At 40.7% G+C, this 72,089-nt stretch overlaps 2 protein-coding genes and 2 pseudogenes across 3 annotated transcripts; 3 read left to right on the top strand and 1 right to left on the bottom strand.

Moving 5' to 3' along the window:
* Positions 1 to 2,122: 2,122 nt before the first annotated feature.
* LOC137267568 (sialin-like) lies at positions 2,123 to 21,403 on the top strand. Of its 2 annotated transcripts, none has more exons than XM_067802050.1 (13): positions 2,123 to 2,202; positions 3,414 to 3,550; positions 10,123 to 10,205; positions 10,899 to 11,059; positions 12,807 to 13,040; positions 13,560 to 13,647; positions 14,116 to 14,211; positions 15,674 to 15,798; positions 17,325 to 17,477; positions 17,878 to 18,010; positions 19,439 to 19,589; positions 20,021 to 20,111; positions 20,553 to 21,403. In XM_067802050.1, the coding sequence occupies exons 3-13, from the start codon at positions 10,130 to 10,132 to the stop codon at positions 20,817 to 20,819; spliced, it is 1,575 nt and encodes a 524-aa protein (XP_067658151.1). In that variant the 5' UTR covers positions 2,123 to 2,202; positions 3,414 to 3,550; positions 10,123 to 10,129; the 3' UTR covers positions 20,820 to 21,403. The 2 variants fall into 2 exon arrangements, with proteins under 2 accessions (XP_067658151.1, XP_067658152.1); XM_067802051.1 differs by having other exon boundaries at positions 2,139 to 2,202; positions 3,414 to 3,464.
* A 526-nt stretch (positions 21,404 to 21,929) lies between these two features.
* Positions 21,930 to 38,352, bottom strand: LOC137268749 (uncharacterized; annotated as a pseudogene).
* Positions 38,353 to 43,283: 4,931 nt separating this feature from the next.
* LOC137268503 (uncharacterized transporter slc-17.2-like) lies at positions 43,284 to 54,932 on the top strand. Its single transcript, XM_067803065.1, has 11 exons — positions 43,284 to 43,359; positions 43,767 to 43,930; positions 46,336 to 46,569; positions 48,170 to 48,257; positions 48,729 to 48,824; positions 50,976 to 51,100; positions 52,318 to 52,470; positions 52,872 to 53,004; positions 53,316 to 53,466; positions 53,912 to 54,002; positions 54,555 to 54,932. Exons 1-11 carry the CDS (start codon positions 43,284 to 43,286, stop codon positions 54,768 to 54,770), a joined length of 1,527 nt encoding a protein of 508 aa, XP_067659166.1. The 3' UTR covers positions 54,771 to 54,932.
* Positions 54,933 to 61,025: 6,093 nt separating this feature from the next.
* On the top strand, positions 61,026 to 65,047 carry LOC137268750 (sialin-like; annotated as a pseudogene).
* Positions 65,048 to 72,089: the final 7,042 nt, after the last annotated feature.

Here is a 72,089-nt window from a genome sequence, read left to right on the forward strand (position 1 = left end):
GTTTCAAAATAAACATAAAAATACGGTTGAAATTCGTATATACATTTCCTTTCTGGGTCGGTATATATACCCGATTTATAAATCGACAGTGACGTCCCTCTATTGTTATCGGGGACACTTCTTTTGTAATATCCCTCAAATCTGATACAATCTCGGTTTGACCTTATTATGCAAGAACTACAAACAATAGTAAAATCTAAAGTATCCATTGTAGTGACTCCCCAGATCCCATTCTCGATATAATGGGCTCTGGGTAATATGGTTCGAGGGTATACTGCCGATTTACATCAGACTTTAATCTTATCAACATTGTTCATAAACAGGGCTATCACACATAACTGAATAAGATTTACAGAGTATGATGGGCTTTGAACATGACAGTAATCTATGATGTGATCATGCTTGCCTTGCCCTTCTGAATCCTTTATCAGTAAATACTTGGTTTGCTTAATATTGATACCGATCATGGTTTATTGTAATTGACATCGTGCCAGACATTTTATATCTCATTTTGAGATTTTGTTCGAAACAGTTGAGCAGTCCGATGTTTCATACCACAAAATACCATTCCGTAAATCTTTTCCAGGATCTGCTGCCAATGTAAATTTAGAAGGTAGATACATTTGAATGTCTTTAGGAAAATCAAGGCTTCACTACAGTCGGGGATATGTGACCAAGGGACACTACTTCTAGTTGAACCTGAATATGTTCGCAATAAGATATTAATGTTTGACAAGCCCGTCTGATTTCTTCAATGGCTAACTCTACTCTAAAACAGGTGGTGGTTGCCCACTTGACGTCATCAATTACTTACGGTTGTGTAAGTGGTACGATATGTTATTAACACTTTTGCCAACTTGTTGAAGATCGATAATGGAATAAATGGTATGTCTATTTTCGTTGATGGCCACTCTACATACTCAAGCCTTCTTGAACTCCATGTACCAAAGTGTGTTGTCCCTTTGCCAAATTCTTAATAGTAGCTTTAACTGATGTTAAAGTCCGATTCAGAAACTGTCTCAAATAAACAACTTAATACATCACCAATAAACGCCAACTAGATGGTGATATTGTGCACACTGACCTTCAAGATCTTTCAAAGTATGATTTAAACTTCCTGCTTCTTTATCTAATTTTACGAACATACTTTGGATGCCTATGCGATATATATAATGTTAAGAGTTAACTATAGTCTCAACGACCAAGGTTACACGATTGATATCTTCCTTGTACTTATCTAGAAATGCATTGTGTGGCTCAAGGTCAATGACAAACGTTATTGGCCACTTTGGTCGTGAAGAAGTAATTTCAGTAACCTTCTGAAATAAGACATATTCAGAAAACAGAGTGCCACTGGCTATACCTAGCAACAAGACTATTGTGAAACACACTCTCATTATACCTATAATGAGATGGGGGGAAAACCCCATGAAATCATTATTATACAAATAGACTAGAATAAACTCTTACTGATTTATCAATGGTACCTACATGTTTACACACATCAGGCAATTATTGTGAGGCATTACAGCAACTTTATTACTGCTTCTAATGGTGCTGTCACTGAGTAGTTTGGTTTGTCTTTCTGAGATAAATCTGCATGTCCGTAGGAGGATTAGTAGTCTGCACCTGGTCATTGTCAGGACTGTTAGACACTTCGTCTGCATGTCTGTGTCTCATTCCTTAGACAAGTTCAGTCAGAGGATATCACCCTCACTATCAGAGTCAGACATGACTTGTCAATAACACCTAAGGATAGTTGGCGCAGAGCGACTAATGCCATTTTCTGTTTCACCTTTGCTTAACTCGGAGGAGGGAGGAACAGCACAACATGTCCTCTTTGGTCTTCCTTTTTTCATCCTTTACAATGTCCCACTGATACAAGTTTGCTTCTCGCAAACGATCCACAGGGGCCTTAGTGGCAGAGCCACCTAACTGAGTATGTAAGTGACAGATGACGTCTGATTAGTGACTCCTTAGTATGGATGCCATTTGTTCTGTACTTTGCGCTTCCTCGGACATAGTCGTTTATATTTATCAGTCCTGAATGTTAATTATGAAACTGCTATCACCCTTCTCAAACTCTATCTGTCGGCACCCAAGATAACAGGTCAGTGCATGTGTTGTTCTGTCCTTTCATATACTATTTTGTACACTTATCATACAGGTATAGCTGAAATTGGCTGAGCTGGCGTTGTGAAGGTAATGATTCAATTTTTGTCTGGCATAGTGGGTTGCATACGAGTCCTCTTTGATGGTTGACCATTGACATTGTACAGTTTGTAAGAGTGCATTGGCTTTCATCCACATGTAGCTGAGTCAAACACGCTCCGATGCAGGTGTTGCTGGCATCTGTGTACACTTTTTAGCGTCACAATAGCAATCTTTGAAAAGCTGGGGTGAAATGACGGTAATAACTGCACATGCCCACAAAATTGTGTACCTCTTGGTGTGGACATACCTCTGATTTCTTCTGTCCTCTGTGGGTCTAGCTTGATGCCATCTTGGTTGATTGTAAACTCAAGATATTTTGTCTCATGCTGGACAAACTCCTGCTGGTCATTTCGGCTTGAGGTAATGCTGTCTTGGACGTTCAATGCCTGAATGTGGTCGAAATGGTCCTCCCTGTTTCTTGAAAATGTCAGGATGTCATAAGGATATGTGAGGGCAAATAAATCCATACCTTCCAGAACTTTATTAATTCCATGAACACAGATGGTGCATTACATAAACAATTCTAAACCAAAGGTCACTGTGTTCTGTAGTCTGATTAGCTGAAAAAGATTATCAAATGGTATTTGATTCCCAGAAACTACAAGACTATTGTTTTGCTGTGTCATCAACAGTGGTGACGTCATTCAAATCATATTGTGACGTAAAGTTAGAACGAAGTCACAGATGAGGAAGCTCCAGATGCTGAAATGGGAACCAGGTGAAACGGCCAGCTGATGACACTTCACTGCAGTACTCATGATGTCGATAAACATGTGTTGGCCAATTTTCGGGTGTTGTTGAGTATTGTGTTATCGTTGCTGACACCATCGGTACCAAATATATTACCGTGCTCACATGATGTTTATCTCCTAAATGGGCATCACTGAAAAATCAAAATTTCCCCTATGACAAGTGAAAGCTGTTTGCTCTTCGTCATGTATGTTGATACCGACCTGCCAATACCCTAATTTTAATCCTAGGTTGTTAAGAAACCTGGCACGGTGGAAAAGGGGGATGGGGGGAGGAGGGGTGCGCGTGGGGGGTGGGGGTGGGAAGGGGGGGTTACCTGTAACTCTATTCAAGGTTTCCATACCTGTGTGTTCAAGGTCTCTATCACCTGCTGCAAGGGGGTCACTGTTATCTGCACTCACGTTGGTTATCTGCTTGCCTAGTTCTCTAAGAATGTTGATTTGCTTCAGAGAGTTGAATATCATCTTGACTGGATCAGGTGCCCCAGGAACAGTCGCAAGGTTGGTGGATTGGGACATCTGAGAATCTGCTGGGAGACATCCTCTTCTTAACTGGTAGCAGTTGGTAGCATTCAGCACCGTAATCGGTAAATCTCTCTGTTTATTCAACTTGATAATGGAATTACTGGTAATCCTGACCGGCGGCCAATGTTGGTGCCCACTACCTGATAAATACTGTCAGGTTCAAAGGGTGACCAATGCTTGACCTTCTCTCTGAACGCTATTGCGCTCTGAGGTGTCTCTTGCCAGTCAAAAGACAGAGGACACATGAATGTCCTCTTCCTGAGGTATGGAGGTCCATCCAACTCTCATGCTTGCAACCCTGCGTCAGTCAACTACTCACGTCCCAGTATCATATTTCCTTTAACTTTAAGTGCTTTAAGATGGCACCTCTGAGAGTAAAATCAATACTAACTTTACCTGCTACTTCCAAGGAATTAATAGTGACTCCAGTAAGGCTATTTTCTTTCAACGAAGTTAGTATGTATGTTTAATTAAGGTATAAACTCTCCTATGCATGAAGGGAACCTCTGCACCCCAATCCACCAAACACCTATATTTATGTTATTTTTTCAGTTTTAACTGTTCAGGAATTTGGTCTACCTACTGAATTAATTGCATTGGGTCTTTAACAACCTTTTTCTCCCCCATTAGCCACACAGTGAGGAAGGCAATCTAGTTTCAGTTTTGGGAACGTTCTGGGCAGTGTCTCTATATATGACAAATGCTTATTACAGAACCAACAGGTTCTTGATTCTGAATGGTTCCTTGACCTGTCATGACCAGAAACAGCGTTGACATGTTATGATTAACAATTACGCGCAACATGTCCTTCCTTGTTGCATAAAAACATCTGTGGGCGGGGCTAAGTGATCTTGTTCTTGTATGGCTGCTACCATGACATTAGTCAAGCTCAGAGTTGTCCTTCATTATCTTCATCTTTGGGTAAACATAAGCAAGCCTGTCAACAAAAAAAACACCAATTGTGTTTCTATTGTCAGATCCTGCAGGCCATCTCGTCCAGGCCAGCGTATGCATCTTTAATTTAGAAGCATTTCTCCAAATATCTGGACACTTTCTCTGGGTTTTTGTCTAGTAGTATAGACAATGGCAGTTTTGGACCAGGTCCTTCTCATGGGCCCAATATATAAACTGGGCCCTGTAAAAGTCCCTTATCCAAAACCGCCTTTGTCTTTATTACTACAGATGTGCATGCGAAATTTGGTCGGCCAAATATGGGCTTTTAAGTGAGCATGTGGTCAGGTGTGAAAACGGGAAAATGTAATTTTGTTGTAATTTAGGTGATAATTTTCCAATCCTGTTTTGTTAAAGCATAATTCTGCCATAAATACTGGATTGTGATTGTCTAATCAAAGTCATCCAGAAGTATATAATCACGTTATATACCTCTGATTTTCAAACAAATCATGTACTTGTTTAAAATCTGAATAACACGGTTATGGTAGAATGGAGATAAATGTATTGTGTTGGAAACTCAGCGGTATATAACAAACTTGTAATAGCTCTAAATTTGTATTTAAAACCTCACGCTACGCGTTCGGTTGCAAATCAAATTTGGAGCTATTATCATTTCGTTATATACCTCTGATTTCCCAACACAGTATGTTTATCTCCTAAACACCTGCCAAAATTTCAAGTAAATCGGTCCAATAGTGTAGGAAATATTCACTTTTTAGTTGCCATGGGATCAGTCTGGTGAAAGGCTAACGATCTTACATATTGTCATTGTCGTACTTGTTATAGTGAGTGAGTGAGTTGAGTTTTACGTCGCACTTAGCAATATTCCAGCTATATGGCGACGGTCTGTAAATAATCGAGTCTGGACCAGGCAATCCAGTGATCAACAACATGAGCATCGATCTGCGCAACTGGGAACCGATGACATCTGTCAACCAAGTCAGCTAGTCTGACCACCCGATCCCGTTAGTCGCCTCTTACGACAAGCCTAGTCACCTTTTATGGCAAGCATGGGTTGCTGAAGGCCTATTCTACCCCGGGACCTTCACGGGTCCGTACTTGTTATATGTTAGCAAGGCGAGGGGTGTTCTCAGCTGAATGAAATGCAACTCTCGATATTCCTCATCATACATGCAACGTCATGTTGAGGTATCACCACCACACCTCTCAGCAGGATGGAAGGCCGTTCACCTTGAATGCTGCTCGTGGTACTCACCTGATCGAGCTGAATGCACAACTTGTAGTAAGGGAAAAGTCTCAGTAATTTTGAGCTCATGATGGTTTCCCAAGGTTCGACGTCGTACTTAGAAAACCCAGGCAATTTTCGCCAAGTGTCTGTCCTAGTTTGATGAGTCGTTCTCTTTACATTAACTTTAGCATGCCAATCGACTTGTTGGGTTTTAGACTGGCTCCGAAGGGCTCGAAAATTTCATCATTCAGCATGCACACATTGTAATAACGTTGGTCAACATGTGGCGTGCATCATCGATAAAGATCTTGTTGTTTCTGTGCTGATGTTTGACCATCGCAGATTATATGTGATGTTTCAAACAGTGACTTTGAGCTGACCCAATGTGCTATCGATCACATGCAGCACTGGAATGGGTTCATCACTCGCGATTCCCGGGAGCGTGATGCACGTGTTACATACACGCAAGACACTATCGTATATACGTTTGATATGTACACACGGAGAGTGTCTTACTCTCAAATCGCCATCAGATGAAGATCATGGTGGATGTCAAGGATGGTTCCCACTTTCGAGCGTGATTTGTCAATGTATTTTAAAAGAATAGGCTTTCAGTCACAAACAAAAAAAACAGTGTACACTTGGTTGAACAACCCAATGCAGTTCTGTCAGAGTGGTGCAAGAACGGTTTGGGTCATCACATTGAACAACATGCGTCGCGATGAGTCGGTCCGAGTACACGTATCATGTGTACTACCAGATCACATGCATCCAGTCCATATGATCGGCGTATGTATGAACTCATTTGCCGCATCAAATTCGACATTGATCCGAAAACGGTCAGTTGGCATAACCACAAAACCCACAGTTTGGACAACCATACAGTGGAGCGAAGTCATCAATAATTTACTGAGATGAGGTTTACTATGATAGAACTTCACTCTGTCAAGCAACAAATGGTGAGATGATTGCAGGGTGTGGTTGCTTTCACTGTTTCAAAGGCAGAGCAGCCCTGAGACAAAAGGACGAGTGGAAAATGTTTATGCTGGACACGTTGAAACGATTTTCTCACGTGGTTACCATTTGGTTGAATGATTCGATTCGAACATATGTGTGAGCACTGGTGGATGTACAGGTGCAAACACAGTCTGACATCTCAGTGAGGGGACGGGTTACGACGTGCAGAAACAGTTCATTACCAATGTCGAGGATATCATCGTATCTCCAGCTGATCTGCCGAGTGCCACATAACGTTCTCAGAATGTGCTGGAAAACACCTGTGTTTGGTCTGGGACTGTACATGTCTTAGAGTGACATGCGACTGAAAATGAACAGAGTGGTGGGCTACAACAACAAAATTGTGAAATTGTCATCACAACCGCCGATCAAATCGCTAATCCCAATATCAACGTCCTGAATGTTGTGGCCCCACGAATACCGGAGAAATAAGGATCATGATGCCACTGTCGGAAGTCATCCCCTGATGACGAGGTCAGAAGCAGCAGCCTCGATATCCTCTGCATATGCAGGCAATCAATCAGCAGCACGTCAGTTGCAAATGCTGGTGGTTGGCAGGATCATGGTTTGGTTGTCCACCAGTCTAGCAACAGTGACGACGACAGGTTTTGACCGAGTTTGTGCCCATTTTTATAACATGCCAAGCAGTCATGAGATTCCTGGAAGTGTTTTGGTGGCTTTGCTTGGCAAGGGCTTCACTGACCGATTTCAGATTTTTTTTTCTCTAACTTCCTTGCCTACTTGTGACAGTCGCACAACTGGTGGCACTGGCAGTGGTTTTGCTCATTCTCCTGTCAGGAATACAACCTGAACGTGCTGGCATGATAGATGAAAGGCATCTTAATCTTTCCCATGGAAGACTACAAACCATTCGAAAGAGACAGTGAAAAGTTTTTCAAGCCCGAGGTCACAAAGGTAGAAGTTACACTTGAGGGAATGCCCAACCAGCTGTTCAGTGAAGGCATGAGGGCTCAGCAGCAGTGGGGCAAGATAACAAAACTGCCGTCAGCCAAGCATGGAAACCAACAAGTTTCCACTGTGGCTGGATATGCGATTCATGGACGATGAATCACCCTCCAAATTAAGAAGGCTCAAGCCAAGGGCAAATTTCACTTATATTTGTACATGATTATGGATGCACAACTGGACAATTGTGAAGAAAAGTGACTACCTCAACAAAAGCAACCGACTGCTGAGAATCAAGCACGGTCAACGTCAAAAGCAAAGGAGACAATTGCATGAGGGTGGCAATTCGATCCATGGTGTATCTGGCCACCATGCCTTCGGACAGACTTTCCAGCTATCCTGAAGACAACGGGCTCAACTGGCACGGCATTGACGAACTTTCGCCCATCTCCCACATACCGAAAAAACCCAAATCGAAAAACAGAACGACCACATCGCCGTCAATATATTCAGACACAAAGGAAATGCATCAGTTGTGCATAGGTCAGCAAGATGATCAATTTATTCATGATTCAACAAGGCACCATGCGTGGATCAAACACTCTAACAGACTGTTGTATGACCAATCGAACCATGATGGAAAGATACAATTTTGTGAATGGTACCTGCACAGCTTCACGCGAGCTGACCTGCTTGAATCGTACCCGTAGGATTGTCAAGGCGTGCGATAGACAGCTGAATAGTCTGAACAACCTGCCCGGAAGCGATTACACCATCTTGAAATTCGCCAACAACAGATGTTCATGGCTTACGTGACTTACACTGATTGTCATCCTCACTACAAATATCGACAATGCTTCTCCATCCTCAGACAAAAGCTTCACGCACAAAACGTAAGAGCACAAAGCCTGCAGGTTCGGGTGCATGGTCGTTTTAATCTTCTCTTAAAACAAAAGCTTTTGTGATGGCCTGGAACCCGCATGGTATTTCTCCTCTCCTCTCTTGGGGTGCCCTGTTGAAAAAGACGGGCGTGAAGCTGAAAGTATGGCATGCACCTTTTCATCGAAAAGGGTTTGTGAGACATGATGTCCATGGCCTCCAAAAATTATGACAAAGCCAACAAAAAGTTAGTGAAAGGCCACGACCCCGGCAGCCTGACCAAACACCTCCTGTACCTCGACAGCAACAACTTGTACAGCTGGGCCATGAGCCAGTATCTCTACACAGGGGCATTTAAATTGGTTTCCTCAATCATTGTCGCGAACCTTGCACAGGATTCGAACAGAGTCTGTTTATTCAAACTGGACTTGGAATACGCAGCAATACTACATTGCTCGCACAACAGCTATCCCTTGGCTCCCGAACGATTGATGGTGAACCCCGGCTTGGATGTCCAATTATCAACAAACCTAGCTGTGAAACAACAAGCCGGTCAATGTCAAAACACTCATGCCGAACTTGAGGAACAAAATGAAATACATTATTCACCATCGCAACCTGCAGCTGCACCTGTCTCTGGGCATGAAATGCACGAAAATCCTCCGAGTGCTCAGGTTTGACCAAAGTCTTTCAGTGGAACGTTATATCTGACTGAACATGGACTTGCAAATGTGGTCACCAGCAATTTCGAGAGAAAAAAACATTCAAGGTCAAGAACAACTCAGTGTTCAGCAAGACCATGGACAATTTGGGAAAACATGCCAATGTAAAGTTTTCAAGATCAAGCAATGAAGAAAAACTCTGAAAACTCGTTGCCAGTTTCGGGTTCAACCAGATTAAGATATTCAACGACAGCTTGGCTGCACATTGACAAAAGTACATTGCCGAGAGTGGTAGTTGACATCAACCGCGAAGTCACACGACTCATGGGCAAGAGACCCATCAATGACATAAAAATTTAATCCATGAAATCGTTACCAGCAGCACGTCGCGATAAAACAGAAGAGAAACCTCTACCAGACGTGGTCAGCGTTAGGTACTTGTACCAGCCAGGCAAACATGAGGGAGACAGCGGAAACCGCTACCAGACTGGGTCAGCGTTAGGTACTTGTACCAGCCAGGCAAATGTGAGGGAGACAGCAGAAACCACTACCAGACGGGGTCAGCGTTGGGTACTTGTACCAGCCAGGCGAACATGAGGGAGACAGCAGAAAACAGCAGCAACGTTGAATCTATTTGCTGAGAATATATTGTAGAATAAACAACAATACAAATACATAGATATTTTAAAATCTACCCCATGGTATGGCTGAGAAATTTAAGGACGTTTCGAAAAAGAGATCAAAATGTGACTACATGTGTCTAGGATAGCATATGCACTGGGGGAATAACGTGTGAAGAATATAGCATTTGCACTGGGGGAATAACGTGTGAAGAATATACCATAGGCACTGGGGAAATAACGCGTGAAGAATATGGCATATGCACTGGGGGAATAACGTGTGAAGAATATAGCATATGCACTGGGGAAATAACGTGTGAAGAATATAGCATATGCACTGGGGAAATAACGTGTGAAGAATATAGCACATGCATGTCGCAATAAACAAGATGATGTTCACTTCAAAGGGACACCATGACAGGAAAGATCGCCGTATCCACTGGACCTCAGCACAAGCAACCAGCGTCCGATGATACAGACAACTCTAGCCGTAAGTACGATGAGAGATTGGTCGTTTGATGTTCCTCGGGACAAGGGTCTTCAACATTTTCTTGCCTCACACATACATGTCGTTTTCTGATTCTTCTGGGCTCTTCTAATACTTTCAGTGTACTCCACTTAGAAGCAAGTAACATTTTCTATGTACTCCACTAGGAATGTCAAACTCATTGGGTAGTTTGTGGTTGTAATTCTTGAACTCGAATAACATTGTATCACGTAATTAAGTTGCTTGCTTGCTTGTTTGCTTGTTTGTGTAGTTGTTTGTTTAGGCAGTTGGCTCGTTGGATGCATGCTTGCTTGCTATTTTCGGAAGATCTCTTTCCCATAAACGTTTGGGAACACCAACCAAGCTGGATAGTTTAATGTGCAGTAAAAAACCCCTCCTCATTACGCAAACGGCACAGTATATTTGTACGGCTTTTTAACTGAGAACGTCAAGCTTTGGTATGTGCTGGTAGTCATGAGAAGTATAGCTATGCATGTTTTATTTATTTAATTTTAATGGGCCTGCAAAGAAGGATTGATTGCTTAAAGTCCAAATCTAATGTTCCGTTGCCTGCTGATGCAAACCTATTGATGAGTTTATCATCTCATTATCAATTTGTATATTTGTGAATCCAAATAGCCAATAAATGCGGTTTCTTCTAGAACATCTGGCGAAAAACGTTTTAATTTCTTTCAGATTCCGTTTGTTGTTCTCAGAGATTAATTCTGGTGTTAATGACATGTCTGGGGGCTGTCATGGTTGAGTCCAATAGGTCCAACCTCAGCGTGGGCATCGTGTGCATGGTCAACGACACCGACAGCTACATTAACGGCACAACGACTACCGCACAGTCAAAGGTATAGCTCACGTCCAGACTAATGTTTAGGTATACTAGCCAGAAAAAGAAACGCATAGACGAGAAATCTGTTGCGAACATGCATAACTTGTCCACAAATAGACTTTAGTGCATGAAATTTCAGACCAGTTTAGAAGAGAGTAATGCCAGTACAACCAAATGGATACTTTTAGATAACAGAGACGCTGAGCGCGATGGTGACGACGTAGCACGACCCCTAAGTCGGGTTTCCTGGCTCTCAGACTAATCTCTTTCATCCTGTTCCGTACAGTTTGACTGGACATCCTCTGATGCTCAGGCACCCTGGCTGTTGTGGTCTCACACGTATTAGTACGATCACACAACTGTAGTATGTACCGACCTTGAGTTGCAGTGGTATCTCGAGGTCTGCCTGTACGGGGACAGTCATTTGTTTACCTGTTTCGTTGCAACGAGCTGCAAGCCATGTATCGTGCTCAGACTAACATTTCGACACTTGCAGCTGGCAAGAGAGGATTGGTATTCTCCAGCATGTATTCTTCAAATGGCGATGTTCAGTGTCATAGAGTCAAGACGTGACGTAGTGATTTGACCTTTAAACTCCTTCAAAACGAATGCCAATTTCAGAGTATAATCTGGATTTTTATTGCAAGACACTGAATGCTCTTTGATGCACAATTTCTCATCCTTGTAAGACATTTCATCAAAATCAACATTTTCAGATAGTGTAAAATCATGTAATCAACCCTTTTATTACATATTCTGATGATTGTTAAAGCACAATAGGTAATTAGTAGGTTTTTAAGATACAAATCGCCTATGCGTTTCTTTTTGGGATGGTATATAATTTCTGTAGTTTTAATTTTAATGTTTATATTTATCAGTATGGTTGTATCATAACTCGAATATGAGGACAATCTGCAGTCGTTCCATGTATCAATAATTTAAGCGTTACAACAAGGGTTGGACAGAATAGAACTGTGAGACAGCAATATTTGAAGCCTGGCGCTAAACGCTCTCCGTGAGGACAATCTGAACATAATTTACACTTGTCAAAATGGCTTGTTAAGGTCCCCGGAGTATTCAATTAAAAAAAAGTGAACATTATAGTGCAGATGTTATTAAAATGCTATTCGACAGAAAACAGTCACGAAACTTCAACAAATGTAATGTAATTATGTTACCTATATAAGTGAGTGCGTATGGTTTTACGGCGCTTCTATCAATATCGCAGCAATTTCCAGACTTGCTTCACACATTGAACCTATATGGGAATTCGAACCTTTACCTGAGGGGCGAACGTATTAATAACTGGGCGACCAGCACCGCTCCATTTTTCGAAAGCAAAGCAAAAACGTGATGAGCAGCTATGAGCACTAGTGTAGTTTATGGGACGGTGGGGTAGCCTAGTGGTTCGCTTGTCACGCAGAGAACCCGCGTTCGATTCTCCCCATGGGTACACTGTGTGAAACCCATTTTGTATCCACCGCCGTGACATTGCTGGAATGTTGGTAATAGTGGTGCAAAACGTAACACCCTCTTTAAACACTAGGTTATCCCACAGTCCACGATGTCTGTATCACGTGACCAACCCGTGTTATTCTGAGGTTATAGAAAGGGCGAATGGTGACGAGTACGTTAAACATCCATTTCTTGTTATATTTTAGAAAAACTATGAAACCGAAATGGATGAAAATAGTTTTTAAACAACAGTTCATAAAAGGGTGACTTTTCCAACTACATATGCAAGGACAAACGTTTATTTTCAGAATGCCGAGTTCTACTGGTCCAAAACAGAACAAGCTGGAATTCTCAGCGCCTATTACTATGGTTACATCGTAACACAGTTGCCCTCGGGAATGCTAGCCGCCAAATATGGCGGGAAATACGTCATGTTAACTGGGTTGCTGATTGGCTCGATCACCTCTGTGCTTCTACCAATCGGCGCTCGGACCTCCATTTACCTCGTGTATGCGCTGCGAGTGATGATGGGATTGGCTATGGTACGTATGTTAAGAGGCATAATGAAGTACTGCATTTCATGTAGGCATCTATCAGGTTTATTATGATGGCATGGATCAAGCAAGTCAGCGAGTCAGGGTAGGTCTCCCCTGTCTGATTATGATGATGAAATTTGAAGATAGATTTGAGAAGCATTCAGAAGTTCGCTTGCAAGTAAAAGGCAAATATTATGGATGACGAATTCACCTGACCAAGAAGCAAGAAATAGCCAAGAAAGGTTGTAACATACAAAAAAGAAGATGTCATTCATAATATTTGCCTTTTACGGGATTTATGGAAATTCCAATCAGAATACAATCACCAAAGGCCACCATACATTTCGTTAAAACAGGGAAATGCATTTAATGAAGCTCTGAATAATCTACGATGTAGATTCTTATACCAGTTATAGCTTTAGGCTTGATGCGTCCCTTACTATTGACTCACCAACCTCTAAAATGCCGATCACACTAATAACGAAATGTTCAGGACCATGTCCTTTCTCTTTGCACTCTCCTCAGGGAGTTTATAATCCGACTACGCAGGCCATGATTGGTCGATGGGCACCACCGTCCGAGAGGACTATCCTTGTAGCTATCAGCTATGCAGGTCAGTGCTTCAAGATGTCTTTCAAATCAGAAACAGTGAGGAATAAAATAAAAAAGCATCAGATGTTTAAACAACTGTATCTCAAGAGCCTCAAGGAAAATGTAATAAATATTCAACACAGTTTCAACACAGGCGCAAGTGAAGTCGACCAAAGCCCTGCTAACTTGATAATAATTTTATGATCAGGAAAATAGTGGGTCACAATGTGACTTATCACTTAAGAGTTGTTGCAGTGTGTATATCATAATGAATCGAAAATTTTAAATTTTATGTGTTAATTGCATAGGAAAACGCATTTTTGTTAACATGATTTAATATTTAATTTAAAATATAATATAAAAATGGAAAATGTAGCTTCAACGTAAGGAATCCAGAATCCAGAATGGATTCTTTGTCGATTCCACGTTCCTTCCTCTTTCAAAAGTAACAGTTGAAATGCAAGTAAAGAATGTTTTGGTTTTTCCCCAGGTTTCCCGTTTGGAATAATAAGCACTTTCACGATATCAGGATTATTGTGCATCTATGGATTCGATCATGGCTGGGGGTCCGTCTTCTATGTCCCAGGTAAACACGAAGATGAGAATGAGAGAGCGGGTAGGGCTGGGGTGGGGGAATTGGGACTGTCTGCTGGGGGACAGCGTCGAATAGTGAGTGAGACATACCCATTTTAAAACAGAGAGAGAGGCGTAAGAAAGAGTGACAGTAGCCAAAACCTTGCAGGACACCCAATAGGGCTGTCAATCTGAGACAGTTTTTTATACCTGGAAACTATGATCGTAGGTCCAAAATTATATCTTGACACTTTTCTATCTGTGTTTGTCAGCACCATACCAGTATTCGTGGGTGCCTGTGGTAACACCAAGATCTGCATCACTTCAATTTCCATCATTCGGCGAGCTGACGTACCATAACGTATCTAAAATACTTTTCAAAGCTCCAAAATCGCTCACTCACTCACTGCGTAGGGTATGCCTTATGTTGTTACTTAATGAACCTTGGAATGTTTTTTGTTTATGTTTGTTTTATATCAATGACACTGTTAAACATTTACCACAGCCTTAAAATCGATTTTCTTTCATCGGTTTTATCCAAACCAAACTGTTCCTCCCTCAATGTAATGCTGGCCTGAACATGAATAGTGTAACCCTGACAGTCAGGAGCACTCTGGAATTCGGAACCTAATATTTAGCATTGATGTTTGAACGTCTTTCAATCTATATGCAGTAAAACAGCCAAATATTGGTTAATCCGGATGACATCATAAGAACCTGTTTGTCCGGGTTTCACTTCTGTGTGGAGATGAGACTAAAAGTTCACGTGTGTGATAATTTCATAATGCCATTTAGAGAGAGCATGTTTTATATGACGTGTCCTGAGTATGTGTTTTGACATAACTTGGGTTATTGGAAACAGATGTTCTTGAAGCAGTTGAAAGCTATCCAACGGGCGTTGTGTAACCAAAGTAGATTATTCAACGATAGTGATCAATGTTACAACTGTGACCTTTCTGTTGCCACCTCGATACTTCTAATTAACAGTATAACTCTATTGAATCAGGTTTTTTCATTTAAAAAACCATTGGATTTGTGAATAGTTAAGACTTAGTTTCGGTGTCCTGGGCATTAGTTATATTTTTCAGATGAATAGTTTTCATTGTTTATTTTCATTTATAACGTAGACGTGGCAGAGTTATGTCCATTTCGTTTTGTTTACATCCGGCATCGTGTGCTTGATATGCCACCAATGAAATAGACTGTGTCCCCGCCGTATGTGTAATATATAGATCACAAAACCCATGGATGTTGAAAAGGGAAATTATACCAACACAAGATATTTAAACGTTTTGATTGATCACTAGCGAAAGCGCCATCTCTATTTCTGGGACAATGTGGAAAGCGAGGTAATACAATTATAGGGCCGTAGATTCATACAGGGTACAAGTGGAGATTTATCAAAACGCATACCTCGGAAATCATCGAGTATGGTAACCTCTGTGTATCTGACTGCTGCGTCTCCATACATACAGGAGCTGTATCAATCTTATGGTGCTTTCTGTGGTTTCTACTGATCGCCAGCACGCCGGCGGAACATCCTCGGATCTCCAAGAGAGAGCGGAACTACATCATACGTAGCTTAGGGGAGAAATCGCAGGTTGGCAATATTTCTAAACGATATCATGATGATTCAGGTTTATAACACATTAAACAAAACGTATGCATCTGTGAAAAATCCTTGATGCTTAGGTCATGAGCTCCTTATCCTTATCTCTTTTCTCAGATTGCAATCTGATAAAATGTTTCCGTCATTACATTTTCTTATCCTCCTTCAGCATACATATGTTTCCATAAATTCAGATTCATTTATTAAAGAATTATATCCACATGATCGTCTCCATATTTAATATCGTGGTCGGTTTAGACTCCCTGACAGATGTCGTATTCCAATTTACGTCGATCGATGATCATGCTGTTCATCACTGGGTTGTATGATCCAAGCTCGATTATTTTTAGACCGCCATCACATAGGTGGAATACTGCTAAGTGCGGCGTTAAACAACAAACCAACCAACGAACTATATTCAGTCTATAAACCTATTCATAAGAACCCGCGTTTGAATTTGTCTTCAGCAACCTGTGCTTGTCGTAAGAGGCGACTAACGTTATCGGTTCGGGTGATCACTGGATTGTTTATCTACCGACCGCCTCCACATAATGGGCTATTGCTGAGAGTGGAGGCAATCGGTGAGGACCGACATCAATTTTCCAAGGACCTTTGACACAGCTTGTTCTGACCGAAGCGGCGGTCGGGTGCCCTTATTGTTAAAGCATCAGCTCGTCACGGTGAAGACCCGGGTTCAATTCCACACAACGGTACACTGGATGAAGCTCACTCCTGGCGTCCCCCGCCGTGATATTGCTGGAATAATGTTAAAATCGGCATAAAACAGTACTGACTCAGTCAGTCACTGTTGCAACTGAAATACTGTTTGATGCAACATAAAATCAAAATCAGATTCTGATCTGTATCACATCTGAGCATAGTTAGCCAGCATTTTGTGACGTAAGGTCTGTGAAGTATGGAAACCTGCAAGGGACACAGTAACCGGTTTTGAAGTTGAAGTAGCCGCGGTAAATTCCTGTTATGTGTTTAGCGAGTATTCAGGGTAGTTCTGTAATGCACAATGAGATTGATGTAATTTCAATTCAAAGGTTTCTAGCTGCCCAGCCTCATTTTGCGCAATAGGACGGCACCCAGTAAACAGGAAACTAGACTGTTCTGTATTCAATGTTTTGACTTCGTCGGCTCAAACTGTATTTGACTGTCTAAGCGATCTCGAGAGAGTGAGTGAGGTTAGTTTTACGCCACATTCAGCATCATTCTATTCCTATGGCTGCGGTCTGAAAAAAAAGTGACCAGACAATCTGCAACATAAGCATCGCATCGGTCTACGGGAGTGGATACAATGATATGTATCAGTGAAGTGAGCGAACCTGGTCACCCGTTCCCTTAAATCGTCTCTTACAAGAAGACCATTTTAGGCGATTGAAGATCACTTTTAGGCGATCTCGGTGTTTTGAACACGATAACCACGAAAACACGTTAATGTACGATACATTTTACTGAAACGAGGAGCATCCTTCTTTCCAGCATTAACTTGCAGTTTCTTTCATTATTAGCGGAACTACAAAACGCCATGGTCGGACATATTAAGGTCAAGGGCGATGTGGTCGTTTGTAACGGCACATTTCTGTTTCGCGTGGCTCATCTACACTCTGACCACAAACACACCCACGTTTATGAAAGAAGTCCTGCACTTCGATATTGCAGAGGTAAGTACATGATCTTCTGTCAGTATAATATTGCGTGATGCCGCCATCAATATTCTACATGTATCGGTGAGTTGTATATGTATGGAGTTGTTTATGTTTCAATAGCCTTGCTTCAAGGCTATACTGAATGCTGAGGCCATGGATGTATAGCAAATCTATCCCTCAAAAGTGCATGTCTATTCAAGCTGACAGTACAGTCTTTTATTTATCATTTTTTAAGAAATTATCATTTAAAAAATATTCATGTTTACCTTAGAGACTTGTGCAAGGCTCGAGCACTCGGTAAGGTCCAGTTGAATGACGGCGGTCTGTTTATGATCGTGGTTCATTTTGCCATTGTGGTTTAAACACTTTGATTTGTTTATGCGAAAGATATACGAACACTATTCCTGTCATCTAGAACGGCTTGTTGTCGTCGGTCCCTTCGCTCTGTCAGTTCGTGTTTGGGTTGCTGGCTGGTAATCTCTCCGACTTCCTCCGGTCAAGGAAATACCTCAGCACTACGGCCGCTCGGCGTATATTTCAGTCAGGTGGTAAGTGAGTGGGGGAGTCACTGAATAAATGAGATTGAATTAACACTGGTTTTGGCCTCTTCAAACAAGGCTACTGCGAGGGGAACTAGAAGAAAGGTTTCTACCTAACAATTTCACGTTATCACAGCGTCAGGGCGTACCACGCCCATGAGTTCATGAAAACTGAAATCATACACACCGAAACGGAACAAAAAGCACCAAAATAGGAAACTAAGCTTCCCAAACTGTAACAATATCCTCTGAAGCCGAAACAAACCAGTCTATAACCTTCCCACATTATCGAGAATACGTTATGTCAGTTTGGTGAATCAAACTAAGGCAGTCAGCACGAAGTTAACACCTTAACTGCTGTGCTACCCCATCGTTCTGAAGGTCTTTATTGAGTTTATTGCCCAATCTACTGGTCGGTTTTGAGTTTATCGTGTCGACTCATTTAAGAGACAGAACACAAAAAAACAAAAAGGAAATGTACCCTAACATAGGATTGAGGTTCATGTATTCAAAAGAAATAGCACTTAGTCTTTTAAATTTCTCTGAATGACATTTTACTTTTTCTTATTTATTAAAAGAGGGTAAAACTTACTGAATACTGAAATCATTTTAGACACGAAACGGTTCAGGAACCGAAGCTTTATCATATGTGAGCTAATACCATAAGGAACATTTGCAAATAATCTTGGATTATTGAAATAATTTGATTAAGGAATATTAGATATCATTATTTACTGAGGGACAACTGACTGCCTTGTACAAGATACCCATGTGCATTGGTCGTATACGACGATGTCACAACGTCAGAATGTTTTGTGTGACGTCACTTTCATATGATGTCATAAATAAAGTAACTGTTGTTCGATTTCATTTCTCGTACCGGCTGGTGGTCATATGATAGATGCATTTGACACCGAAAATAAGAACTGGTGTCAATAAATTCCTAATTTTGAAGTTGTCACGTGTCCTTCGCTGGGTAGATGGAATCCCTTTGACATTCAGTACAGTACAGGCCTGTGAATATCCAGATTTGAGTCTTCAGCCACAGTCAGCACTAAACAGAGCCAGGGAGCTCATTGGCTAAATATGAACTATGTCCCATCAGATCGCCGACTCTTTTCAGTGCAGGGCAGGTCAAGGTCAAGGCCGTCTATGTGCCTTCAGCAACCCATATGTGCTGTAAGAGGTTGTCTTACTTGGCTGCATGCCATTCAAACTGCATAGATCAATGTTCATAATTTCAGTCACCGGATTGTGTGGTCCAGACTTGATTACTGACAACCAGCGTCATGTAGCTGCAATATTGCTGAGTGTGGTGTTAAACAGCAAACAAAAACAGTTCAGATGAGTACCGGTACAATGTGCTGATAAAATCTCGGTCATCCATTGCGACAGAGACTTGTTCAATCAAAACATATCTTGTTTGAATGTTTCCAGCATTCCTCGGGGCAGGTGGGTGTCTGATAGGAACAGGGTTCATGGACGCCGAGAGACGTTACTATGCAGTATTTCTACTGTCGGCCGCAATGTCATTTTTGGGTTTGGGGTCGGCAGGGGTCCTCGTCAACACTGCTGACTTTGCTTCAAGGTGGGTACACTTTAGCGAAGAGAGTCTCGGAGCACAAAACATTTGTACCGTTACCACATTCGTAACCTTATGGTAGACTATGGAGGTAGAGCATGTCGTTACGTTAAGAACGCCTAGTGGATTGGGATCCAGACCACTTATGCCTGTGTCGGGTATGTGTGTATAAAGCATGCTGAAACCAGTGTAGGTACTCAAACTAAGTTAAACGTTCTTGAACCACAAACAGTTGTACGTTTCACCGTTAGCTATAGTTTGAAACATCGAAACGAACATTCAGGTTGGGAGACAGGGTATTCTGAAGGACTGGTCTGTGTTCCATGCCAAACTCAAGAAAGTTTATAACTGAACATGCCTGCATGCACGAGTGCAGTAAGTGTTATTTATCAAAGAGGTGGATAAGACTGAAAAACAATATCACATTTCTGTTACAGATACGCTGGAGTATTGTTTGGTTTTTCTAACACCATTGCAACAACGCCGGGAATGTTAGCACCTCTCCTTGCCGGCGCCCTAACACCCAACGTAAGTGTTGAAGTGTCTGGGTTCGACACCGACTCTCACATTTGTCTCGGATTTATGTGAACTAAGGCTAAAGGTTCAACCGCACGACCGTAATTTAGACCATTTTCATAGGATTTTACATAGCAGCATTTCCATCTACTTGACCAAGGTCGTCTTTTATTCAGTATACAGACTATTTCATGATGGCCGAATAGTACGCATGCTGTTCAACATAATGTCACCAACGTCATATCTAGTTCCATGGCGACCAGATGATACAATTGTAACACCGAGATCTTTTCGGATAACTAGAACGTTATGAAATCATCCTCCTCCAATCCGTTTTCAAACAGTTTGTAAATTACATCAGACCCTGCAGGAAATTGTACATGTTGAAGACGTTTACCTCTTTGTAAAAGTACCAACACGGGTATGAAGTTTATGCAATATGTGTGTTTACAGAAAACCCAGGAAGAATGGCGGAATGTATTCTACGTGTGTGCTGGATTCTGTGTCCTGGGAACTGTCGTGTTCGGGACAATGGCCCAGGGGGACCCGCAACCTTGGGCCACGGAGAAGATGGAGGTGGTGGTGGAGGAAGACATGAAGGGTGACCCTTGGGGGTCGAACAATGATGTCTGGAAGGGTGACCCTTGGGGGTCGACCAATGATGTCTGCCTAACTGGCAAGCTTCATTTGAACCCGGAATCTGTCTCAACCCATCTATAAATGGTGACCCAGACACTGTAGTATTTTCCAGGACATCCTACATTATTCAAAAACATTCCAGGTCATCATTGGACATCCTACATCATTCAAAAACATTCCAGGTCATTCTAGGACATCCCAGTACATGCATCGTCCACAGCTCGAGCCAGCCAGCGACTGGTTTGAACATTTTAGAAGTCTGTTTGCAGTTGATGTTGAAAGCAATAACGCAAATAACAATCGTAACATATCACATTAGAGAAGAAATAGACTACAAACTCAACAGATCTCCAAGCATAGATACGACGATTCCAGAGCTCTCCAAGAATTCTGCTTATTTGATTGTACAATATCTTGAGCCTGTGTTCATTTTAATATTGAAAAGAGGTACTTGTTCTAAAACATGATCGGTTGGATTTATAATTCCCTTACATAAAAAAGATTTGACTAATCTGGATAATCTGGATAAGAGAGGCATCACCTTATTGAGTGCATTTAACAAAGTGTTCACTTTGATCAAACATTTATATCGATAACACGTTTATACTGCAGTGTGTTGTACAAGAATATCTCAATATCCAAGGAAGTAAAGTCGATACATTATATGGTGATCTTTCTAAAACTTTTTATTCTGGCATTGGGATTTTGATTGGGATTTTGATTGGGATTTACTTATTAAGCAACATTTACGAGAAGCTTGAAAGCACACAAAGTTAGCCACTTAACCCGCTCAGACATCGCGACTTCCAATAAATGAAAGTCGGACAGCTAGTCTAAACTGCGTACTTTGTGTACCCCTCTAAGTGTTATTTGGCACGTCTCCCATGGTACGTCTGAACACTTTCTAAATGGCATTGTGGAATCATAGCCTTCGGTCAATACCGTATACGACTCGACTCAAAAATGTACTAGAAGTTGTACCTTGCTAGGAAAGAGCAATCCCAAATATAACATATGATACATAACTACTTTCTAAATTACACTGTGTAATCAAGAAGCTGGTGGATTTAAATGACAATAGATCCATAGATCTGGGTTATATATCGTTAAATAGCATCAGGCGCATTACCTGCGTGTTCTCCTTCCCACATGTTACGCAATAGTTAATATAGTTAGACCCGTGCTCTGCCTTCATGTTGGAACATGAGCTGAAGATGAGCTGAACATGAGCTGCAGATGAGCTGAACATGAGCTGAACATGAGCTGAACATGAGCTGACCATGAACTGAACATGAACTGAACATGAGCTGCAGATGAGCTGAATATGAACTGAACATGAGCTGCAGATGAGCTGAACATGAACTGAACATGAGCTGCAGGTGAGCTGAACATGAACTGAACATGAACTGAACATGAGCTGAACATGAGCTGAACATGAGCTGAACATGAACTGAACATGAGCTGAACATGAACTGAACATGAGAAATTTTCACACATTCGACATGCACGTAAGCGGTAGTAATGGTACGAAGGCATTTGAACTTAATGCATGTCAAACTTAATGCAAACTGAGTGTTCCCTGTGCCTGTTCTCCCGAATCGAAACAAATATGAAGGAACCGGAAAAGTAATGAGTAAATGAAACGAAGTTACGGAAAGGGGCTGGGGTGCAGAATGCATCAGGGAAGTGTTCAAGAAAATTCAGGCACACAGCACGGCGCGGCACAAAACTGATTCTGCTGAGTCTGGACCTGCGAAATACAGTGACAGTACAGTTTTATTATATAGAGAAAGCAGTTATTTGGCGCCGTTGATAATATACTCTTCGAACAAAAGAAACCTGACATGTGAAATGAACGTCCCCCATAAGATTCAGAAAGAGCAGGATAAATTCATAGAAAAGGGCACTTCATTATCTGAAAGTGCATATTGGTGAGGATTATTGATAAAAAATAAAATGTATATGAAGTGAAATGGGGATATACTTTTAGTTGCAAATTTATTATTCTTCTGTTGTTGGATTTTAAGATTATAACTTGAAAAAAATACGCATTTCAGTGCGTTAATCTCTTATCACATTTGCTTGCAGTTTCACAAAACACACAAACTATAATTTACAGGTTTCTTTTCTGTCAGGTATCTGTTGTCAACTTTCTTCAGGTCAATGTCTGATGCAGCCGATGTGTTCAGGCTAATTATGAGACGTCTGGTGCAGTTTTGAGCACTCAGCCTGTCTATGACGTGTCACAATCAATTTCACTTTTGAGAACTCTCTTTCAACTTCAGAAATGAACAGAACCACAGATGCATGGATGGACAGTAATTGAACAATGTTTGGATATAAACTTCCATGTTGAGACTTTAGGCTGGTGAGAGTCTCCAAAATTGTGGATGGTGAACTGGTATCAAGCTTCCCTGAAGACTGCTCTTTTACTTGACCTCCACTCAATCTATGTCTGGTCAACATCAAGTCCAGAAGTTTTCTGCCAGATGTGCCATCTGAGAAGAAACAAACTCTTGTAATCCTAGTAAAATCAATTCAATCATTAAATTAAATTGAATTCCAGAGAAAGTTCCATTCAATAGATTACTGGCTATGACAGGTAAACTCTACCACAAATTACTTGATCATGATTCTCTGGCACACAAAGAACAATTTTCAAACGTCAAATGTATGTGATACTTCGAGACTCTTACTCTACTTTGGATTCTGTCACCTCCTACATATCCGACGACCTACCCCTTTCCTTATCATACGAAAAATTGGTCTAAGGTCACGAGGACGACCAATAACGTACGGAAGAAGAAAACAAAGTACAAGACCTTGTTTAACACCAACATTCAGGGACGTTGGGTTAGCCTGGCGGTTTAAACGTTGGTTCATCACACTTAAGTCCCCGGTTTTGGAAATATCGTGAAATGTCATTTCATCAAGTTACGCCTCAAAATCAAAGTTTCGTCTTCATTTTAATAAAATGGACTTAGGTGGCCGTGGAAATGCACGTGTAAGAAACGACCGGTTTAAATTACTTTTTAGTCGGGTTAAGTGTGAAGGTGATTGGTCGACATATTTTGTCAGAAGCGGAAGGTCTGCGATGCGACTCCACAGAAATGATGATACATATACTCATACGCACACACATACAAACGCACGGTCGTGTATACATGCGCACACAAACATGCATGTGTAAGCCAACTTTTTGTGTTTTTGCCCAAACGCTGTTATCCCTGCGCCTCAGGGGAGTTAACCCTGGATGCTTACTTATATATTCTCAGTCAGTTGGGTGGAACTACATTGGCTCACGGCGATATAACACAAACAAATCTCATGCACATGTCAAACTCAAATAAATAACACGGAGGTTCTGTCAATACATGCTTATTATGTTGCATCAAGTCTTGTACACAAATATCAAGTGACAAATGTATTTGTCACGGGTTATAGGTTTGTTGCACACGACGTTCAACCATATATATGAATACACAATTTGTTCACAGTTATTCACAGAAAAAGACACCACCGAACACGTCACGTGATGACGGGTACACAGCCACAGCGGCCCTCAATAGCAAAACATTTCTCATACAAGCGGAAAAACAGTGACAAATCTCAGGTTCCGACTCACACTACGTGTCTAACAGATGATCAAAGCGGTCCTCAAAAGTTAGTACAAAGTAAACTGGTTCAACAAACAAACCACTGCAAGTCAATCACGCCCGCAGTAGGTAAGAACTGTAACATGGAACCAGTTTATAACAAGAGGGTCATAATGACCCTAACACAGTAATGTCTTTAGAATTCACATGTACAAAATCTTCTGTCGCGTTACACACGATCTTATTCAAATGAGGTCATGAGTCTATTGGAAAATTCTTTGCTCATATGCATAACAAGCCAACTGACACACCCGTATCCTGACAAGCGCGCGAAAACGCACTAATTAAAAAACCTGTTCATAACGAAAACATAGCCTAATAAAACTATTTCGTGTATTAACAAAAACATCCTAATCAAAATATATTGCAGTGACTGGGATGAACAGGTATTTTTACCTGGAGCTAATATCCAAATGATGATTTCCTTCCCACTGACGAGTTTCTCAATACTCGGGGTGAAGTAAGGGTTACAATAGAAATACTCGAGCTGGGGATGGCCTAAAAGTCGGGCCAAATATATTATTGGATAATGAACCCATTAATGAGCACCATGCCTACAAATGGTTAATGCAACATACATCCTTGATAACAATAATGAATTTTATGCCACAAACGCGTGCCATATACAATTTACTACGAATAAATCGGCTAAAACTCATGAAGACGAGTTTCCTGCGAGCTGGCTGACCGAGGTTACGTCTAAAAGTGGAATCGATAAACGAAACATGATTTAAAATGCATAAATATTTGACTTCATTCAGATACAGGCTTCCATCGGCACGAAAATGTTTCTTACGTCTACATCCAATTAATACCACCCAATAAATTCACTACTCATAGTATTTAAAGCATGCAAGATATGAACTCATCCCTACACTCTAACATCATCTCAACCACAATAGTACGGCCCTGCTTGGCCCGAGGTCTCAAAACCAGCATAAACCTAGAACATGCATCTTCAGTTGTAACTAAATCCATAGACCGGCTTCATATCCACCTAAATACCATTTCATAGTGTTATCAAGTGCAACATGTAAAGAAAACTGGCCCTTAAAGTGAAGCCCTTTTCGCTCTCCATTGTTAACATAGCCTCAATCAAAAGTGTTAAGTCTCTTTTCGGCCCGACTTGGCCCGACCTCTCAAACACAGCTTAAACCTAACACACGTGTACTGTTTTGTGTTTACAATTACAATGACACATGACGACACAATTACCGCTGAAATCTGAAATATCGAATTTATCTGAATAACTAATCTGTAGTCATACAATGCCTTGGCCTTTAGAGCCTACTTTTTAACCGCTTGTATAAGTAAATGTCAGATTAAACAGTTCTTATTCACAAAAACGTAACAGGCATTCAAATGTCATGTTTAAAATAGATGCATAAAACTAGATGAAATACCCTGGGTTCCGTTTCCTTATAATGTCAACCAGTTTCGAAAAGTTGACCAAGACCTGTCCAGGCGTCCTAGGTATGTACGCCAGGTCATTAATCCCTGCGTGGACGATGATGAACTGGAAACAATTTAGAATTACAAATTTCTTCAGAAATGAATCCATATGGGCGATCAAAATATAATATGCGCTTTGTGGCTTGCAATATCCAATGATATATTACGACTACGCACGTGCAATAATCCTCATTCTGTCCAAATAATCCTACATACTTCAACTGTTTCCTACCTTAAAGTTCTCAATGTCCCACAAGAGATCGGGAATATCAGCCACCTTGGCTCCGGATAGAGACCTTGTCACGATGCCTTCTTTCTCCGTATAACGTCCAACATACTTCAACAACGAGTCGCCAATAAGTAATGCAAGTAATGCAGACATTGTCAGGTCATATGACTTGAAAACAGTTTTATAGGGATACATTTGGAGAAGGTTACGTGAGACACTGGGGGTTCATGAAAACATACTTCTCCCACGGCCCTCTTTAATGCTTTTATCGTCTGTATGTGTGTTCAGGAAAGCAAGTTTATCTGAAAGGCTGGAAGCTTACAACATCCGGAAACAGCAACTCCGCGTAGCCTTTGTGTTGCAAAGCTCATGCAGTGAAAACAAATTTCTCCTGGTCCGGAGCTGGACAACCTAGAGACGTGTTGGATGTGTTTTCATAGTTTCGTATGTTGAAATTACGTAACCATAATATGTCATACTCAAATTCCGTAAGATGTCTCGTGTTACCTATCTTCTGATAGGTATTAAGTTTCTGATATGTTTAAATCATGCCATGAATAGCTTCACTCGTTTATCTGTATCTGTGATAGTATTCATTGATGTTTATGCTATAACAATGTGCGGGTATGTTCTATGTTCTTGACCACGGAAAAAAAACAAGCCTTTCAAGCGTTTCATGTCATATAATAGGGTGTAATATCTTCTACTATTTTTTTCAGTTTAATATATGTGTACATGTTTATAAATATATAATGAAACAAATGTCTCATTTTAGTATTTGTAATTTAATCAGTTATTGTGAAAAACGTTATAAAGAAACGGTGGAAATAACTCTGAAGGCCCCTAACAGGTCATTAAGGGCAACAGTATGTTGATTGAATCACAACACCTAGCTGATTGAAGTTAGACAAGGGTAATTAAGCGAGCTGGATGCAGGTGTAATTAACAGGTCCACCAAGTTCAATAGCCCGCGAAGTGCAGACCAAACACTGGGCGTCACTTTAAGCAAGGTGCTTGCTTCAAATACTCCGTTTTGAGACTCTGTAAAGAACTAGTAAGGCAGATATAATACTATTCTATGGATGTAAACATCAATCAGTATACGTGTGAGGTTTAAGCTGTTCTTGAGAGAACGGGCCGAGTCGGGTTGTCGTTAAACAACGTGTTTGTTTCCAATACAACCATCTGGAACTCTATAAAGCGATATGTAGGTAGATATGATACTAACCTGTGGACAAAAAATAGAATTTAAGATACATCTATGGGGCGTAAGATGCCTTAAATTTGACGACCAGAGAAAATCCTGAGTGTCTATGTTGAGAATATATATGGAAGAGAGTGATGCACTTTGAGCAACGTTTTTTTTTCCATCAAATACTTCGTTTTGCGACTCTAGAAAGGAATAGTTAAGTAGATATAATACTATTCTATGTATATAAACACTAATCATTGTCCGTGCGTGAGGTTTGAGCTGTTTTTGAGTGCTCAAGATACATGGGTTACGTTTAAGCTGCTTTTGAGTTTGTTTCAAATACAACGCTTTGAAACTCTGTAAAGTCGTATTTAGATAGATATGATACTAAACTGTGGATTTAAATAGAATTTAAGATACATCTGTGAGGCTTAAGGTGCTTTGGAGAGGTCGGGCCAAGTCGGGCCGAACAGAGACTTAACACTTTTGGTCGAGGCTATGTTTGAAAGACAGGTAATTCACTTTAAGGGACCGGTTATCTTTACATGTTGCATTTTGTAACACTACAATGTGATGTTTAGGTAGATATGATACCAATCTATGGATTTAAATACACTAATGTGCAGCGCTTTTACGAAACGTGTTTGCACATGCTCTGCTAAGTGTTATTTAGGTAGATATTATTGCATTTTGTCTGTCATGTGTACTTGTAAATTTAAGTATTTGCATACTCGGAGGCTATTGGATTTTTGCTGGATTTATGCTTTTTAGAATACAGTGGCAATACATACGAATTTTGCGCGTGCGAATGCATTTTTCCTTTTTTTTATCCTTTACAACATATTACAAAAAGTTGTGATTTAATATATATACCTTTTAACACATATTTATAATCATGTCACAGTTGCCCACTGGCTCTCGCCAATGCCCGCTCCTCTTTAACATAAACATCCTCTGCTGATTCAGCATGAGATAATAAAGGTTAATTAGGAAGCCCCAAATGTTTTCAATTAAGGAAAGAAATGCTGTAAAAACACTGTCACTTCCTGCCCAGAACCCCAGGATGTCACACCTGACGCGCTAAGAGAAGTAATTATAAGTAACCTTCTCACACAGACATATCAAGGACAACACATAACAACAAGACAATGTCTTTTCTCTGGGACTCTCGGTACGTTATCAATTTTGGTTTTTCATCGTTAACTATACATTTTCAACCAAACCATACTTGGAATTCTAGCTACCCAAATGCGCAGATTTCGTTTTAATATTCTGCAATCCATTACCCGGTTGCCCGGCCCGACTTTTCTTGGCCGACTTTTAGGCCATCCCCTCGAGCTGCACAAATTTTACCCATGGGCCTCTGACACATTCCAGTCTGGTTCCCTGGGTCTGATGCGCCTGCGCTAACGCTCCAACACTGACCCAGGCAACCACTGCCGCATGCCGACGTTCACTGCAGGGAGACGCCGTGCATTTACTATAGAAAAATCCGAGGACGGGTGGTTAGAAGTTTTTCATAGCATTTTCATCGACACAGTGGCCAAGTGTATGCTACCAGAACAACGACCATCGTTACTTTCAGTGTTGTGCTTTGATATTTCGTGACAGCTCGCTATTACCACGAAATCGTACACATAAAACATGCGACCACACTGATTGGAAATAGTTAGCATCTTCATTTTGGGGGAATTTGATGACGTGTAATTCGTTGATTTGGCCCTATTTTCTCCTGTTATGTGTGTTGGAAACAAACTGAAAGCTCAATCATTGTAACTAGAAAATGGTTTTTACGTTACATTATTATAAGTAATAATAATTAGATTTAACACTTTTGAAACACATAAATGATTCACTCAACAACGTTTTTGCATTTATTATTTGTATTCATTCGGTATATTATTGGTATTCATTGGGTATATATCTTTTCAATATAACACTGGACCACATCATAGTGGCATTGATCTTCAAAGGTTTAACAGTACTCATGGTATGGCAATATCTGGGTGATGCTACTGGGAGGTTGATTACATATTGGAGCATCAGACCCAGCAAGCCAGGCTGGCACATTCAAGCTCGACATGTCCCAGCAGCAGGCCTTTTACCCTGATGTATTCGGTCGAAACTGCACAGATTTTCCGAGAACGTTTCACTATCGGAACGGCCGTGTTCGGGCAAATGTTCATGCCAAAATTTTCATTACACATTCACGCATTCGTACACGTCGCTATATAAGTGAAGTCAACTTGAATGAAATTATTACAGTCGTAGTCTCTTTGCCAGTCATTCGGCCGGTACTAGTCCGTATAGTAACTTAAAGGTCACATGCAACCAAAAAATCAAACATAATTAAAACACATTTATCACTTATTCATGACATATAATATACATTGCTGTATTTAAAAACACAAATAAACACAATTATAAGCGTACATAAGTGCAATATTTTGTACTTGGGCTTACTTCCCCCGAAACGAAGTCCTCGGGAGACCGAACCCAGTCATAGCGGGTGGATATGCACTCAAGTGTAACGACGGCTTCCGACTGGCTGTTTCATTTGCTGATATGCTGAGGGTTCATTGTGTGTACAGAAAGATGATCTGTTTGATGGGCATTTTAGAAGTATTGTGAGTCACAAGAAAGTAAGATTCTTTATGGATAACAGCTTCTTTTTGTGCACTTGATGTGTCGTTTCAGTATGGATTCATATACTGTTGTCAAACAAAATCATATACACGGAAAAGAAGTCGTTATCCATGAAGAATGTATATAGAGATGTTGGGTTTGGAAAATACATGTTCTCTGAATTTGCGCTCGATCCAATCAAAAATCATGTCAATAGAGATGGTAAACTAGTGTGTGGCTGGAATCTGTCATTCGTCTAAGTACAAAGCAGGACTTGAAACTGACAAGTTTGCACCAGTTTCCGTCAGATCCAGTAATCCGAAAAAAATGATTGTAGTTTGTTTGCAACCCACAGACATAAAAACATGTGCACGGGTGCACCAGTCATAAATCAACGTATTTTCTTTATGTCGTATAGTCTGATAGGTGTTAAGTTCAAATTGCACGTGGTCAATGATTGAAGCTGTGTATTGCATGTTGTCTTTTGCAGACAGGCAGACAGACATATAGGTGTGAATAAACCAGACACTCAGCTTTCTCTGTGACAGAGACTGCTTACCACAATCAACAAGTTAAACTAAAAGTGCTTTATGGTTCAACTTCTTTATTATACAAGGTCACAACGTTTCGAGACAGATTCTAGTCTCTTCTTCAGGTGAAGTGAGGGTAAAACTAAAGGGTTGTAGTATAGATACACATAACAGCAGGCAGATAACAATGGGTAACAAGATATACAGGTTTCTATTAATTGATGTACAGGCTTGATTGATCGATGTACAGGCTTCAACTTATGTACAGGCTTCAACTGATTGGTGTGCAGGCTTGTGTTGATTAGGTTAACGAGTTACAGGTAAAGATGTCTGGATAAAGATTAGTCACTGAGGATAAGGTGGGGGGAATTTAGTGAAACGTTTGAACTCCGATTTCGCGGGCTTTTTTTTCATCGCGTTCTTTTCAACTTCATAGGCTGAATTGGCATTTTTTATGATTTGTTTCGGTAAGTGCATACCGAAAGGTACCAGAATCTGCAAAGTTGTGTTTATGTGACCTTTAAGTAAGCGACTGTAACATTACGCTGCGTGGGGCTGGTGATTACAACTTGGAGTTATCTCCCAACTGACAGGCAGTCGAATGACAGACATATTGAATAGAGGGTTAATAATAGTAACACCTACGGGTGTAATGGAACAGTCCACTGCCTGGTCATTAAGTAGGGTGAGTCCGAAACAGGTTCGTTACTGAGACGTTGATTGTGTGCAAACAGAACTTTGTTGGGATAAAATGATAACATGTCTTCGCTTGTCAGAATTGTTTTACTATCACTTCCTGTCGAATATAAAACAGATTTGTTGCTCAGAATTTTGGCGATGATAATTGATTGAAACATATTTTAGCCATCCAAGCAATGGACTGGGCACAAGTTTTACAACTTAAAAAAGCATTTTCGAAATAATTACACAATGCATGTTACAAAATTTGAGACCAAACCATGGTAATATTTACAGAGCCATTTACATCACATGAAGAACACCGAGACGAGAACCGGTAACCACATCCCAATACACCTGTCAAAAACCTGCCCAGTGAAACATGCATCAGGATATGACGTAACGATGAGACTCCACAGGTCACCTCCACTTCCCCATATATATTTGTAGTATTACGTCACACGATCTCCCTCTTCGGTGGAAGCTGAGGGCCGTTACAGAGGCTGCTGTTGCATAACGATATGCAGATTTGTATACTCAGATTCACACGTTGTGAGGTTATTGGGGAGAAGGTTCTGAAGATGAGGGTACTTTGTGACGTTGACGGAGAAGGTCTTCCCATCACTGCAGTCCCGGATGTAACTCCGGATGTTGCCTACGAGATGAAGACGAAATATGAGTTTTAGAATGATTCAGTTTTACTCCACTTTCAGATAGACAACAAACAGCCAAACCTTTTTAAACGTCTCGTCTGAATCAATCCTTCATGTTCATACTCACTTATTTAAAGAAGGAAAAACAGTGAAGCACTCTTTTTCTGAATATTCGGTAGTATGCTAAAAACACCTTAGGAAAGAATTCGATATATGAATGGACAACTTTTCTTCATAATAATTGCTGAGTTTCAACACTTTTACCAAGGATCAGCTTCTAATGTGATTGTTAAACTCTATATCTTATCCTTATTTAGTGCTCATAACTTCTAAGTGCCTCTCACAGAGGTTATATATCGAAATGTTATGGAAGGGTTATAATGATTTTGTTCACAAATCACACCATGTAGATGTGAAGTTTTGCTTATCCGTCTGTTTCATGAGGTGCCGGAATACGATTTGCAGTCAGCTTTTCTCCAATGCCAAACTCATAACAAAACTGAAATACTGGTAACGTAATGCTTGCATTAAACCTAACTCACCCATTCATTTCACTCACTCACTCATTCACTCACTCAAGCAGTCAATCCCGCACGCAAGAACGTTCGCACGCTCGCACGCATGCACGTAACAATCACTTTTCCTGGTTAGGGTGTAGGGGTTCTTTTTATCTTAGTACTTCGTTGTTTTTCTATGTAATTGAAAAGGCCACCCACTAGGTTCCACATTAGTGCCTACCCTGTGACATGAGTGTTTCAGTCATGCACATGTTTTGTTGGTCTGAAGCACAGATCTTATGGTATTTGTTTTTTCGCACATCTTCCCCAGATTCATCTTCATCACCATCTTCCCCTCCTTTCTCCGATCTGGGGAAGTTCAGAAGGGCAGAGGCATTCCTACAGTCGGCGTCCAACCCCCCTGAATCAGCACACTGGTAGCACGATAAGGAAGCTTGAAACAGACAAGGAAATGTTATGTTTCAGTTAAAACCTGGGGTATGTTTGCCGTTGTTGTCATGGTCGGAACAGAGGACATTTATGTTACATGTGAGTCTGAACTATTTCTTTGACCCTAACCTTGAATCTCATCCTGACCTTGCTTGTGATTCCGACTCAATGTACCCCTTGATCCTAAGCCTAACTCTGACCCTCATCCTGACCCTAATTCTGAAATTCGGCATGACTCTGATTCTGACCCTGACTTGATCGTCATCCTGACCCGTGTGCTAACCCTGACCCTGATCTTCATCATGATCCTGACCCTGGCGTTAACCCTGACTCTGAACCTAACCCTGACCCTGACATGGGCCTAGATTTTCCAAGCTCTCTTAGCTCTAAGATAGTCGCAAGCTAATGTTAATGTATGGCACTTACGACAATCTTAGCGGTAAGAGATCTTCGAAAATCTAGGGCGTGGATTCTGATCCTGATCCTGGCCTTGATCCTGACCCTCACCCTGGTGTTAACCCTGACCCTGACCTTCATCCTGATTCTGACCCTGGTGCTAGCCCTGACCCTGAACCTAACCCTGACAGTTATCTATAACTGATTATGCGGATTATAAAAATTGCATTTTGATCTGTTGGTACGTACATGAGATATTACTAGAATATATTATGTTTATGTAATGAAACTACAAACTTTCCCTTTGTACACAATTAGCAGACAGTTATCGCCAAAATGTGGTAGATATAAAGTAATTAACAACATGCTAGTGCAAGCATCACGCGACTAAGTTTGTGTTGATGGAATGGTGTTGAGTTACATGTTTCACGATAATTTCAAGTTTGTAAGAACAATCGTGTTCATTTTCAATCTAGAGTATTATTGTAAGGGTCGCCAGATGGTAGATTTGCTGGAGGGAAGGTTCAAGGAAATGTATTGGCTGCTCGAAGTCACGTGTTCACCGTTAGGTACGATGCAGACAGCAAGTTACAGGCGAGGAAAGGGAAATGAAAGGTGCTTTTAAGGCAGTCATGTAGAAAACCTTTCATCAGGCGGAAAACCAAAAGTAAAGGGTTATGAATCAATGAATGTATGGCGTGCTACCGAACAAGCAGACAGTACCTGCCAGCCCGGTCAAACTGTTTGAATTGAGCGCGCTTAACAGTTCACGTGTTCACGTCCTTTCAAATTGCCCGCGCTCGGCAGAGCGAACATCTTTTGTTTTGTTTTACAAAGAAGAGCGCTGAATACTATTCCTCACTGTCCCACCTCTGAAAGTTGATGTTTCAGTGCTATGTCTCGTGCCAGCCTTTCCTCGTTAAATGTATCCAGTTTTAGTTTTGCTTCAGGACTGCAGTCAGAGTATGATGTTTTAGAAACAAATGGTTCCAAATACACATGGGTAGAAACATGTTCATGACAAAAACAAACAATTCATTCATTTCATTTATTGACTCAGTCGGTTCAAAACAAAAATGTGATATACCAATGGACAGTAGAGTTCACTCTGCAACATTTCCGTCCACAGGTTAGCCACTCGTATACACATGCTGCTGCTGTTTCAAGGGGCGATTGTTTCAAGTTCATGTTTTGCCACACATTTCACACCTTCCCTATGCAGTTGTAAGGTTGGAAGGGTATCCATAGTCTGTGTTTTATCCATTGGCTTCAGCGATTTCCGTCCTGGGCTCCCAGTTTCACGATACCACTCACGCAGAGGGAAGTTCGGCGTTTCTCATCGTTCAAAAGTTTATGAGGTGTTTTTCCAAAATATGAATCAAAGCAGACATGCAGCGTTGACTCGGCCTTCTCTTCTGACTGATAGACTGATATACCAATGATCGGTATTTATTTCCTCAAACATTCTGCTCATCTTCATCCTCCTCGTTGTCACCATTGTTATGCTCTTCAAAGCTATCAGATTCAGTCTCACTTTCTCTTTCTGGTATGTCTATACGGCATAGAATGGCGTTCATTTTCGGCTTCAGTAGGAGTTTAACTATAATTAATTATAATTTTTTAAATCGTGTTGATTCATGGAAGTATTCATATCTCCCAGACTGTCAGAAATATCTAGAAAAACTGGTGCCAGTTTAAAGTATTGGGTATGTTCCATCGCCGAGATGAGACAACCTGCATATTCATTTTTTCCCAAACTGTTTGATGTTTGTGTGGATCCTTTCAACAGCTCTTCCTCGCTACGTGTATTCTTTTCTCTGCAGCTTCATCTTGTTACGATGAATGTCATATACCCGGTTCCAGAAGCGCCGTAAGCCCATGTTTTGCCACTCCTCGGCATCCGTGTCACTAAATGTCCCTCGTGGGTGTTTCTTACCACTACCTGTTTGGGTGGGTAGGTTAAATCATTCTCAATGTCCTCATCGTCACTCTTGTGCCTGGGCCGTTTTCTCTTTGGTTTCAGTTCATTTGCTGAACACCAGTGTTTGATATGTTGCTGTAGATCGTGCATGTCATCTATGAACACCCCACGATCAGCACAAGCCGTGGTCATAGTAAAGGATCCCTCACTTCTCGTGTTGAATCAGTTTTAGCTGAAGTGGGTTGATGTTGAAGCAGTGTCTCTTCTTGAGTCGGAGGTCTATGCGGAGATTCTGTCAACTGATCCCTAGGCAGATCAGGTTCAGACAGAGCTTTGACTCGCCCATATTCCTCAAAAGGAGAGGGTGTTTCAGCAGCCTTTTCATACATGGCCATAAAGTTATCTATATGCTTAAGAAAAAATCAGAGTTTGATTTGATTTGCTGTTTATCTAGAAGGGAATGAAAAAGGATGACATAATGCGTGTTCAAAGCAATGGCTCTGGATTCTTTACCTCCAGGAAACATATTATGTACCAAGAGAAAGATCAACACATTTTTGTGATGGGATTTTTTAGTAAACAACTGTGAGATACGCTTGTCATGCTTTGTATCGAGCAATGAAATCACCCTGGACCACGCGTTCCACTGGCCAGCGTCAAGTAATCCTCGTTCATGATGTCATAGGGAATTCCTTTCACAAAGGTCACCCGAGGCTGCTGCCAGCTGATGTCCTGATATAATGGCTGCCATTGAGTATAACACGAAACAATGCGGGTAGGTTTGGGTTGGATCAGGCCATGACGGAGCATATGAGAGATAAACACAGATCTTCAACGGCCACTGGGTCCCACAACGAACGCATTCGAGGGAATCAGAACCTGAACCGTTCTTCCTGTTGGTCCTCTTGACAAAGACGGTGTTTCTCTAGAGGAGGGTGTGTCTCTTGAGGGGGAGGAGGAGGTAAATACCTCTCTTAAGGAAGGTTGCTACCTACACGGGGGGCACCGTTATCCAGAGGAGGGGGTACGTTTGGAGCGTGCATCTGGCTCAAATGTCACTGTATAGTATCGTTTCATGTAAACCCCTTCCCACAGTCCAGACAGGTAGTCACTCCAAGCGTGATCCAATACAAGTGTCTAGATTACCAGGCTTCAAGCTTTCTTTATATGTGGCCAAGTCCAAACGCTGATGCTCTCTTCATGTTCATGTCCAATCTGTTTGCTGGTGAGAGTGAAACAGGCTACACTACCGTAGAGTTTATACTGCCTTACATGTGCAGGAGGGAATCCTAGAGGACACTCTTTTCTTCACTGTATACCTGTGGTTATGCATTAAAAAGCAGTTATATGTGTATTTTAATTTGCTATGGCAATGCACACAGGTAAATAATCCTTGGTGATCTTCACCGTTGGCGTCCACAGGCAGCAGACTGAATTTTAAAAGACAAAATGTCTCAAAAGACATTAGCGCATGTGCAAGACCCCTATAGAAATCTGGTTCGGTGGACCATGGCGACATGCCAAACTTCATATCTGTATGGATAGATGGGTGAAAAGATTACTTTAGGAGATCTTCTCCCTGCATGTCCACATATTTCTCTATCTATCTATCTATCTATCTATCTATCTCTCTCTTCTATCTCTCTCTCCCTCCTCTCTCTCCCTCCTCTCTCTCTTCTATCTCTCTCTCTTCTATCTCTCTCTCTCCCTCTCTCTCTCCCTCTCTCTCTCCCTCTCTCTCCCTCTCTCTCTCCCTCTCTCTCCCTCTCTCTCTCTCTTTCTGAAATGACAATGACTTCCATGGTGTTATGCGTGTATTATACGATATGAACATGTTTCTATCCATGTGTATTTGGAACCATTCGTTTTCAAAACGTCATACTTTGACTGCAGTCCTGAAGTAAAATTAAATACATCTAACGGGGAAGGTTTGTATGAGGTGGCTTTGAAACATCAGCTTTCCGAGTCTGGACAGCGTTGAATAATAGCTGAATAATTCATCACTTTTCTTTACAGAGGGGATAAAAAAAGCTCTGCCAAGCACGGTTGATTTAAAAGTACGGGAATACGTGAGTTGTCATGAGCGTTCTAATATTATATATTAGAGAGATATGCTTGAAATACTTATCCGCTTATTGCTAGTCATATGCACACTAATTCATTCACTGTAGGAAAGAAACACCTATAGCAAACTGCATCAACCCTTCACTGACGAGAGATATACTCAAAGTAAACTGAATGATTTACTAATAGATAGATATGACTGACTTAAAGTAAATATTTCTCTAACGAGAGATATACTCGAAGTAAACTGAATGATTTACTAATAGATAGATATGACTGACGTAAAGTAAATATTTCTCTAACGAGAGATATACTCGAAGTAAACTGAATGATTTACTAATAGATAGATATGACTGACGTAAAGTAAATATTTCTCTAACGAGAGATATACTCGAAGTAAACTGAATGATTTACTAATAGATAGATATGACTGACTTAAAGTAAATATTTCTCTGACGAGGGATATACTCGAAGTAAACTGAATGATTTACTAATAGATAGATATGACTGACGTAAAGTAAATATTTCTCTGACGAGAGATATACTCGAAGTAAACTGAATGATTTACTAATAGATAGATATGACTGACGTAAAGTAAATATTTCCCTAACGAGAGATATACTCAAAGTAAACCGAATGATTTACTAATAGATAGATATCACTGACGTAAAGTAAATATTTCCCTAACGAGAGATATACTCGAAGTGAACTGAATGATTTACTAATAGGCAGATATGACTGACGTTTAGTAAATCATACTCAGACGAACGATCTACTTTTTAAATTTCAATCAATCAGTACACCATGAATCATTTACGAATAGGCAGATATATAATTAACGTAAATTGAATTGAGAGATTTAATCACAGTAAACTAATTCATTCACCGAGAGGCATATATACCTAACACCAACTGAATCACTGACGAGACATATACTCAAAACAAACAGATTTTACTTAATTAAGTACTAGTAGACAGCTATGCCAGACGTAAGATAAATCTTTCTCTAACGAGAGACATACTTTAAAAACATGAATCATTTACTTGTGCCGATAGGTTTTTTTTACAGAATCATTCACTGGTAGGTAGAAAGACCAAAGTAAATAGATTAATTGAACACATATATCACAGTGAATATCAACGATACCGCATCAAATTTAATTAATGTAGCACTGATTAATAAATTAAGAAACAAACTCACATGCATAATCGATGAAAATAGCCAAAACCACGACTGCGATACACACAGGTAGGTAGCGGGGCACAGCCATTTTGATAAGTCGTGGTTCACTCCTAACTAGTTCATGAATACATTTGTGTTGCATTCGTATTTGATTCAAATGAATGTCTTTCAGATGAAATATTCGTAACGGGAACAAGGTCTTTGGAGCTTTTCGTGACCCCGAAGTAGCAACGTAAACCTACATACACACATTGTATTTCATCAGTTCTACATGACCGTATGGAAATACATGGAAGGAGCGCGAAGGTGTCTCACAATACGCCGCATATCCACGCCCACATTTCTGTGGTGTTATTGTCAGTGGCCACGATGCATGATCTCAAAACGTTTTACAGTTTAAAGGACAGTAGGTGTTGGAAAGGGTTGATTGCATATCACGTTCGGATAGCAGTAACACACTTGCTATGACCGAATCCATGTTATCTCGTCATGAATGAGGTACAACATGTAAATACATATACTGCCATGTGTAAACAAGCAGACGCAGTCCGCGACGTAATAAAATCTAGGTGTACTCAGTATGTAAAAGCTTTAAGCACATTTAAAGTTAATTTGGGGCAATACAGTTGTCTGCCTTTAGAATTCAGCTCTACAAACTTGACAAAAGTTTCACACTATCCAAGGAAAAATATGGCGACCTTTTCTTGCAAGACTTCATCAGCTCCCCCCAGCGATCTATCATCGCCGCATGGAATGTAATTGAATAAACACGTGGAGAGTTTTCGATAGTTGTTAATGTCCGGTTGTACATATGATACACAGCTATGGACCTGGGTATCAAGCACTGTGTAATACTGCTCTTGATATATGTATAACATGACTACGTGGAGGAGTCGCAGTGGCCTTGTTGTTAAAGTGTTCGATTGTCACGGCTAGGACCCGGGTTCGATTTCCCATATGGGTGTTATGTATGAAGCCCATTTCTAGTGTCCTTACCAGGAGTATGCGTAAATGTTGATGAAAAGTGACGTAAAGCTATGTTCTCTAACAAGACATCATCAACAGTAGTTCGGTCCAAAAACTGGAGCGACGAATGTTGTAAAGGTACCCCTAAGAATACTAATGACAGGTGTAGTGAAAGAAAATTCACAATACCAGATTTTACGTCCTACTCAGACAGACCGAATTGTCTCAGCAAAGTCTTTATATTTGTTTTTTAAAGTCACATCAGCCATATTGATGTCGAAAATATTCGTATATGAGATACGACACCTTGTGATGGATCAGTTTCTTGTGCACGTTAAGAACGTAGGCCTTTTGGGGGAAAGTTTGTACAAATTTGTACACAATGCATACAGTCTATTGCTGATTCCTCTCATCTTCGGGTGGTCGCATACGATTGGGTATGGGTACGATTTCTCCATGAATTTTGTGTGACGGTCCTTTCCTATAAGTCCCCATGATCCCTAGTATAGTGATGTACATTCAGTTGTTGGTGATCAAAAGCCTGTTTTTACATCGTTTTGTAATTTCTAGTTTTAATTTCTAGTTTCTATGTTTTAATTCCTACTTTTAGATCTATACCTTTGAGATTCTGGCTGTTTTTTATGTACCATTTGTTTTTATGTACCATTATTTATTATTAGGTCACGATATCACTGAAATGTGACGATGCGACTTAAAATCTTAACTCACTCACTCAGTCAGTCACTTTCCTGTTGTCCCTTTCCCATGTAAAATCTTACCAGCGTGTAAAACAGCAACGAGGTGTGCAGGTTACAAATTCCTCCTAGATATCCCATGGTTCGTGAGTAAGTGATTGCATGCGTACGTGCGTGCGTGTGTGTGTGTGTGCGTGCGTGCTTGCGTGCGCATCTTAGAAATCTTGAAGAACTGCCCCAATAATGGGTATGGTACTGGCGAACGAAGAAATATAACCAAGGTCAACATATATTCGAGTGAGTGAGTTTAGTTTTACGCCGCAAAACATTCCAGTTATATGGCGGTTGTCTACAAATACTCGAGTCTGGACCCAATTGGACCGATCTATGCAACTGGGAACCGTTGACATGCGTCAGCCAAGTCAGTGAGTCTGACCACCTGATCCCTATAGCCGCCTTTTGTGCAAGCATAGGTTGCTGAAGACCTATTCTATCCTGACCTTAAGAGATCAACATGGATTCAAACCCACGCACTTGGGTTTCTCTTATGCTAAATAACTATAAAGGGGCGTAGCCCAACACGCTAACGCCTGAAATGTAGTAAACTTGTCATCATTAATCGCCCCGTTCTGTAGCCTCGCTATACGACTTATATTTTTATAGTAGTGAAAAGTGGCTCACGAACCCACCATAGCAAGTTATATTTTCTCTGGTTTATTAAGATGCGTTATCCACATAACACAATCCACGTTAAGATCCTGGTTATAATCAACAATCAACTCTTGTAGCTGGAGACGACTAACGATATCAACATACGGGGTGCGAGTTCGAATCTCGTATGGGACTCACCAAAATAGAACTGGGATTTGTACTTTACTTTAAAGCGTAATCCCAAATATGACATATGTTACATTTGACCACTTTCTACATGGCATTGTGTAATCATAATCTTCCTGTGAAACTAACGGATGCGAACAGAGAAGAACTTTCCATTGCCGCCTGAGTCTAAGAGGGTTACGTTTCATGACAGTGAAACATGATTTGTGATGTCATTTGATTCTGACGTCATGGTAATCAATAACGATAAATAGTCTGTATTGTATTGTGGTGCCAATTTATTTGAGGGAGTATGGTTTTATGCCGCTACTAGCACTATTCATGCACCACGGGAGACACACGGAACGGGCTTTACACATTGTGCCCATGTGGGGAACGAACCTTGGTCCTCGGCGTAGCGAGCGAACGTTTTAACCACTAGGCTAACCAACCACCCCGCAATTTTATTGATAACACCTAGGCTACATATCCTGCATAATCCAGGACCTAGATTTTCCCCTTACGAAGATGGTCGTATGTGCCATTCATTAACATAAACTTACGACTATCTTAGTGCTGGTGGAGCCTCGGAAATCTTGGCCCAGCTTGCATGAAAAATTTACAAAAAATGCATCGACATGATTTGGCCGCAGCAGGAATGACATGCCTGTAAATAGATATTCCATGGACTCGCACTGAGCATGCCCTGGCATAATGTCTTCAGTGAGTCACGAACACGTTGACAGGTACTGGACTGAAGGTGTTCTACGACGTTCTAACCAGTAGACGGACCACTTCATCACGCAATATGTCGTCGAACAACCATTAGTGATACACACTACACAATAATGGATGCTGACGGTCATTCCAAGATCATTTAAAGTAACGTTGATGTGAGGCTTTACAGACTCGGAACACAAAGAGCCTTAAGGTACATATATGTAAACTTTTTATCCTGCATTTTCCTATATCTTTTTAAATTACTTCAACATAGATGGACTAGGGACTTTTTTGCGTTCATTAAAATAAAAAGTACAGCACCTAAGATATTCACCTTCACGAATCTAATTCCATTCCGATATCCTTATCACGTAATGAATTACTAAAGATACTAATATTTCAAACTCAAATACTGGAAGTGCGTGCAAAATGTTAATTTGATTATTTCGTAAAGTAAAATGCTCACACGTTTAATAATACACAGTTTGTCATACAGTCATACATACAGTTTGTCATACACAGAAATACATTGTTCTAACTATATTACTGCTCACAATCACTCACCTATTAAAAATATTGCCTTATTACGGAGGCATGGTTATCCCATGTGAAAAGTGAAATGTCAAATGCTAAACATTCCGCTGATTGCATGTATGTAGTACTGAAACGTGTATCTGATTTTAATCAGTTTATCCAAACATGTGGAAGGTACATGTGAGCAATACAATTGTGTTTTCGCCCAACCCACCCTTCTAAAGTTATTGACGACAACACCAACACCAACACCGCCTACTCGAACCTAAAACTAACCGTCTAAAACGTTATTATCAGTCGCTGCCGACCAAAGAACACGAGAAATATTTAATGGGTTTACAATAAAAGAGAATTCAGGACATTTTTCGGATAACTTTGTCTCTATTAAATTTTTTATATATTTTTTTCCGGTCGACCAACTCAAGTTCAGATTTTGTGAAAAACGTGAAACACATAAAAATGATGCCCTAAAATACTTATAAAGTCACCTTCAAAAAAAGGAGACGCCATGGACGGAAAAGTCACCTTACCCAGCGCATTCCAGAATAACCATCTATTGCCTGATGATACAGGTCGCTCTAACCGTAAGTCTTAGACTTTTATAAGGGGAATTTTCCAAGACAAATAATAATGTCACATGTCGTCTTTGAAGGATTTACGCTTCACGCTCACAACATATGGGATGAGTTAATCTCATTCTGTAACGAAAGAAGTTTTAACCTTGTTAATTTAACCAACAAATATGAGTTGGTTGATTATGCCAGGAGTTTAACAGATATCATTATGTATTAAAAGCGATCTGGAAATGATCGCTGCTTGTCCACCAAGTGAAAAATCATACTTACTCAATCACTTTCGAAAACCTTTAGCAAAATTCCTTCGCCATGGTTGCGATGAATAAGTCAATATTACCTGGCGCTGCATAAGCAATGTTACAAGTATTCACGCCGAACAGATTGAATAACCGCAGTACGTTGGCACAGTTGCATTTTATGTTGAAATGTGCTGAGACAATGGATGATACTTTTTTCGGTATAAAGGCCAACGCCCCACTGTAAAAATTTAATGTTTTGTTTAGCATGTATTCAAATGTAAAATGTGCTGTTAAAATAACAAATTTTCAATATCCAATCATTTTATGCACTAAGTGGTGTGAAACAGGGATGTGTACTCAAACTTTTGCTTTTACAGGATACAGTATGTGCACATGATGGCACTTATGAGCAATATACGATGTATATTCCTTATTAATAAACAATGTGATGTTATCTTCATAGAAGGGGGCACCATGGAAGGAAAGAACGCGTTACCCACAGGATGCCAGAACAGTCATCCAGTGGCCGATGACACAGAACAATCCAGCCGTATGTACTCTGCGTGTTTCACCAAACATTTATTTGACTGATGGATTCTTGCTTGCTTTCATAGTAGCCATGTTGCTTGCGTTTGGAAACACCAACTGAGCACAGACTGAATGTTTTGATATGTATAAACCCTTACCTCATTACATAAACTGTAAAGTATGAGAAACCTGGCCCTTTAACTGTGAACGTCAAACTTTCGTATTTACCGGTAGTCATGAGATGTATCATTCTATGATGAAGAATTGATTGCTTAAGCCCAATTTCAATCCTTTTGGGGGGATATACATGACTCAGTGTAGGGAGGGTATTGCTTGCAATCAAGCGTGAATATTTAAGGATTGAAATAGCCAATAATGCGTGAGGTTTTATCTATAACATCAATTGTAAAACGTCTCAATTTCTTTCAGATTCCATCTTTTGTTCCCAGAGATTAATTGTAGTGTTAATGATATTTCTGGGGTCTGTCATGGTTGAGACCAATAGGTCCAACCTCAGCGTGGGCATCGTCTGCATGGTCAACGACACCGACAACAACAACATTAATGGCACAACGACTACCGTACAGTCAGAGGTATAGCTCACGTCCATACTAAGATTTAGTTACATATAATTTCTGTATTTTCAAAGTTGATGTTTTTCTGTGTGTGAGATAGTGAGCGTGTGTGTGCGCGCGCGGGTGTGTGTGTATGCCTGTGTGTGTTGGGGGTGGGTGGGGGGTCTGGGTGTCTGTGTCTGTGTGTTTGAATACCAAAAACTCAGTTAGATCAAGATCCACATCACCCTAACGTAACACACACAATAACACTGTATAGTAACACTGCGTTAATGACATAACTATTCACTGACTTGCATTTCTAGTATCTAACACCCTGCATAACCTAGCTTAATAACCATACTTCATAATCCGAACCTTACACGGGCTACATAAAAGGAAGATAGCACGTCCTATACCTACATATATAGGAGACAGTAATTCCCAGATAGGAGATAGCATGTCCTATACCTACATATATAGGAGATAGTAATTCCCAGATAGGAGATAGTATGTCCTGTGTGTAACGCTTTCGTACGAATGTGAGGACAATCTGGAGTCGTTCCACTAATTTATAAATTCTAGCGTTACAGCAAGGGTTTGGCAGAAAAGTACTGTGCTGTGAGAAACAAAAAGATGATATTTGAATCCTAAATGTTCTCTGTATAATGATCGTGGTTGAAAACAGGTGGACATAATCTGAACAAAACGTACATTTGTGAAATAGGCTTCTTAATATCCCAGGACTTTGTTGTCTCGCGCTCTCACCTTTACCTGGGGCCCAGACAACGTTTAACTACTGGGAAACAAGGATAAGTGGACCGGCGCAGGGAACGTGTTTACGAGAAGTGGGCGGTGCACGACAATGAATGAATCCATTTTGTTTGTGAAAGGGAGAACAGATGTAGACTAGTTCACGTGCTGTGCGTGACGATGAAATTGATTCTGCGAGTAGCTGCACATGCTTTGCTCATGAGACTCTCACGTGCTTCACCCATCGCGCTACACATAATCACGGGCAACCTGTGGCCCCTTCGCTCACAATGCAAGCACCAGTAGGAGGCATTCATACAAGCTAAGATAGGTCATTTGTCAGGTCGATGCTCAACATGTCCTTGTTCGACTGAGACAGTCCTTGTCTGAATGCAGAATATCAAATTTTCAAAAGTTATATTTTTATCTAGATAATATGCCAACAATGAAGGTATTATGTAACTAACGAGTAAGTTAATGTCAACACCTTTTTAAAAATTTCCAACACATATTAGATACGACAAATTTCAAAGACGCGAAATTTAGATTTTAACGTAATCAGTTTATTGGACCAAAGTGGTTCTATTTGGCTGTCGGAGCTATCAACTCCACACAGTGCTCCAGTGTCAGAAGGATTCGCGTGATGTGAATGTGTCAACCACGTTTAAACTTTAAACCGCATAACGATCGCACGTATTTTATAGGTGGTGAATAACGTGGGATATACAACCTACCGGAAGCACACTACCGGACAAAAAAAGTATACAACAAAAAATTCAACTTGAATAACACATTACAAATGCTATTTAACTGCTAATAGACAGAAACAAAACTTCAACAAACCTAATGTAATTGTGACACCCCTATAAGTGAGTGGGTATGATTTTACGGTGCTTTTAGGAATATCCCAGCAATATCTGTTAATGGGCTTCACACATTGTACCTATGTGGGAAATCGAACACGGGTCTTAGGTGTGACGAGTGAGCGTTTTAACCGCTAGGCTAGGCTACCCCCCTCACCATTTTTCGAGTGAGTGAGTGAGTGAGTTTTAGTTTTACGCCGCACTCAGCAATATTCCAGCTATATGGCGGCGGTCTGTAAATAAACGAGTCTGGACCAGACCATCCAGTTATTAACAACATGAGCATCGATCTTCGTAATTGAGAACCGATGACATGTGTCAACCAAGTCAGCGAGCCTGACCACCCGATCCCGTTAGTCGCCTCTTACGACATGCATAGTCGCCTTTTATGGCAAGTATGGGTTGCTGAAGGCCTATTTTACCCCGGGACCTTCACGGGTCCAATTTTCGAGAGTAAAGCAATAAAGTGATGAGCATCTGTGAGCACTAGTGGAGTTTATGCGCGTGAAAGGAGGTGCGGTAGTCTAGTGGTTAAACGTTCGCTTGTCACGCAGAGAGCCCGCGGTCGATTCTCCACATGGACTCTTTAACCACTAGGTTATCCCACCGTCCATGATGCCTGTATTTGATACGTCACCGTCACGTGACCAGCCCGTGTTATTCTGAGGTTATAGAAAGGGCGAATGGTGACGAATACAGACACAGCCACTTCGTGTTATATTTTAGCAAAACAAAAAACCGAAATGGATGAAAACATTTTTTTAAACAACAGTTCATAAAAGGGTGACTTTTCCAACTACAAATGCAAGGACACACATGTATTTCCAGAATGCCGAGTTCTACTGGTCCAAAGCAGAACAAGCTGGAATTCTCAGCGCCTATTACTATGGTTACACCGTACCACAGCTGCCCTCGGGAATGCTGTCCGTCAAATATGGCGGGAAATACGTCATGTTAACTGGGATGCTGATTGGCTCGATCGCCTCACTGCTTCTACCAATCGGCGCTCGGACCTCCATTTACCTCGTGTATGTGCTGCGAGTGATTATCGGATTGACTATGGTAAGTGGGTAAACCTAGTTTGGAATGAAACACTAAGCAGCCATCTGAGACATTGTAAAATTTTGTATGTCACCTACGCATCTAATACGTGTGTACGCCTTTCCTGTGTAATGGTTATTATGACGATTATGCTGGGTTTATGGAGGTACTTGGGACGCTTTTAGAAGGTCGTATTCAGGTAAAAGGCAAATGTCACCCTGGTAGTGTTGGGTAACAAGTTTAGATCCGTAAATAGAATGTAGAGTTCCGTAAGTCAATGTGTTTGTACATCATCAACCCTCATGTAAATCATGTTCATCAACCCTCATGTAAATCATGTGCATCATCCTTAATCCCCAATCATGTGTTATGTAAACATCATCCAATCATGCGTAATGTATCACCATTGGCTTCCATCCTTATCCCCAATCACGTACAGCGTCCTTATCCCCTATCTGTGTTATGTAAACATATCCTATCATCTGTAATGTATTACCATTGGCTTCCATCATTCTTATCATAACTGTCGGCTTCCTACCAGTCCTTGTTTATACTGGCTTCCAACTTTCGTTAATTCATTCCACTTGTTACTTTGTTATTGTTTTACCTGTACATATAAATATAGCTCTGTACCCCAGTCTCATTCACCTGATGAAGGAGTAAGCATTAACTCCGAAACGTTGTGTTCTCATAATAAAGAAGTTGATATCCATAAAAATCTTCATTCTTATCAATGATCAATTCTTTTGTGATTGGCCGAAAAGGTACAATTACGATTTTGATTGGATGACCAAGATCAGATATTTTTACTATTGGTTATTGATTGGACAAGCCGAAATGAATTTTTGGAGGGGTAGTCACGTGACCGTGACAGGATTATTACATCGGCTTAATTACGGTTTGCTTTACCACTTCCTACAGCTGATGTCACCTGGCCGTGACAACAGTAGTTGGGGCTAATTAGCTTTGGGCTAAGCTTGAGTTTTAAGCTTGACATATTCAATGGTATGTGGCCTGTGTTAATTATCCTTGCCACGTGCGTTATATCAATTTGAGCCGTGACATGAAGGTTGATTAAAGTGACATTTCAGTATTACCAACTCTTCAAAATGAATGTAAACCTTCAGGAAAATATATACAAAATACATACATACTGTATGTACTAACAGAAAAATATATGTATAAAATATATACAAAATACATACATATACAGAAAGTATACAAATATGAAGAATACAAAGAAAAATTGTGCACTGACACACAAACAACATGGATGACCATTTTTGTCTTCTTTACTGTATGTCCCAATGTTTCTGGGTTATAGCCTAGAAACGTTGTCACACACAAAAAGAAGAAACTGTCATCTATAATATTTGCCTTTGACTGGATTTATGGAAATTAAAATCGGAACTCAAAATATAATTAATGCATTTCGTTAGAACAAGGAAAATGTGTTTAATGAAGCTATGAATAAAGTATGATGTAGATTCTTATGTCATTTTCCTACACTTTTACCTTGATGCATGCTTTATTATTACTGACTCACTTCTAGGATGCCGATCAAACTATTAACGAAATGAAATTTTCAGGACTATGTCCTTTCTCCTTGCACTCTCCTCAGGGAGTCTATAATCCGACTGCTCAGGCCATGATTGGTCGATGGGCGCCGCCGTCTGAGAGGACTTTCCTTGTATCTATCTGCTATGCAGGTCAGTGTTGTATTGTTGTGTCATTCAAGTTAGAAAACTTGGGGAGGAAGTCAAAGAGCATCAGATGTGTAAACAACTTTATCTCAAAAGCCGCAAGGAATGTGCAGTGAACATTCATAAGAGTGGAGGCGTAAGTGGAGTCGAACAAAGCACTGTTATCTTGATAATGACAATAGTGGGTCATAATGTGACCTAAGGTCATCACCATGGTGTAGCCAACCACCTAAACGGCCAGGGTGTTGCGGTATATTTTTCCATGTGTATATCATAATGAGTCAGAACTTAAAATTTTATAAATGTTAATTGCCCAGGAAAAACACGTTTTTGTTAATTTGGTTTAATATTTAATTTATTTACTGCAATCTAATCTGACAAAAATATATTATTGTCCACAATTCTTTGTCGATTCCTCTTTCTTTCATCATTCAAAAGTACCGATTAAAATGCATATAAAGACGTGTTTTTTCCCAGGTTTCCCGTTTGGAATCATAGCCTCCTTCACGATATCAGGATTCTTGTGCATCTATGGATTCGACAATGGCTGGGGGTCCGTCTTCTATGTCCCAGGTAAACACGAGGATGAGGATGAGAGAGTGGTTGGGGGTAGGGTGGGAGATTGGGGGTTGGGACTGGGAGAGAGCGTCGATTATTGATCGTGACATAACCATTTTAAGAAATAGATCGAGGGACAAGAACAAGGGACTAAGGCCATAATCTTGCAGGACACCTAGCAGGGCTATATGTCTGACACACTGTGTAGAATTGTGTCCCCTTGGTATACCTGGACACGACGGCCGTAGGTTCATATCCGTATTCGTGGGTGTCGGTGGTAAACGTAAGACACGCAACACTTCCATCTTCTTCCCTTGCCAAGCTGGCGTACCATAAAATAAAAGTGTGTTAAATATGTCAAAATCAGCCACAGACTCACTCTGTAGGGGATGCCTTATGTCTGAACTTATCAACAACGTTAGATACTAAATGAAACTTAGAAAGCTTTTCTGTTTGAGTTATACATCAAATCAACATATTGTTGACCGCTCTTTAAATCGGTCTTGGTTTATACATATTTATTTCCAGAAGGGGAATTGGATTGGTAAACAAGCCATATATTGATTATGTAAATACCGCTCCGGGATACAAGTAACTAATATAAAGCAGCCGTGAGGAGAAAACAATAAACAATAGCTTTCTGAGAATGTAACAGTCAAAACGTGATAACATACTAGCCACTTATAACATTAAGATCATTAGTGTCGGAGGTGCAATTTCATTTTACTATTACAACATAAATCTGCCTGAGAGTACAATGAAAGAATGGATAGATTCTAATAACTCATGGTTATCGTTAGCGGATCCATTAGAGTGGCTTTTAATATTGATTTGATAAAATTATCATATCCTTTGGTATAGAAGTGCATTTTATGTCTTATGTCAGAGTAATTTATGCACGAAAAGAAATAGTGAAGTGGATCTTCGTAAGAGTAGCCACAAGAACAAGACGGATTTGAAGATAAAAATCGTATTTGTGTGCGTTTAAATCACTGCAACCGAGCCTGAGGCTGATGAAATCGGTCTTTTTTCATCAGCTTTAACCAGTTATGTTAACTGTTCCCCACACAAAGTAATGTGTTGTGTGTAACCCTGGCAATCAAGACAACATTTAGCATGGAGGTTTCGAACATCAGTGATGTCTTTAAAAGCGTATTCCGTAAAACAGCCGAATGTCGGTTAATCCGGACGATATAATAGGGAACTCATTGTCCGACTTAAAGAGGTTTCACTCTTTGTGTGGAGACAACCAGGTCACGTGTGTAGTGAGATTATTCCATACTGCCATGAACAGAGAGCAAATGTTATTCTATACGGATTTTGTATGTCTCTATGACTTTATTTGTGTTATTTGAAAGTGGCGTTGTGTAACCAACTAGATTATTCAACATTTCGATATTTCGAATTAACATTTACTCAATTCAAGCATTATTTTACCCAAAATGTCAACCAAACAAAACATTAGATTTGTGGATAATTAAAATTCAGGCATTATTTTTTTAACAATTGAATATTTTAATTCATTCAGAAAGTAGTTGTGACAGAGTTTACTTCGTTTTAGGTTTGTTTACATCTGGCATCGCCTGCTTAATTTGTCACCATGAAACGTTCCCGTCCTGTGTGTTATAAGTAGACCACGAACCCATGGATGTTGAATATGGAAAATGTTCCAACCCAATATTTTTAAACGTTTTGATTTATCACTAGCGAAAGTTCCAACTCCGTTTGTAATCTCTCATCATCTATAATCTCGAGGGTATACGCTCCTATAACTCTCTGCTATTACTAGATGCATCGACGGCGGAGGGTGAGCGAACCAGTCACAGGGCTTAACCCACATACACTTGGCAACACAGTTGTCGTAGAGGTACCCTGAAAGAGGTAGAAGGAGTTGTAGCATATACTTTTAAGGTTTCAGACCTGCCAATGACCTGTATGATTTTCCGACCCTTCGCTGCTGCGGCGCCATCTTTGTTGACACTGACAAGCTCGATTTTATTGGCTTATCTGACTAGCTACTGAGAGAATGTGGAAAGGGAGGTAGTACAATTATAGGGCCGTAGATGCATCCAGGGTACTAGTGGAGATTTATCAGAACGCATACCCTGGATATCATCGAGGATGGTAACCTCAGTGTATCTGACTGCTGCGTCTCCATGCATACAGGAGCTGTATCAGTTTTATGGTGCTTACTGTGGTTTCTACTGATCGCCAGCACGCCGGCGGAACACCCTCGGATCTCCAAGAGAGAGCGGAACTACATCATACGTAGTTTAGGGGAGAAATCGCAGGTTGGTAATATTTCTAAACGATGTCATGATGCTTTTGCTTATATAGCTAAACTATACGCTTCTGCAATAAGTACAAGAGCACTTCTTCATAATTTGAATCGATAATCTTTTGTCTAATTACAATCTGAAAAAAAATCGTCAGTATACATTTCTATCATTCTTCATCATAATTATGTTTCCATCAAATTACATGTATCAACTTATATAATTGCCTCCATATTCAATATCGCGGTCGGGTGGTCCGGCTCGCTGACCAGATTGACGTCACTGTATCTCAAGTGATCGATGATCATACTGTTGATGGCCCGGTTATTTTTAGACAGCCACCAAACAAATGGAATATTGCCGAGTGCAGCGTTAAACAACCAACAAACAAACCACATTCAATGTATGAACCTATTCAGTTTTCCAAGGACATGTGACACATCTTTCTGTAACCGAAGCCTCATTGGGGTACCCTTATGGTTAAAGCATCAGCTCGGCCCGCCGAAGACAATTCCACACAAGGGGACAACGGATGAAGTTCCTTTCTGGTGTCCCCCGTCGTGATATTGCTGAAATAATGCTAAAGGTTGCGTAAAACCGTACTGACTCAGTCAGTCGCTGTTGTAACTGAAATACTGTTTGATGCAACATAAAATCAAAATCAGACTGTGACCTGTATAACATCAGAGCAAACATGGCCAATGGCTTGCGACGCATGTTCTATGAAGTATGTAAACCTGTAAGGGGCACAGTAACAGGTTTTGAAGTTAAAGCAACCGAGGTAAATTCTCAGAACTATCCAAGATTCCATACCACCGCAAAATGACGAATCGAAATTATAATTCAACCCAACCTGTATTTGACTATCTAAGCTATCTCCAGTGAGTGAGTGGTTGTAGTTTTACGCCATACTCAGCATCATTAAAACTCTATGACAGCGGCCTGTGAACAATCGACCAGACAATCAACATCATGAGCATCGATCTATACAACTGGAATACGATGTCATGTGTCCACCAAGTCTGCGAGGCTGACCACCTGATCCTGTAAATCGCCTCTTACAACAAGCATTGGTAACAATCAGCGTACTAAAGACCGATTCTAACCCGGAACTCCACGGGTATTTTACGTAATCTAGACGTTTTGAAACAAGTTACCTATGACAACAGAGTTTGCTATAATGAGAAGCATCCTTCTTTTCAGAATTAACTTGCAATTCCTTTCATTATTAGCGGAACTACAAAACGCCATGGTCGGACATCTTAAGGTCAAGGGCGATGTGGACGTTTGTAACGGCACATTTCTGTTACGCGTGGCTCATTTACACTCTGACCACAAACACACCCACGTTTCTTAAAGAAGCTCTGCACTTCGATATTGCAGAGGTAATCTTCTGTCAGTATAATATTGTGTAATGCCGCCATCAATATTCTACATGTATCGGTGAGTTGTATGTATATGGGGTTTTAATAGCCTTGCCCCAAGGCTATACTGAATGGTGAGGCCACGGATGTATAGCAATTCTATCCCTCAAAAGTGCATGTCTATACAAGCTGACAGTACAGTCTTTTATTTATCATTTTTAAGAAATTATCATTTATACTAAAAAACAGTATTCAGTTTTACCTTAGAGACATGTGCAAGTCTCGGGTTTTAACGCAGCACTCCGTAAGGTCCAGTTGAATGACGGCGGTCTGTTTATGATCGTGGTTCATTTTGCCATTGTGGTTTAAACACGTTGATTTGTTAATGCGAAACATATACGAACACTATTCCTATCATCTAGAACGGCTTATTGTCGTCGGTCCCTTCACTCTGTCAGTTCGTGTTTGGGTTGCTGGCTGGTAATGTCTCCGACTTCCTCCGGTCAAGGAAATACCTCAGCACTACGGCCGCTCGGCGTATATTCCAGTCAGGTGGTAAGTGAGTGAGGGAGTCACTGAATAAATGAGAGTGAATTAACGCTGGTTTTGGCCTCTTCCGAAAAGGCTACTGCGAGGGGAACTACAAGAAAGGTTTCTACCTAACAATTTTACCGTGTTACAGCGTTATGCTTTCGTTTTCGTTTTGTGGACTCCCATTTACGTTGTCATACCGTTGTGGCCTGACTTTAACGCTTTGCTGAATTACATTATATTTTGATTACATTTTCATGAGCTGATAAAACACCATTTATCCCGTTTGCGACAGAGGCCCGTTCAATCAGAAAATCTTGTTTGAATGTTTCCAGCATTCCTCGGGGCAGGTGGGTGTCTCATAGGAACAGGGTTCATGGACGCCGAGAGACGTTACTATGCAGTGTTTCTACTGTCGGCCGCAATGTCATTTTTGGGTTTGGGGTCGGCAGGGGTCCTCGTCAACACTGCTGACTTTGCTTCAAGGTAGGTACACTTCCGGGAAGAGAGTCCCGATCCACACAGCACCATCATGGTAACCTTATGGTAAACTATAGAGCTACGATAGGTCGTTACGTTAAGAACGCTTAGCGGGTTGGGACCCAGACCACTCATGCCTGTGTCGCGGGTATATGAGAACAAACTATGCTAGGTTAAATATTGTTGAAAGAAGAGCCTAACCGTATTGGTTTGCTTTGTTTTGTACAGACAATGGTAGGTTTCACAGTTAGTTTGAAATAGGAGATTTTTCCGGGGGTTTTCAACATCGAAAGGAACAATCCGGATGGGAGACCCTTTCTGGAGCAGTTTTCCTGAATACGTCTTCTCAAGAACGTTTATACCTGAGCATGCCTGTATGCACGAGTGCAATAAGTATTATTTTGCAAAGAGATTGAAAGGAATTAAAAACAATATCACTTTTCTGTTACAGATACGCTGGAATATTGTTTGGTTTTTCTAACACCATTGCAACAACGATGGGGATGTTGGCGCCTCTCATTGCCGGCGCCCTAACACCTAATGTAAGTGTAAGAACGTCTAGGTTCGACACCGACTCTCACATTTGTGTTGTCTCGGATTAGTGTGAACTAAGGCTAAAGATTCAACTGGATGACTATTATTTAGGCATTTTCAGGCACATATATATTCTTTGTCGTTAAACAATCTGTCCATGTACTGGGCCAGTGCTGTTTTTTAATCGGTACACAAAATATTTCATGATGGCTGAATAGTACGCATATTGGTCAACGTAGCATCAACACCATATCACGTCACATAGGGCAACGTTATAGACTCCAGGCACCATCCCTCTACATCCATGGCGACCAGAGGCTTCAGTTGTCCAATTGTGACATAATTGTTTAACCGAGATGCAATCTTTGCAAGTTAAGAACCATGTAGTTTGATAAGTGGAACGTTAAGAAATCATCGTCCTTATGCACCTCTCCAACCCGTTTTCAAACAGTTTGTCAATTACAGCAGACCCTGCAGGGAATTGTACATGTTGAAGACGTTTACCACTCTGTAAAAATACCAACACCGGTATGAAGTTTATGTAATATGTGTGTTTACAGAAAACCCAGGAAGAATGGCGGAATGTGTTCTACGTGTGTGCTGGATTCTGTGTCTTGGGAACTGTCGTGTTCGGGACAATGGCCCAGGGGGACCCGCAGCCTTGGGCCGGGGACAAGATGGAGGAGAAGGGACAGGGTGGTCCTGTGGGGTCGAACGATGATGTCAAAAATGGCAAGCTTGAACAGTACACTGAATACGTCACAACCCATCTATAAATGGTGACCCAGACAGCTCTGGTCAAGACACTCAAGGATATTCCAACACATTCCAAGTCATACTAGGACATTCCAGTACTTTCTTAGTCCACAGCTCGACCCTTTTCTACTCCTTGGGACGATAGAAATAACGTGAAGATAGCTAATATCTAAAAATAAAAATGTAATGGTGTTACTTGTTGAGTCTTGCTTTCAATCAACGAATTAAAACGATTACAAGAATCTGGGTGTGTTTAAATGGCAATAAATCCATAGATCTGGGTTTATAAAAAGTGAAATAGCATAAACACATTACCTGCCTGTTCTCCTTCTCACATGTTACACAATAGTTAATGTATAGTCAAAGTCGTGTTCTACCCTTTGTGAACATGAACTGAACATGAATTGTCACACACTCGACATGCACGTTAACTGTACATATATCCTCGTCACCGGATTATCCAAGGAGTAAAGTATTTGAACTTAATGCATGTCTGGTTGATACAAACACTATATGTTTCCTGTCCTGTTTTCCCAAATCGAAGCCGAAAAATGTTAATATGAAAGAACCAAAACAATAATGAGAAAATGAAGCGAAGTTTAGGAAAAGGGTAAGGGGTGCAGAATGCATCAGAAGAGTGTTCAAGATGAATGCATCATTCAAGCACAAAACTTGGCACGGCACCAAACTGACTCTACTGAGTCTGGAACTACAAAATATAATGGCAGTAGTCTACAATCTTACTATAAAGTGAAAGCAGTTATCTGGCACCGTTGATAATGTTCTCTTCAAAATAATAAAGAAACCTGACAGGTGACCATAGCATCCCCCTGGTAGAATATTAAAATGAATACGTTGAAAAAATATGATCCCAAAAAGTCACATAAGACATACCAAGACATGCGAAATACAAACCCAATGTTAATTATTAAAGTTGATATTAGTTATATATAGATATAGCTGTTTTTATAGTTTTATAGTTCTGCAACTCGTCGCGATTAATACGTATATTACCTAGCAATGTTGGGAATCGCACGTAAAATCTCAAAAGCAAGCCCGCAAGATCGTCAGAAGTACACTCAACTCAGTTGGACCCAAGAGAGCCGTTATGGAAACAAACCAACGAACGTGCGTGTATTTGAATCTCTCGTCAACTGTATAGTCTTATTAAAATCTTCGCATTAGGCATCACAATGCTGTTAACTGCGTTCTTTGTACTTTCAAGATGACGATGTATAGATATTTTTCATGATTTTTAAACAAAGACATAATGCCATAAAAATGTAATTTTTCGGAAATATTTTTTCTCAAAGTACCGCAAACATTACGAGTGTTCTGACTTGCCGTATTTACGCAGATAACAAGCATGGGTACATCCTTGATATCTCCAGGGTATACGTTCCGATAAGTCTCCACTATTACCTCCCTTTGCTGGCTCCGCCTTCTCACAGTAGCCAATCTTTCAACATCTTATCAATTCTGACTTTCTTTAGGCATGTAGATTAGTCCCAAGGAATAATGAAACAGTACCCAAAGCAGTGTTAAATTTGTGCAAATTCATTCTGTAGAATACACCTTTTGTTTGTTTTATATCTGTCTGCTGTCAAGCATGTTTTGTTGTAGTAACCTGGCCCCGTGGCCTGGCCACAGCATGCCCGTATGCGGTAACAGCCCGTGCAGTTCATGCGTGTGGCACGGTCGCGTCTGTATTCCGGTAGCCACGTGTGGTGGCTGTAAATGAAACGACGAAGGTTTCAAGGTGTTGTCCCGTGTTGGTAAAGTTAGACGAATGAAAACACTAGATTTCTACACACTCCACAGTTTTGAATTGACAAATTTTCACAGACTACTGAGTTATTCTGGTCCATGGAGGAACAGCCTGGACTCCTCAGTTCCTATTTCTACGGTTACTTCGTCACACAAATTCCGTCTTGGCCAAGAAATATGGCGGGAAGAACGTCATGTTTATCGGGATGCTGATTGGTTCTATCAACTCACTGATTCCACCAACAGGCGCTCGCACGTCCATTTATATTGCCTATGTGCTCCGGGTGCTTCTAGGGGTTTCCCAGGTATATGTATTACAGACACGCATGCACACGTACACGTGTTACACACACGCACGAAATCACCTCTGTGAAGGAGAGCATTAATGGAACACACAATGAGCCAAGGTGGAAGATAGAATCAATTCGAATTTTAGAGAATATCTATCTGTCCAAGTGCCATTGTATTATGAATCCGAAGGCATAATTTCTTTCAGTGACGTAGTCATAATTGTAAAAGGTTCCTGGTTTGTAAATAAACATAAGTTTCGTGCGCAATAGTATGGCAAACATTTTGGATGTTTTTGTGTTTGGTCCACAATAGTATAGTAAAGTAAACATCTTGTATTTTATAAATGACCATACGGGAAGTCCTCAATACTGTAGTAAACATGATGTATTTCATAAATGAACATACACGAGGTCCACAACAGTGAAGCAAACATTTTATGTTGTATAAATGAACATACACAAGGTCGGCGAATGTATGGTGAAGATTTTGTATTTAATAACTGAACATACACGAGGTCCACAATAGTAAAGCAAACATTTTATGTTGTACAAATGAACGTACACAAGGTCGGCGAATGTATAGTGAAGATTTTGTATTTAATTAATGAACATACAAGGGGTCCACAAAATACGAAAATGGTAAATTTGGTTCTAGGTTATATGGTAGTCTTCTTTCATTTTGTAAATGAACATTCACATGGCGAACAATGATATTTGGCATGGTCCGCAAGTTTGATAGGCAACGTATAATACAAACATGAGCATTAATTAAGCACCACCCATTTTCATGCTATAAGATTGTGTTTAACACCACACACTGGTGGTGATATGGAAACCAAACACATGGTTATAATTTCGTTAACTGAACCATCCGACACTGCTGCTACTTTCGGCTGTAATTTACTGACGGTCATATATGGGGTGGGGGAGTGGGGGATGGTGCGCACTAAAACGTTATCAATAATCATGTCAATGTCTGTGGTCCAACGTACACAAAGTTCTCAAAAAACGTTCACCGTTCAATCCTAAGCCAACAGTAATGGTGACATCAGTATTTGGTGTATCCTCCCCTCGCATGGATAACTGCTGCCACCCTTGTCTTCATGCTGGAAATCAAACGCCGAATGCGCATCATTGGAATCCTCTGCCATTCCTCATGAAGAGCCTGGGCTAATTCCTGTAGAATTTGAACAGGTGGCTCCCTTACTTGAACTTGACGCCCCAGATGGTCCCATAAATGCTCAATTGGGTGGAGATGAGGGCCTCTCGCAGGCCAATGTAATCTGTCAACTTCCTTGTTTTGCAAGTATGCGATAACAGCTCTGGAACGACGAGGCCCAGCATTATCGTCCATAAATGCTAGTCGACTGGAGAAGGGGTGGTTATCAAAATGCTCGACAACAGCAGCTTCCAGTACTTCCTGTTGGTATCTCTGACCTTGTGTGTCCCTTGAATTGTGATAAGATTCAGCTTACAGCCATAGGAGATACCACACACACTCGCACACACTCGCGCGCGCACACACACACACACACACACACTCGCGCGCGCACACACACACACACCATTACAGAGCCAAAGTCAAAGGTTTCAGCTGCATGGATCATCCGCTGTTGATAAGCCTCATTAATCCTTCTCCAAACTCGCCAACGGCCATCAGTAACACGAAGAAGAAAACGGCTTTCATCGGACCAATGGATCCTGCGCCGTGTCCTCAGATTGTGGTTTTGCCGTTGATTACACCACGTGAAACGTTAAGCTGTGTGTCTATCAGTGAGTAAGGGTGTCTGATTGGACGACGTGCACGATTGGACGACGTGCGGACCTAAGCCTCCGTCGGATGGTGCTGGTTGAGAGACGAACACCCACTCTCCATTGTTTTCTGAGATCTTTGGCATTGGTCATGGGCCTGCGTCTCACTAGGCGAACTAAGGCACGGTCATCACGGGAGTGGTCTTTCTCGGCCATCCTGATCGTGGACGAGCCTTGACGTAACCGGTGGCCGCACGTTTCCTTACAAGGCGACTGATGACAGTGTGATTGATGTTCAATGTGGACCCAACGCTGCGACAGGATAAACCAGCTTCATGCATACCAGTAATCTGCAATTTGGTATTTTTAGAAAGCCTACGCCTCGGCACATCCAAAAACGTTCAGTTTCATCACTGTTCTCTTATTGATGCGTCGATAAGAAAGCAAAAAGAATACTTTATTTCACCCTTTTATACCCCTCAGTCGCTTGTACCATGACAGAACTTTAGCATGAAATGCATGCATTTGAGTCAGCACGTGAATTTCATGCTAACTGCATGTGTATTTCGATATAACTGGTGGACATCTCTGCTTTTGATCCCTTTTTGTTACAATCGACAATTATTTTTGGTGGTGCTTAGTTAATGGTCATGTGTACAATTCAACTTTAGCAATTCTGGTATTGGTGGCCATATACTATTTAACGTTATGTGTAGAAAACTATTTCATGAAGTTTAGAAAATGAAATAACAGGGGCTTCACATGGAACAACCCGTGCTCGTGGTGTGTAACACAAAAGAAAATGCTTGAATACCGGGTGGGATGGAGATATTAAAACAGTTTGGGAATAGGTGGAAAAAAATTATACAATGGGTAAATAATGCTACTGCTGTTACTCTGACTGTTGCGTGTTCTTGTTTACATGCGCATACTCATGTTTTTTTTTGTAAATATGCCTCAACGTGGCCGATAAAATGGCCTTGAGATGACATATGGTGGCGTTAATATCTGGTTCTGTGAGCGGTGTACTTCCCGGCGTCACATGCAATGTGGGGTAGGTGGGCGCCGCCCTTTGAGAGAACCAAACTGACGGCCATATGCTATTCAGGTAATGGTCAAAACTTTACTACTTTTCAGGACATCTAGCCAAAAGCTAAAGCATATGTCGCCATGGTAACTGAGAAAATAAATAATGAAAATGTATCATCGTAACTGAGCATGTCCAAGTACCCTCTCTTGTTTCCCTTTAAAATGAATAAATAATAATTTTGTACATACTTATCATAGTTGAAATCCAACAATTGCCCTAGCGCTCTCCGATGCGCTCAAACTCTCCACATATACCACAGAGGAGTAAGACAACCCTGTACGTAGCTGGGTCGCGACCCCCACAGGTCACGTGACCCCTTGACCCCTTTTAAGAGATTGGCAACGACAGGCCATTTTGTCTCACTCTCTAAAATTCGCTCTCTACCTGCAAATTACTAAGGGTATTGCGCATTTGTTTTGGTTCAGCACGTGGCTGTTACCCCCTACTTTGGGTAGGTTTACTACGATTGGTGTTACAATTATTGACTAATTAACCCATCATTAGTTTCAGGTAAATGTGACCTAGTTTTTCACCTGTTCGACATGTAGCTACCGTCAAGGACTGCACGTGTGTCTTGCGTACGGCAGGTCGGCGTGCGCGCGGTCCATAGTGACGTAATCGACGACGTATTGTTGAGACAGATACACGACGTCCTGTGGCATGACTAAATGCATTGTTTACCGTAGTGGCAGTGACATTCTGTTCCTGAGAACGATCAGTCTGATGCATCGGTAATCTTGTTGTGATGTCACTTTTGGCCTGCCAGATCTGGGGCGGTCCTTCACGGAATTAGTCTGTTGGAACCGTAGCCAATTGTTAGAAATAGCCTTTTGGGACACACCAAGTCGTCTAGCAACATATCGTTGTGATCGTCCATCTTGCAAAAGTGCCAGGGCCTGATTTCTTCCATCAATACGTAAACCTCTTCCTCCACCCATAGTTGTATCGAAGTGAAATGTAACCACAAAGTTCACGGATCCCTCCTAAACCTGTATCCAGACCAAATGCACGAGGATCATGCTTGTTATCGACCAATTGCACGGGTTTGTACCATGCTTGTTACCAGATGCGTTTTGGTGTAAAGTTTCGATAGAAAATTACCATTTTTCCAATGTTTGTTATTGTATAGAACTCATTATAGTGATTGTTTTAATGATTCAAGTTTCTTTTACGGGACATTGAGTCGTATGTAAACACAATGTCCAAAAACTCCATCAGATTTCATGGAATTGGGATTTGAAAAGTTGATTGGAGAAAGATGCTATACTGACTGGGGTGAGTGTAAACTTTTAATGGGTAGTATAGTTGGAATATTGCTGGAATAGGAGAAAAACTAAACTCACTCACTCACATGACATCATACAGATCAGGTAGTGATGGTTAGTCTGACCAATGGCTGTCTCATATCTGCAGGTGCTATATGGGTATTCTGGTGCCTGATGTGGCATTATACGGTCGGAAGTTCGCCAACGCTGCATCCTCGCATCGCGATAGCGGAGAAACACTACATCATCAACAGCATCAGAGACACTGGACAGGTACAGGGGCATCCATGTCTCTATTCTTGAGGCCATTGATATCACGTCACTCAAACGTATTGGATAAAGACATCTTCTTTGGTAGTAAATTCCCATCGATCGATGTTCATATTGTTGATCACAGGAATGTCTGGTCCAGACTAACAAAATTCAAAACTTTGTTAGTCCTCGTTATTTGCTCGTGATGTAATCGGAATCAGCTCGTATGAATAGGTAAATGATTATGTACCTTTTACTGAAAAAAAACCAAAAAAGTTGTTATTGATAGATGTTCCATATGTTCACTTCCCCCATCTTCTAAATGTGTATCAGAAATATCGTTGTTTTCACGTTGTCCTTTTAGTATTTTGGACCTTGTTAAAATTAAATCAAATTTGTCCAGAAAAATTAACTTAAAGTATAAAATGAATAAAACTTGCTTTCAAATTTTCATTGTAATTCCTACCTGATTCTTCACACATCAGGTCTTTCGTAAATAATACATTTTCCTTTATTTCTTTAAATCAAATATTTCCGTTTCTATACACCATGATGACGTCACTGGCATCTTGGGCTGTTTTTATTGCATGCGGCTCTGTTAACTAGGTTATATACACCATAACAACTAACATCCCTATATATCTTACAGAAGTGTTGGATTTCGGCATTGCGCAGGTACATGTGTATAGCAAGCCGTTTTCACATTTATGAAGAAATTAAAGATGTCTTCAATAGTTTTAAGGACACCTTCAGTGAAATATCTTGGATTGAATTGTTGATATCTGTAATAATCTCAATATCGATATCTTCAGTTCGTTACGATATATCGTTAGTAAACATTGCTGGAAACTGCTAGTTTTAACGTGTAAAATCATATTAATCATTTTTGTCCGACTATGTTATCATTACGCTGAAAAAGATATGAAGGACTGAGCTTCCGCCTGACAAAAGTACCCTCGGTGAAATGACGTGTGTACAACGCTGAACTTTAAAGTTCATTAGTAATGTGTAAGTGTATGCTTTTGAAACTAGCAGCTGTTTATAATTACATTACCTAAAATGTCTGAAAACTTCAACCTGGAAACCTGTCAAAGAATACACTTAATTGCAAACATGACAGGCGCTATGTAAACTAACGTATCTGCCAGCATTTAAATAGCTAACCTTTTATGGCCCTATCCTTATTAAATTGCCATTTCGGTAACACATTTGTGTTACGTATATACTGTAAAAACGAAGAGTCGTGAAACAATCACAAAATGCCAAAAGCGATTTAGGTTCTTTTAAATTATTTCTATCAAATTACCTCAATCATTACGCGCATACAGATTGGATTTTAGCATTTTCGTACGTTACATTTATCGAGAGGGGTGCGAGTCTTCTTAGAGATGACAGAATGGGGTTACGAATACAGTGGTCAGCTTTTCCTGTCAGTATGAAGACGTACATGGTACGCATGAAGACATATTGTATGTGTCAGCATGAAGTTAATGTTATCTTAGCGCTAAGAGAGCTTCAAAAGTCTAGTCTCTGATGCTTACGCTGCCCTGTCCTTCCAGAACTGGATTCTGTCTTCTGTCGCCGTTGCCAGTCAGACTGTATCCCGTCACTGGTCAGGTTGCCGACAACCTCCGATCAAGGAAATACCTCACCACCACAGCAAACCGGAGGAATTGTTCAGTGTCAGTGTTCATACTTCTTACACTCTCAGAGGCTCAATTCATTTGTGAAATGAAAGTATTTTAGATTATTTATTATTTGTTTTCACGGCGTTGGAATCATATTGCATCTTTGTTGTATCTTCAGCGTTCATAGGAACAGGTGCGTTTCTGATAGGAGCAGGGTTTGTGGATGGGGAACATCGATATTTCGCTGTTGGCTTGATAACAATAGCACTGTGGTTCTTAGGGATGTCATCTGCTGGCTACATTGTCAACAATGTCGACTTCGGGGTAAGCAAGCTCAACGTAGTCAATTTTGCTATTTGGTACTCCACTACATACATGTATGGTTGTAGCATACTGGGCCTCGCACTGCAGACCGATATTTACGATCATGATCATGTGTCACAAGTCTATGGTGGTCGTCGCGCTAAAATAGCTTTGTGGTAGTGGGCCCAGGGATTATGCAGTGGGCCCAGGGATTATATGGATATGGATATGGATATGGATATATGGATATATGAATATGGATATATGAATATGGATATATGGATATGGATATATGAATATGGATATATGTATATGGATATAGATATATGAATATGGATATATGAATATGGATATGGATATATGAATATGGATATATGGATATGGATATATGGATATGGATATGGATATATGAACATGGATATATGGATATATGAATATGGATATATGGATATGGATATATGGATATGGATATATGGATATGGATGTGTATATGGATCTTACTGAGTGGCAGAAGACAATCAATCATTAATCCATACAAATCCAGGGTAGAATAAGTGCGTGGAACAAAAGGCGACTATGCTTGTCGCATACTGACGATATCGGGTGGTGGGACTCGCTGACTAGGTTGGCTATTGTCATCGGTTCCCAATTGCGCAGATCGATGTTCATGCTGTTGACCACTAGATTGTCTGGTCAAGACTCGATTATTAAGAGACCTCCGCCATATAGCTGGAATATTGCTGAGCGAGACTTAAAACTAAACTCATTCACTACAGATAGGTTAAATTCGTGACGCTTTTCAAGATAAATAAAATTGGTATTTTTCCCCATGGGCAAATGTCGTTACAGTGCTCTTTTTTCAACCTTTTCAGTAATATATCTATAGTGAATCTCCTCTGACGTGCATTGGAATTATATGCGAAAAAACGGATATTAGAACATAAGAAACAGATTCGTGAAAATATTAATCAAATCTTTCAGAAATAAATACCGATCTTAATATTCGTGGCTTCATGCCTCATATTACAAAGTATTGAAGACTCGACTGTCAGGAAAATGTGCTTGTTCAAACCGTACATTATTCAGATGAATGGTATTTAACTTGAATGTCAATATCGCTTATCTGTTCCAGACACGCTGGCATACTGTTTGGTATTTCCAACTCTGCTGCAACAATACCAGGAACGATAGCACCTCTCCTTGCAGGGGCCCTTACACCGAACGTAAGTCTAATGGGAGGGGTGTATACTACTCGAAATAAATCAAGGTCAAGCAATACCGTTATGGGTAATTCTGGCACTGACACAATATGATATTGAATTGTATATAGTTGAGGTACTTATGCATTAAGTGAAGTGGGTGAATGTTGTTTGAAGCCGCAACCGTCGGTAGTCCCGCTGCCTTAAGCTGTAGACAGAGTCAGGATATCAGTGGTTATCAGTGGTTAATACTATGAGCAGGGTAAGACAACAATCAACCAAACACGTCACAGAGGCAGACATGCTTCGTTTTGACACATATAGCTTTATGACCACCTGTTCAGACTAGAAATCCTTGCTGGTTTACGGGTTCTGAAGACGTGTTCCAGAGAGCGAATGTATATATTTTGGCTGAACTTTGACCATACGTAAACTGATGCTGTCTTCCCTTGACGTAGAAGAAGCTTAGCTATTCCTCGTTTCCCTTGATCCAGTTGAGCTATTCTTCATTTTCGTTTAAGGTCACATGCAACGTAAAATACAACTTTGCAGATTCTGATACCTTTCGGTATGCACTTACCAAAACAAATCATCAAAAATGTCAATTCAACCTATAAAGTTGAAAAAAAACGCTATGAAAAAAAGTCCGCGAAATCGGAGTTCAAACAATTCACTAAATTTCCCCCAGCGCTGGGGCAAAAAGTGGTTTCAACAGCTGTGCTGCGCTGCGCCCATGACGCATGCGCAGTGAATAGGTTCGCGGAGCTAGAAACAGAGTGCCTGCCCGGAGTATGAGGTCGTGAGCAGTAGTCTAATTTTGGTTGTGTACACAAACAAGTAAATAATCTACTCATAACATGAAAACCTACATGTTGATTGTGGTAAGCAGCCTCTGTCACAGAGAAAGCTCAATGTCTGGTTTATTGACACCTCTATGTCTGCCTGCCTGTCTGCCAACGACAATATGCAATACACAGCTTCAATCATTGACCACCTGCAATTTGAACCTGACACCTATCAGGCTATGCTCCATAAACAAAATAGATTGATCTATGACTCGTGCACCCGAGTCTCTGCCACATTATGTAATTAGACAGGTGTGATACTTGTACACATGACATGTTTGTATGGCTGTGGGTTGCAAACAAACATCCATTTTTCTCGTATGACTGGATCTGACGGAAACTGGTGCAAACTCTTCTCAGTCCTGCTTTGTACTAGGACGAATGACAGTTTCTAGCCACGCAGTAGTTCACCATCTCTACGGAGATGATTCTTTACTAGATCGAACACAAATTCAGAGAACATGTGTTTACAAAACCCAACATCTCTATATACATTCTCTATGGATAACAACTTCTTCTAGTGCATATGATTTTGTTTGACAACGGTATATGAATCCATGCTGACACGACACATCAAGTACACAAAAAGAAGTTGTTATCCATGAAGAATCTTACTCTCTTGTGACTCGCCATACTTCTAAAATGCTCATCAAACAGATCATCTTTCTGTACACACAATGAGCCCTCAGCGTATCAGCAAATGAACCAGCCAATCGGAAGCCGTCGTTACACTTGACTGCACCCCTACCCGCTATGACGGGGTTCGGTCTCCCGGGGACTTCGTTTCGAGGGAAGGAAGCCCAAGTACAAAATATTGCACTTTTGAATCGCGATTGTACGCTTATAGTTTTGTTTGTTTATTTTTTTACACGCAGCAATGTATATTATATGTCATGAATAATTGATATTTGTATTTTATTCAGGTTTGATGTTTTGGTTGCATGTGACCTGTAACACAGCTGAGCTATTCCTCGTTACCTATGATACAGCTGAGCTATTCTTCGTTTTCTTTGAAACAGTTGATCTGTTCATCGCTTTCCTCATACAGCTGAGTTATTCATCGTGTCTTCTATACAGCTGAGCTATTCCTCATTTCCCTTGATGCAGACACAGTTGAGCTATTCCTCATTTCCCTTGATGCAGACACAGTTGAGCTGTTCATCGTTTCCCTGATACACATGAGCTGGACCTCGTTTTCTTCGACTCTGCTGATCTATTCCTCTTTTCCCCTGTGCTATTCCTCGTTTCTTGAAACAACTGTCCACTGTGATGCACCTATTCCTTGCTTTCTTTGACGCTGGTGAGTTATTCCTCGTTTCCCTTCATACAGCTGAGCTGCTCCTCGTTTCCCTCAACACAACTTAGCTATTCTTCGCTTCCCTTGCAACTGAGCAATTCCCCATTTCTTTGATACAGCTAAGCTTTTCCAGATGAACAGCTGAACTATTATTTTTATATAAATTTGGTATTTTTTGAGCTGGACCTTGTTTTCTTCGACTCTGCTGATCTATTCCTCTTTTCCCCTGTGCTATTCCTCGTTTCTTGAAACAACTGACCACTGCGATGCACCTATTCCTTGCTTTCTTTGACGCTGGTGAGTTATTCCTCGTTTCCCTTCATACAGCTGAGCTGCTCCTCGTTTCCCTCAACACAACTTAGCTATTCCTCGCAACTGAGCAATTCCCCATTTCTTTGATACAGCTAAGCTTTTCCAGATGAACAGCTGAACTATTGTTTTTATATAAATTTGGTATTTTTTGAGCTGGACCTCGTTTTCTTCGACTCTGCTGATCTATTCCTCTTTTCCCCTGTGCTATTCCTCGTTTCTTGAAACAACTGTCCACTGCGATGCACCTATTCCTTGCTTTCTTTGACGCTGGTGAGTTATTCCTCGTTTCCCTTCATACAGCTGAGCTGCTCCTCGTTTCCCTCAACACATCTTAGCTATTCCTCGCAACTGAGCAATTCCCCATTTCTTTGATACAGCTAAGCTTTTCCAGATGAACAGCTGAACTATTATTTTTATATAAATTTGGTATTTTTTGAGCTGGACCTCGTTTTCTTCGACTCTGCTGATCTATTCCTCTTTTCCCCTGTGCTATTCCTCGTTTCTTGAAACAACTGTCCACTGCGATGCACCTATTCCTTGCTTTCTTTGACGCTGGTGAGTTATTCCTCGTTTCCCTTCATACAGCTGAGCTGCTCCTCATTTCCCTCAACACAACTTAGCTATTCTTCGCTTCCCTTGCAACTGAGCAATTCCCCATTTCTTTGATACAGCTAAGCTTTTCCAGATGAACAGCTGAACTATTATTTTTATATAAATTTGGTATTTTTTGAGCTGGACCTCGTTTTCTTCGACTCTGCTGATCTATTCCTCTTTTCCCCTGTGCTATTCCTCGTTTCTTGAAACAACTGTCCACTGTGATGCACCTATTCCTTGCTTTCTTTGACGCTGGTGAGTTATTCCTCGTTTCCCTTCATACAGCTGAGCTGCTCCTCGTTTCCCTCAACACAACTTAGCTATTCTTCGCTTCCCTTGCAACTGAGCAATTCCCCATTTCTTTGATACAGCTAAGCTTTTCCAGATGAACAGCTGAACTATTATTTTTATATAAATTTGGTATTTTTTGAGCTGGACCTTGTTTTCTTCGACTCTGCTGATCTATTCCTCTTTTCCCCTGTGCTATTCCTCGTTTCTTGAAACAACTGTCCACTGCGATGCACCTATTCCTTGCTTTCTTTGACGCTGGTGAGTTATTCCTCGTTTCCCTTCATACAGCTGAGCTGCTCCTCGTTTCCCTCAACACAACTTAGCTATTCCTCGCAACTGAGCAATTCCCCATTTCTTTGATACAGCTAAGCTTTTCCAGATGAACAGCTGAACTATTATTTTTATATAAATTTGGTATTTTTTGAGCTGGACCTCGTTTTCTTCGACTCTGCTGATCTATTCCTCTTTTTCCCCTGTGCTATTCCTCGTTTCTTGAAACAACTGTCCACTGCGATGCACCTATTCCTTGCTTTCTTTGACGCTGGTGAGTTATTCCTCGTTTCCCTTCATACAGCTGAGCTGCTCCTCGTTTCCCTCAACACAACTTAGCTATTCTTCGCTTCCCTTGCAACTGAGCAATTCCCCATTTCTTTGATACAGCTAAGCTTTTCCAGATGAACAGCTGAACTATTATTTTTATATAAATTTGGTATTTTTTGAGCTGGACCTCGTTTTCTTCGACTCTGCTGATCTATTCCTCTTTTCCCCTGTGCTATTCCTCGTTTCTTGAAACAACTGTCCACTGTGATGCACCTATTCCTTGCTTTCTTTGACGCTGGTGAGTTATTCCTCGTTTCCCTTCATACAGCTGAGCTGCTCCTCGTTTCCCTCAACACAACTTAGCTATTCTTCGCTTCCCTTGCAACTGAGCAATTCCCCACTTCTTTGGTACAGCTAAGCTTTTCCAGATGAACAGCTGAACTATTATATTTATATAAATTTGGTATTTTTTGATGGATGCTCATTTATCATGATACAGTTCCTGATTTTCCTCGATACAGATGATCTGCTTTGAATATCACAAATAAACTCCAAGTTTCAAAATGAAGCATTGTTATCAATGTATTTGAAGGAACGCAAACCTTCCCAACAAGTACAGCATCACTCCTAGGCACAACACAACCAAACAACCAGTTCGTGGAATAAGACGTCAAGTGCTATTGTTAACGTCATAACAAAGTCGTTCATTTTGCGGTAAACTTCACGTCAAGAGCTTTTGAGTACGTGGTGTTATCTTCAGTGTTCCACTTATAACATTTTCAGTTATTGTACTATTTATAGCAAATGTAGTCTCTCTTTGAGGACCCGTGAACGTCGCCTGGTTCGGAATTGGGCTTCAGAACCCATGCAACTCCCGAGGCCTCTAACGGGATCAGATGGTCAGGGATGTCATCACTGGATTTTCTGCTTCACACTCGATTGTTTGCGGATCGGGATATTGAACGCGGCGTTATACAACAAACTATTCAAGAGTGGGTGGGTGTTTGCATTTGTGATATATTTGCTCAAATGGTTTAAAGTTCAGTTCTGGTGTCACACGCCATGATGTTGCTGGGATATTGGCCGTAGAATCGCCGTAAAAGTATATTCACTCAAACAATGAAGATCCGGTTTGAAATTGGCCTTCAGCAATCCTCGCTTGAACAGTTCTCATGATGTGAATCGCTGGATTGTCTGTTTCAGTCTCGAATATACACAGAATGTTTGAATATTGCTGCGTGTGGCTTTAAACAATAAACAAACATGCTCACTCACTCCAAATGTTTAATGTTTGAAAACTGTGACGTCAAAGCGTTATATTTAATCAGGTTATGCCATTCATCATTTACACGGCAGGAGATATTCGATATATGGATAACAATACATTATCGTCTTGGGGGGATGCATGGGCCGAACCGATTCGGCACAGCTTCTATGCAGCACAAGACGTGTCAAAAGAGTGTGTCAGGCGCGGATACTTGGCAGAGCGCTACGTAGTCCTACTCCGATCACTGGTTTGTTTGGCCCAGATAATTAATTTCGTTTTCTCGTCACTAAACGAGTACGTCGATCGTTGTTCAGATGTCCAGTGAGGACGTCGACAGGTGTTCACAGTATCCTTCATTGGATTGTCAGGTCCGAGGATCGTTCGAAATATCTGTTTCCTGATAATACAAGAGGCGCTCATAAAACCACCATGGAGCGCAGCCAGAACAATCGCCTCACACAGCCCTACAACAGGAAAGGCAATGACTGTTCTGTGTTCAAAGGAAACAGCAACTAGAGCTCTAATCCTGATTCCCATCGCCGCGTTTCTTGTGTGTGCTTTTGATAGTTGGAAACAATGCTTCACAGAAACAGCTTCCTTGTTGTACACAAGCATGACATGCAAATACCATTTACTGCCTTTACTCTATTATCAACCATGGCCAACTGTACATTGACTGTTTGTTTATGATTGTTTGGTACAAACTACAGATTATTTATATACCACCGCCATATAGCTGGAATATTGCTGAAGGCAGCGTTAAAACAACAACTACACCAAACAAACAAACAAACAAAAGGACGAATTTGACGGATTTGACGATTCATGGTTCGCCACATGTCGAAACAACGTATCAGAATGCTCAGAAAATGACAACAACACCTTACAAAGTCAACGCAGTCGGTCAAGACGTAGCGCTCTGTCACACAACACACATTCTTCGCTTTGTAGTAGGTGTATAGCAGGCCAACAGAACAGAAAGTCGTTAACCAGTGATAAACCGTGTTTACCTCATGTTACGACCAACATCTGGGGCAATAGTTATTCATGACTTCAACACATTAATCATTCACGCCCATGAGTGCACAAGTGTGTTTACATTGAACACTCTTTTGAGGTTCTCAAAAAGTACAAATTGAACAGTTTCATTGAAAGCAGACCTAGTCTATCTATAAGCCACCATTGGTAATAAACGGGTATGATATACGATAAACGCAATACCATCTTTACGCTGTGACCCATAAGAGTTCCCGTAAAGTCATGGTGGCCCAGTGGTTAAAGCGTTCCTCCTCAGACCGAAATTCCGAGTTCAATTCCCTAAAATGCGTGAAACCCATTTCCAGCGTTTTCCGTTGTGATACTAATGGGATACTTCTATAAGAAGCGAAAATTCATGCTCACTCCCATATTCAAGTATATGTAAGAGATACTGGTATATGGACACAACACACGCATCTTATTGCATCACAATAGACACATCACACGCATCATATTGCATTACAGTTTACACTTCACATGCAACATATTGCACCAATGTCCGCATTGTTCATTAACGTATATAAACATACATACTTGTGCCATATTGTGTCATAAACAACAGCTTACATGCATCGCACTGCATCACAAGACGTCACGCTGGACACCTCGACGCGTCATATTACATCACACTGGACACTTCCCATACATCATAGCGCAGAAGAAGACATCGCTATGGACACCCCACACGCATCATAGTGCATCACAATGGACACCTTACGTACATCGTATTGCATCATATTGCATCACAATACATCACAATGTCAACAATGCCCACTAACGCATATACACATACAAGAAGACATACTACAGTTTAGCAGAACTCAATAATCACAAGTCCGACCTTGAGATGCCATAAGCCACCCCAATATGACTCATCTTGTCTGCTGGTTTCCTTCGGCCAGAGAGATATTTCCTCATCACGGTTTGAGAGTACCCTTTGTTGTTTTGGTCAGCTAATGATACGATAGACTAGGGTGGTGTGTTTAGTTTAACAAATTCCACGATAAATATTATATGTTGTGTGTGTGTGTGTGTGTGTGGGGGGGGGGGGGGGGGGGGGAGTTCGATTATATTTAAATGCACATATATGGCATAGTATATTCATGTATACCGGACACATTGTTGATAATATCAACATACCTAGGTGAAAAGTAGTCTTCTTTATCTCGAAAAACATACAATAATGCATCATGTACGAAATTACCGATTTTTTGCGAATTCAGGTAGATGGAAGGGAGATAACGCTAAATTAGTTTTTTTTCTTGTGTCGTCTGCAAATTCTAGCGATGACTACGAAAAGATTTGCCTCGCATTCCAATAAATGACATTTTACAAAACGTTCAAATTTAGTTCGTGTGAATACTAAGAAGAGGAATTACACTTTGCTGAGACAATACCTGCGGGGAAAACAGCAAGGTGCAAGATTCCAATCTTTTTATTCAGACAGGTCCACTGACGTGAACGATCCCATACCCGTCCTTCATCGGTTTTCGAACAGGTAAGGCGACGGTGTTCATACAACATCAGTAATTAAGCGGACAAAAATAAAATACGTTTACCTTAGCTGACACATTCCAGCAGTCAATAAACACGGTTCCCCATGTCAAAA

Source organism: Haliotis asinina, chromosome 16 (genome assembly GCF_037392515.1).
Source record: "Haliotis asinina isolate JCU_RB_2024 chromosome 16, JCU_Hal_asi_v2, whole genome shotgun sequence".
Lineage (NCBI taxonomy): Eukaryota > Metazoa > Mollusca > Gastropoda > Lepetellida > Haliotidae > Haliotis > Haliotis asinina.

Excerpts from the sequence above, each read along its gene's own strand:
- LOC137267568 (XM_067802050.1), top strand. The coding sequence starts at position 10,130 with ATGACAGGAAAGATCGCCGTATCCACTGGACCTCAGCACAAGCAACCA. Across the intron at positions 13,041-13,559 it reads TGATGATGGGATTGGCTATG|GGAGTTTATAATCCGACTAC; the intron begins GTACGTATGTTA and ends CACTCTCCTCAG. Across the intron at positions 15,799-17,324 it reads GCTTAGGGGAGAAATCGCAG|CGGAACTACAAAACGCCATG; the intron begins GTTGGCAATATT and ends TTTCATTATTAG.
- LOC137268503 (XM_067803065.1), top strand. The coding sequence starts at position 43,284 with ATGGAAGGAAAGAACGCGTTACCCACAGGATGCCAGAACAGTCATCCA. Across the intron at positions 43,931-46,335 it reads CGACTACCGTACAGTCAGAG|AATGCCGAGTTCTACTGGTC; the intron begins GTATAGCTCACG and ends ATGTATTTCCAG. Across the intron at positions 48,825-50,975 it reads GTCCGTCTTCTATGTCCCAG|GAGCTGTATCAGTTTTATGG; the intron begins GTAAACACGAGG and ends CCATGCATACAG.